We start from the raw sequence: 57,483 nt of genomic DNA, 5'->3' as shown, positions 1-57,483 counted from the left end.
ATATAACTGGAAAAGTATGAAGAAGAAAAAAAAAACACCATTAAAATATATTTGAAGGCTCTTAAGGTTTAGTTTGACTATGAGGGCCATCTTGCACAGAAATTTTGAAATGTTAGTTTTTAGCAGTTATTCCAATTGATTTTTAATTTTGGCGGATTATTTTTACTGTTCAGTTTTATTTAATTACAATTGTTAAGGACGTCCTTGCATTTTTCAAGATAATAGGCATTAACTTAATAATATGCCAAAAATTGTCATTTTTGGGCCATAACTTCTATAAAGTAATTTGATAATTTTGTTGGAAAAGAAAGAAAGTAGCTCTTTTAAAACATGTTTTGTATTTTGCACTCTTTTAGTTTATCCTGATATAAGACATAAAAGGCAGGAACAAAAAACTACATACTTTATACTAGATACCCTAAGGATCATTCAGTAAGATTGGTTGAAATTTGGTTTAGTATTATTTCAAAAGATTTTTGGTAAGTTTCTGATGATGAATACCAAGTGATACCAATATGTCATATGGCCTTTTGAGCCAGGAGAGCTAGGAAACAATACATGAACAACTAAGGAATGACTAATCACACAATATTAGGTAAATATAAACTAGAAGTCTAAAGAGCCTGCGTCGCTGACCTTGGACTATGTGCATATCAAACAAAGGACACTCTCCAACATTGCAGGAGAGAATAGACTTCATGACAAAAATCTACATTTTGTTGATCTTGTAAGATATCTTTAAGTCTGTTTAGTTTCTCTCTATCTCATTTAGTTTTTGCTCAAAACAGAAAAAAAGGTAAAACCAATCCTCATTTAAGGGCAATCACTGTTCTATGAAGAGTGACAGTCTACTAACTACTAGTATATCAGCAAAATTGAACTTCTTCAGAGGAGAAGATTTTTGTAAAAGATTACAAAAGATTATTAAAACTTGACTTTAAAGGACAATAACTATTTAAGGTGTCAATTGACCATTTAAGTCATGTTAAACAAGAATGTGTCCTCAGTACACGAATGCCCCACTCGCACTATCATTTTCTATGTTCAGTGGACCGTGAAATTGGGGTAAAATCTCTAATTTGGCATTAAAATTAGAAAGATCATATCATAGGGAACATGTGTACCAAGTTTGAAGTCGATTGGACTTCAACTTCATCAAAAACTACCTCGACCAAAAACTTTAACCTGAAGCGGGACAGACGGACGAACGAACGAACGGACGCACAGACCAGAAAACATAATGCCCCTCTACTATCGTAGGTGGGGCATAAAAACTGCAAAATTCCTTAAAATTACCAATTCAGGGTCAGTACCAAACAATGGATTGTCTGATTTGTATGAAAATTTCAGGGCAGATAGATAAACAATGACCTGATAAACAATTTCACCAATGTCAGATAAGCTCTAAATGCTTTGGTCTCAGATATATCAGCCATGGCCGCCACCTTGGTTGGTTGGCCCGGTCATCAAACGCATTTTTCAAACTAGATACCCCAATGATGATTGTGGCCAAATTTAAATTTTGCCCAGTAGTTTCAGCGAAGAAGATATTTGTAAAAGTTAATGACGACGATGATGATGGACGCCAAATGACGAGACCACACCCCCAGCTCAAGGTACACAACAGAATTCAATAGCGAGAAATTTTCATGAAAGTGAAAAGGAATTTGGAGTTGTAGATACAAGCTCTATCCTTTTTTTTTCATTTACTTTTTCTGTGAACATATAGTAAGTTATCTCAGTTGCTTACTGTACATATATTATTTATTCATATGACTGTTGAAAAAAAAAGAAAATCAGAAATTTTTTATTCAATATTTAATACCTCAACATACAATAGAGTAACACATCTATAAATTCTTCGATAAAAATTCCTTTCATTTTCATCATATCACAAAATCAATGATTCAACTCAAACTTTAACATACAAAAACAAGAGGCTCTCAAGAGCCTGAATCGCTCACCTGGTAAACAATTCGTCTGAAAATTTCAGGGCTGATAGATCTTGACCTAATGAACATTTTTACCCCCATGTCAGATTTGCTCTAAATGCTTTCGTTTTTGAGATATAAGCCAAAAACTGCATTTGACCACTATGTGCTATTTAAAGTAAGGGCGGCCATGTTTTTTGACGGATCAAAAATCGAAGCACACACTTTGTGCAGGATAATCTAAGGAACTATCATGCTAAGTTTCATCCAAATCCATTCAGTAGTTTCAGAGGAGAAGATTTTTTAAAGTTAGCAAATATGATGAACAAATTGTGAAAAATTGTCATTAAAGGACATTTACCCCTTAAGGGGTCAATTGACAATTTTGGTCATATTAACCTATTTGTAGATCTTACTTTGCTGATCATTTTTGCTGTTTACAGTTTATCTTCATCTATAATAATATTCAAGATAATGACCAAAAACTGCAAAATTTCCTTAAAATTACCAATTAAGTGGCAGCAACCCAACAATGGTTTGTTTGATTCATCTGAAAATTTCTGGGCTGATAGATCTTGACCTAATGAACATTTTACCCCATGTCAGATTTGCTCTAAATGCTTCCGTTTTTGAGATATAAGCCAAAAACTGCATTTGACCCCTATGTTCTATTTTAAGTAACGGCGGCCATGTTTTTTGACGGATCAAAAATCGAAGCACACACTTTGTGCAGGATAATCTAAGGAACAATCATTTTAAGTTTCATTCAAATCCATTCAGTAGTTTCAGAGGAGAAGATGTTTGAAAAATTGTTAACGACGACAGACGACGACGACGACGGACGCCAAGTGATGAGAAAAGCTCACATGGCCTTTTAGGCCAGGTGAGCTAATAATAATACTAATAAAAGAAAGAAATATGATTTTCCTGCTGAAATCTTCTTTATTTGGCTTTAAACTTAAGTGATAAAACTACAAAACAATAAAGACTAGCAGAACTATAAAAAAAAAACATGTGCACACTGCAGTTAAATAGTAACAACATATTATCACTAAGGCCTAAAATAAAATATTGTTTGTTTCCCCAATCCTGACCGACCCTGCAAAAACAGTGCTACTCATAAAATTTTATTGTCAAATTTAAGTTAAATATTATTTTATTCAATTCCGATTTTCAGACTTGCAGGATCGTCCAATGTTGTTCAAGCTTTTTGGAAAAAATAAAAGTATTTCCCTACCTTCCGACCCACACCTGGCTTGGCAGGGTTGGGATTGGGGAAACAAACAATATATTAATTTAGGCCTAACATTACAGTTTACTCTCAACTGCCATCACACAAAAATAAAGTTTGGTTCATGCCAATATTACAAAAATTAGAAAGACAGTACAAATCAAGGCTCTTTCCCTATTTCCAACTTGCCCTCAATTTTCAAAAAGAGTAAAAACAACCATGTGCAAAGTGTGTGCCAAATTGACTTTCACTTATGATTATATGTCATCAGATTGTCGCGCATATTTGATAACTGTTTCCCTTCAGTCTGGGGTATAAAAATTCAAGCAAGAATTTTCGTAACAAATTCACTGAAAAGTTTTATTAAGGTTTAACTACTGGAATTTGAGGATTAACTCAATTTGGATGCAACAGAAATTAGGACATGAAAATGTATTGGTCTCAATAACAGATGTCTTCAAGGGGAATAACAATTCTTACAATAACACATCCTTTCCCTGGTAGTCAGATGCTGTATTATTTATTTTGTATTATACAAAACACAAGCAATTTTCTTGATATTTTCAAAATAGTGAATTCTTCGCTGATCATAAGGGACACCAAAGGATCCCAACTGGAAACATGGAATCTTAAAACAAGTTGTTCTAAAATTTCTCCTTTTCTTTTTGTTTAAAAGACCTTGGTAAGTCTATTTGGCTAGATACAAGATCTTCCAGCAAATGCCCTTATTGTTAGAAAAAAAGCAAAAAATTAATACCACAAGCATTTCTATATAATCCAGTCATAAAACATGTACCGGTAATGCATATTTACTACAATTCCATAGTCTGCATCTTTTAACAGTACATAGTTCAATATTAATTCTATAACTAAAATATTTTGGACACTATTCTGTGTACTTTTTAATGATAATATTTGATAAATTAATGTCATTTAACAGGCTTATTCTCTTGCCTCCATGACTATTTGTTTATAGAAAAGTTTTAATATTAGCATACTCCTCTCAGAACTCTTTATTCCTGCCAAGTACAAAGGAATCTTAATTGGTGTTAGAAGATATGACAACGTCTGCTAGTGGCTGAGATGTGTGTATTGTTGATTTTTTAAATGCCTTTTCCTGAAAGAATGAAGGGAAATTTTCGGATAAATTCCTTGAACTTTTCTCAACTGTATTTTCTTGGTTTTCAAAGTTCACCTTTTTGATGACCTTCTGTTCTCCAAAGATACCAGATTGATATTTCAAAGAAAGATCATCCTTTTTTGTATTCTGCAATGTACCAAATAATTGCGTTTGATTCAGCTGTACATTTTTCTTGATTATATTTATTCTCTCTACAGCAACTGATATCCTGTCTGTACATGACTTTTTATAGGATGACTCCATCAAGGAAGACCCTGCTTTTCTTTTTTGAGTACTTAATGCCTGACTAGTTGGAACAATTTGGTTGTCATCATTTCTCTCAGAAATGTTTTCAGAATTAACAGCTTCCTTTGAAGACAAAACTTTATTACTAGGTAAAAAGTTAGCATTTTGTTTTGGCAGAACATATGATCCTGTCTTAACTTCATCAGATTGTTTTAGTAGAACATATGATCCTGTTTTAACTTCATCAGATTTTCCAATTATGCATCTTTCTTGTTTCTTTTTTCCTTCATTATTTGAAGCATCTCCACTATTTGATATAAAGGAAAGGTAACTCTGGATGAAATTTCCTCGACCCTCATTACCTCCCCTTTGAATGCCAAGGTGTTGATTTTCCTTGTTTCCACTATCTACATTCTTAGGTTTGCTCATGATCTTGCCATCATTGGTCAAATTAGATGCATCACAAGTCAGTGCATTCATCTAAATATGAAAGTAAACAAATGAAATCAATACAATAACATGAAAATTGCAGTGCATATATTTTATTTCCTAATTTAAAAGAAAATATTTTTTCCCCCACTAGAATTCTTTTTTTAATTCATTCCTATTTAAACATGAATTAAGAGAGTGCTTTCATATCAATGGCTATTTTTGTTTTATAATTATGCCAAAAAATCTTTAATTTTAATTGAAACTAGAAATAAAATAACCCTGCCATATTACTGTAGCATTGCAGAAACACAATGGGTCCACAACAACAGTTTTGAAATTTTATGGATTATGTGTGGATGATTTTTTTTTGTGTGTTTAAGTTCAATGACCTCGAAAACTCATCATTTAATTAGTAGAATTCAACATCATTACAACCCAGCTAATTATAAATTCTTATATCTTAAAACTAAATGAAATAAATATGCTAAATATTATTAATTGATAAAAATGATTTTCCAGGCTGTTTGGTGGTTTTCTAAAGCCTCTATAATACAATGTTGCTCAATTTGCTCTGATAAAATTTCAATTATAGTTTCCAATCTTTTACTGTTGTCGATGTATTCGTTTATCCACCTAATCTTTGACTTACACTGCTGACATCTTTCTTTGGTTGTTTTTCAGACCATTGCCTTAAACTGTTCTCTGATGGAAGACTACTCTGGTATTGGCAGTCAGATTGAGATTTGGATTCATTTACCTCTGATGAATGTTTCGGTGTCCACTTAGTTTCTTTGTGTTTTGGTTTGCTTTTGGTTTTTATAGATCTTCCTATCTTAAATGAACCTGATGCTCCCCAGCCTGTGCATTGTATTAACGTTCCATTTTTTAATCCAGCATTAAGGGCCAATTTCAACTTGTTATTTTCAGATTTTCCATTAACAGCTATCTTATAATTTGCTATAATGTATTTCAGAATAGCCTGTCTAGAGCATCCACCTCTGATCTTTAAACTGTGTATAGCATCTTGTATCATCTCTCTGAAAGGTGGGTGATCATATTGATCATGTTTCAGCTTCTTTACCTGAAAATAAAAAAATAATTTTAATCTTTCCTTACTGAACTGATTTTAGTTATTCTACTAAAGGTGGTACCAAACACCTTCACTAAAATCAATTTGGCTCATTTAATTTTCATAAAGTTTTGACAAAATATTTACTTTGACCGTTTGATAAAAATATATAAATTTCAAAAACCTTGAACCACACACTTTATTGTACAATTTGCATTGAACATATAGCAGTTTGACTAGCTCAAATTTTTATCATTAAGAAGCTTAATTATTTACTTAACAATAGAACGTCATTAAAACTTCCAGTTGATTTTTACAGAGTTATCTCCCTGTAGTATTATGTACCACCTTAAACTTGATTTTTTGGTAATAATGCTAAAACCATCCATCCTGCAGATATCATTTTGAAACCATAATTTACATTTAAAAACTCAAGCTTTTTAACAATTGTCAATCTTACTGAAAAACTTCTTTTACATGGAATGTCATTGTTTCAATTTAATAATTGTCAAAGTCTCTAATAACTAGAGGCTCTCACCTGTATCTACGGTGATATGGGAAATCATGTAAAATAAGGTTAAAATCTTAATAGTATTAAATATCCTAATAATGATTGAGACCAAGTTTTGTATAAAATTTGGCCCAGCACTTAAATTAAAAGCAGGTCATCCCAGTGTAGTCTGATAATATTTACTGAAGATCCCTTATCATTGTTTAAATTAGTGTTCAAGTTGTGACCATTTGAAATTGTTTTTTTACAATTTCCCCATAGACCTTTATAAAGTAAATCCCTATTTTCTATTTTAAGCCATGGTGGCCATGTTGGTTGGATGGCAGGGTCATTATATACATTGCATTATTTGCATCTATAAAAACCTTGCAATAATTTCTGAATTTGATTGTCTCCCCTCAAACCTGTAGGACTTGGATTATATTTCCTTATGCCTATTTGAAGATAGTGACCTTCTTAGACTACTACGTGAAAAGAAGATGTATAGTCAAACCTGTTTAAAGAGGCCACTTAAAGTCATATGAAATGAATGACTGGTGAAAAATAATGTTAATCCAATTCTTGAACCAATGCATACATATATCATAAACTTAGCCTTCTGTGCACGCTTTTATCATTTTTTCTCTCTCTGTCTGTTAAGGTGACTTTGCATACGGAAAATATTTCATCGAATTGCTTCCTGGAAGCAAGCAATTAAAACAAGAATGTGTCCAAAGTACACGGATGCCCCACTCGCACTATCATTTTCCATGTTCAATGGACCGTGAAAATGGGTTAAAAATATAATTAGGCATTAAAATTAGAAAGATCATATCATAGGGAACATTTGTACTAAGTTTCAAGTTGATTGGACTTCAACTTCATCAAAAACTACCTTGACCAAAAACTTTAACCTGAAACTCGCACTTTCATTTTCTATGTTCAGTGGGCCGTGAAATTGGGGTAAAAAGTTTAATTTGTCTTTTAAATTAGAAAGATCATATCATAAGGAACATATGTACTAAGTTTCAAGTTGATTAGACTTCAGCTTCATCAAAAACTACCTTGACCAAAAACTTTAACCTGAAGCGGGACAGACTGACGAACGAACGAACGAACGAACGGATGGACGAACGAACGGACGCACAGACCAGAAAACATAATGCCCCTCTACTATCGTAGGTGGGGCATAAAAAAGTAAACTTCTTCTGAATGTGGACAAATTAAAGAATTTTCTTCAGAAAAAAAGTATATATATGTACATAAGTCTAATATAAATGAAAACTATCCATTTTGTTATAAAAAACATGCTTCAATTTTTTTTATTTGAGGTTTCATATGACTTTAAGGGAGAGCAAACAAGTGGTCTCTTAAGACAGGTGATCTTTTAATAAACAGTTCAATTTATATGAAATGTACTACAGAGGGATCTAAAATTGGTGGTTTTTAAAACAGGTTTTTGCTTAATACAGGTGATCTCTAAAGCAGGTTTGACTTTATTCATATATCCAAGAATTTGAAATTTATTTGCACACTTTAAGTAGATTTTTTCAACCTGTTTTCTCTGCAACTCTGTTCTTGGTTCAATGGTGGCTGACTTGTGATTTCCCAACTCAGATAAATCAACTTGATGTTCAGGCAATACTGAATTATCATTGCAAGAATGATCCAACTGTTTCCTTGCTTGGTTGAAGTCTTGTTTACTACCCTGCAAAAATTAAATGATGCATCAGTCAACTTGGTAAGCTCTTTCAGTAGGATTGACATTTATCAAGACAATGTTTCTTTGAGTATCCATTTGTCAGTATAGAAAGGAATCATACCATTTTGCACTTTCAAGGAAAAAATGTCTAAAGACAGATTAAATATTATTAAAGGATGTGCCTGCAATCATGTTTTCATTCCAAATTAGAACAACTGCAGAGCTTTGTAGAAGATTTAAATCTAATTTGATCAAGAGTAAAAGGACCCTTTCATAAATTCTGCCAACTTTGCTTCTATTGATAAGTACCAGTAGTTGTAGAAAATAAAAGGAATTTCTCCACATAATTTCACTGTTAATTTAAGTGCAATCAGTTGTATATGTTACCAACTCATCATTCAAGTATAACTTAATCTAGAGGCTCTCAAGAGCCTGTAGCTCACCTGAATTAACTGTTGTTTTTGAAATGATGTAAATAAAATCATAATTAATTTGAATAAGATACTTTTGATTAGATTAGATATTATAATAATATTTATATAAAAGGTACAACATTTTGAGTAAAACATAAATAGGATGGAGGATCTGTGTATTCACATTATTTGTAAAACTCTACTTATTCCTGTGAAGCGTGTGCTTTATATCGAGACTTGCTATGCTTATCATCGACGCCACAGTACTTCAACCAATCAGAAAATGTTTATTTTGGGCATTCAACCTTTTTTAACTCAGATTTTGGAATTTTTTAATCGAAATTATAGAAAAATGGAATATTGTTAGTACATATACAATAGAAAAAGATGAATACTTTTAGCTAAAGCAAATTTAGATGGGGTTTTGTGTATTCACATTATTTGTACAACTCTCCTTACTGATGCCATATTTTGGAATTTCCATGACCTAAATGGTTCGCGAAAATTAATATTTTTATATATAGTATAGTAAATAACAAAAAAATACAAAAGTTCCTTTAAATTAATAATTCTTGGGAAATTTGAAGGCAGATGTATAATAACCTATCACACTTGTCAGATTTGCTCTAAATGCTTAGGTTTCAGAGATATAAGCCAAAACATGCATTTTACCCTTATGTTCTATTTTTATCCATGTCTGATATCTTGGTTGGTCATGTTGACTAATTTGTAGATCTTAATTTGCAGAACATTATTGCTGCTTACTGTTTATTTCTATCTTTAAAAATATTTAAGATAATAACCAAAAACTGCAAAATTTCTTTAAAAATACAAATTCAGGGTCAACAACCCAACAACTTGTTTGTTTTGTCTAAAAATTTCAGGGCAGATATTTTAGGGGGGGGGGGGGGGGGAATCATCGTACACATTTTTTAAACTAGAAACCTTAATGAGGATAGTGACCAAGTTTGATTAAATTTCGCCCAGTAGGCCAGGTGACTTTAAAATGTGAGGATCAAGTTTAAGGGTTCTTCAATACACTATTCTTGCCAAGAATGGGTAAAAAGTGAAGTACTTTAAAAAAAAAAGATGGGTGAAAATTTAAATGTTAATTGCCAACTGATGCCATATGATAGCAATATAGCTCATAACCTTTCAGACTAGGTGTGATTAAAAAGATTAATATTACTCTTGAGCGAGAAACAGAACAAATTCCTCATCCTACAGAATGACTTCATACAATTATGCAAATACTACTGGGGGGGGGGGGGGGGAGTGGAAGGGGTTTAAAGTCTACTGCATGATATTTTTTGGTGATTCCTGTTATCCTTTTACATGTTAAGGAGAGAAAGGCAAAAGCTCCAGCCATTAAAATAGTTCTAAGATATGTTTATCAAAAATATCTTACTATGTCATCAACAGGTGGATAAAACAATTCAACATATATAGTTTTGAATCTATCAATCCATGCAAGAGATCCAGGAAAATTTTCAATTCTTCTTTCTTTTGCAATATTCTTTGCATTCTCCAGCAGCAGATACTGGTTTTCAACGAGTATATTCAGCTTTATATTTTCCTCAACATACTTCTTTAACTCAGACTCTACATCTTGAAATGTTGATCCATACTGTACATTGAAGTAGCTTTCTACTGTTTTAACACGACTTCGTATAATATGTCTTAAATATTCAGAAGAAATTCCAAAATTTTCAGCAATTAGTCGTCTTGGTTGTTCCCCTTTGTGGACTTCTTCCAAAATTTCCATTTTCTTTTCCAACGACACTCTTGGTTTATGTTTAACCATTTCCTTCTGAAAGTATAACATTCAAACTTGATCACAATAAAAAATCCTTATAAAACAAGAATGTGTCCATAGTACATGGATGCCCCACTCGCACTATCATTTTCTATGTTCAGTGGACCATGAAATTGGGATCACAACTCTAAAATTAAAAAGACCATATCATAGGGAACATGTGTACCAAGTTTCAAGTTGATTGGACTTAAACTTCATCAAAAACTAACTGGACCAAAAACTTTATCCTGAAGCGGGATAGACAGACGAACGAACAGACCAGAAAACATAATGCCCCTCAACTATCATAGATAAGGCATAAAAAAGCCTTTTGGTGGTGTGATCCTAAAAATTAAGCTGTTAAATAATAATATTATTGGAGTACTATTTCACAAGCCACTAAGTTTCCAGCTATAAAGGAAAACTAAATGTTCATAAGATTATGTGTTGCTCACCAAGAATCTTTATATGGTCAATGTCAATATTTAATAGCCACAATCACAAGATGTCGCTTAGATATTTCGTGTATTATATCGAACAGTTTATACACTTTTAAAACTGACACCATTGAACTGAAGACTTTACGCTGTAAGAGTTATCTTCCCAAACACTGTTTTTCTTCTGTCCACTACTCCTTCACAACCGTAAAAAATTACCAAATTGCTCAGCACGTCATTAGGACTAGGGTGACCATTTGGACCGCAGCTATCAGGAGACTCAATATGAGTTATTCCCCCTTATGCATTTGATAAGGGCCTAGGGTCTTTTGATTTGAGGTCCTTGGTCCAAAAATTGAAAATAGGTCAAGGTCAAAGGTCAAGGTCATTTTCTAAATTTTGATTTTGGCTTGTTCTAATCTTTAACCGTACAAGATATGGACTGCATATTTTAATCAAATTGTCATTTGCAACATGTCGTAACTCAAACATTTTGGTTGAAAGGGTATGTAGACAATAAATAGGAGTTTTAGGCTCCTCTTATATTAAAACTTATGCGTAAACTGATATAACTCATAAACCATACATATTCAAGACCTAAAGGCCTTAGTTTATGACCTTGAAATTGAGGTCAAGGTCAGGTTAATTAGAGGTTCTAGATTTTGAACTTTTCTTCAAATTCATATTTATACATGATAAAGCCATAGCACTCTGGGCCAAAAAAAAAAAAAAAAAAACAAGTTTGTTTCCCCTCGCCCCCACCGGGTAAAAAATAAGCCCCCCCCCCCCCAGTCAAAGAATTATTTGCCCCAAAAAAATCGGATTTTTTTTTTATTCTGATTTATTTTAGCTTTACCAAGCTAATCAAGAATTGTGTCCCTTAGATTGTCGAACTTCCAGTGTTCGTTTGAGTCTCAAAATATTTCTCTGGGCCGACTGACTTCGACATAACGAGAGTTGACTGTATACACTTTAATGAGTTGTTAGTGCTCAATTTGAGTGTATTTATTTAGATTATCAATCCTTTTGCTTTCAAGCACTATTCAAAATATGCACATTTAGTGCATAAAATGGCCTCCAGTGGACAAGTCAAACCATCCATGACATCCAGTTGGAAAAAAAAAATAATTACCTGCCTGCCTGGTCTGTTTACAAAGAGTAGACGTGGGGGAAGGGAAACAAACATTCTTTTAAATGTGGCCCTGTGCTTTAGGTTACCAACCAAATGACTTTGAAAAAGCAAACACATATATTTAGGTACAAAATATTAATTTTAACTAGAATCACCTGAACAGTATAGTTGACTCTTCTAGTACGCTTTGGAGGTTCTATAAATGTGTCCTCCACTTTTTGTTTGTTTCTATAGTCCTCCCCCTCAAAATGATAGATATCAATCTCTGACGTATCCATGGTGAATGATCTAAGGTTCTGATCACTTACACTATCCATCTTCTCTTTTATCTCTTCAGTCTGAAATCATTTTAAAGAATTATGGATGGGTTTATTTTGTTAAGGTGGCACCCAACACTTTCACTTAAATTAATTTGGCTCGTTTAATTTTCATAAAATTTTGTCAAAGTATTTACTTTGACACTTAAACAAAAATATAAAAATTTTAAAAATTTTGAACCAACTGTTTTGCCAGAAAAATTACACTGGTTATATAGCATTTTGACAAACACCAATTTTGATCATTGAGAAGCTTAATATTCCTTTTACAACACAACGTAATTAAAACGTTTAGGTGACGTTAGAGTTATCTCCCTGTAGTGTTAGGTACCACCTTAAAACCAATTTTTGATTGATTCAAGACATATTGTACTTTAAATAAAACTTTGGTTTTACAAATTCTGGATACAACCTATATGACTATATATACTTTGTTGAACACTCAAATTTGTGGATTAATATACCCATTGAACTCCTGTAAATTAAGATTTCAATGAATAATACTTAGCTGTGCATAATACTGTGGATTCATCAATTTTGTTGGATACCTATTCTCATGGATTTCGTTGTTACAGGTGAACCACGAAATAAAATATTCAACGAATGACAAAACTTATATTGGCCTGTATGTAGACTTTATCAAAACCACGAATTCAAATATCCACAAACATGCAAGTTTTCCCACATCCACGAAAATAAATGAATCCATAATACATCTTTCTTTGCAGACTGAAATATTATGCCTTTTTTGTATACTGAAATGGAGTAATGTTCATCAATCCCAACAACAGTATAAAATTTGAAGTATTGAACCAAATCCAACATTTGTGTAAAGTTTCAAGCAAATGTATCCATGCATACTGATTACTCATTCAGTGTACAATGTGCAAAAATTCAACTAAAATCTGATAGTTGAGATTCTGCAACTTTGACATGACAATCCAGAAAAACTTTCACAATAAAAAAATACATGTCCTTTGATAAGTCCTTCATAAATCTAACAGGAAAATCCCAATAATTTTGTATGCAAGGTTAAACCCTTTATCTGGTACAATTTAGCTTGATGACAGATAAGATATATACATCTATTAAAATTTTAAATATGTGTAAAATTTGTTATTATTACCTAGGAAAACAATGATAATCATTCTTTCAATGGTCTTTTATACTGGAGGATGCTTTTCGATTTCATCTCATTGCAGTAGTTGCCCTTTGATTAGATTGTAGCTAAAAAAATCATCTTGTTCAAAATACCATTGATAGCCTATAACTATTTTCACCTTTTTTTTGCAGGAAACGTTTGTACCCTTTTTTCTCCCTATGCCAAAATGATATTAATATCATCATAATAATTGTCCTTACCCGTTTCTCTCCCTTTGCCAAAATGGTATCAATATCATCATCATTGACATCAGTGTCTTTAGAAGCAGCTATTCGGCTGGCTCCATGTTTGATCATGTTCAGAACTTCTCCTTTTCCTAGTTTATTGGAGCTGTCTGATAATCTACCTACAATCATTCAATGGAATTTAATAATAAACAGCATTTTCATTTAATGGAATTTAATAACAAACAGCCTTTTCTTTAGCTAGATTGCTGCAGAGAATGAATTTGATTCTGCAAAGCAATGGCATCAGATTCTCATTTTGAATTGTTAAACTGCTAGTTCAAAATTTTTATACTTATTCTTAAGTCATTAGAGTTCTGGCATGCACATCTTACAATACAGTAAGCATGCTTTAATAAATCCTTGCCAATTTAACAAATATTATCTATCCCATATTCTAATTAACTTTTGAGCTTTAACTGTAGGGTGTTAAAAAGACTTTGATCTTAAAAAAACTGTTCACACAAAGAAGCCTTGGACATATATATAATATCCAAAGATAAATACAAATGTTGCAATTAAATGACAAAGCTTAAACATGTAAATTATCCTTTTAAAATTTCAATTGACCATATTTGTGGTAAAAATTAAATGTGCATATGCTTGTGCAACTCCATACCAAAACCAATCAATGGGGATTAAATTATTTTCTTGGGTACCAATTTTCGTAGATTATAGTAAATGTCTTCCTGATTAATGGATGGGCTTATCACTTGCTCTTGATTATGGAATAATATCTCGAAATATGTTTGTAATTTTATCACCTTGCTGTATAACTATATGGTCAAGTCGCAGCTTTTTCTCAGCTCTTTCAAGTATTTTCTCTTCCACTGTGTGTTCTGTAACAAAGCGTAGGACCCTGACTTGTTTGGTCTGGCCAATTCTGTGTGCCCTGTCCTGAATAAAGAATAAAAGGCTTATTATCAAAGTATCATGCTTTTCATTTGTAATGTAAACGGAAACAGTAGTTTGCAAGAAAAGATTTATTTAAGCCAGAAAAAAAAGAATGAATGCATTTTCTGCTTAGCACATTTAAGTTGTAAGTCAAACATTCCTCAACAGCAAGCATGTGTCTGACAGAACTTAAATTTATCCCCTTTGACAATTCGCCATTTCAGAATCTAATGCATTCTGGGTAATATTTTTAAAAGCGTACACCAAAACGTTGTGATTGGTTAAAAATGTCATAAACAATGGACCATTTTGGGGTACAAACAATGAAATTACCCATGATGCTTTAGATTTTGAAACGGCCAATTTATCATATGGAAATCAGCAAACAAGAAGTAGGTGTCTGATATATTCAAAAAGCTCACATGTTACAACTCATCACATTTTCCATAATGGGACCATACCTTCCAAATTATGAAAGAATAAAATCAGCACAAGGTCATTTTCAGCTTGGGATCCTATGGTTGGATGAGTTTATTTCTTGAAAAGTTAAATGAAACAATTTAAATTGGTTTTTTTAAGTGACTTATTTAATTACAAATTAACTCTCTGACTTTCTATTTGAAGAAATCATTCAAAACTTACCATGGCTTGTAAATCCACCTGTGGATTGAAATCAGAATCATAAATAATGACGACATCTGCTGTTGCTAAATTTATTCCCAATCCACCAGCTCTGGTACTCAACATAAAGATGAACTTTTCACTACCAGGTGAATTAAATTCATTGATCGAGACCTAAAATAAAAAACATTTTGGATTAATTATCTGTTTTGTCAAAACTGTTTTCATTGGTTCGACTTATTTGAATTTTGCTGTTATTTCTTGCTTGAAGTACTGCATGCAAATTTAAATTTTGGAGTACAAGTCTGTTGATTATATAACCCTAAACACAGTATGCATGACAACTTAAAGATATAAGTTTTCAGCCCAACAGAAAGGAAAGCACCAAAGGAGCTAAAACATATTACAATCTGCATAGTTAGATGAGGCTGGATGGTTTATTAAAGACACTTTGACTTGTAGTTGCTGACAAAAATGTGGAAGGATTAATGTGGAATGGATAAGCTGACAGACAGACACAGTGTTAAACCAGTAAACTTTCTATGAAAGTGACAATGTTAGGATTTGGCCATACTTTTTCTAATGACCAATATTTCAAATTTACTGCAATAAACTACCAAATTAGGCCAATGCAAACAAATCAAGGTATTTAACCTTTCTACACTTACTGTTCTTTCTAAATGTGGAGTTTTCCCATCCAGTCTACAAAACTGGTATCCTTGCCAGAACAAGTAATCTTCTAGAATGTCTAGTACCCGTGTCATCTGACTGAAGATCAAAACTCTAGAACCTAAAAATATACGAAAAAATATATATAGACAAAATATGCTGTCACTCAATTATGAACCAAATACATGACCAGTTCTACTTTTGCAAAATGATATTTAAATTTTCCTGAAATGGTTGTGTCTTTAAGGCACATATGATCACCCCTACAGCAATTTTCATTGTTTTTTGTCTTTGTTTGTATGGTATATTTTCTCCAAGGAATAAATTTAGTGTTTAGTGTACATTGTCTGTTGTCTTTTCCAATGTTTTTGGTAATTATGTGAAATGAAGTTTTTAAATATCCCTCAAACACAATTGGTCAAAAGTTCTTAAAATTGAGAACTAACCATTACTGAATTCAAGTCCAGAAACAGGACTTCAAGTAGAACTATACACATATACTCGAGTCTCTTCAAAATTAGGCAATGTTTTATCTCTATGTGATACTTAAATTAAACAACCTACCCTGACTCTTTAATTTTGGTAGCAGTTTATGTAGGACTGACATCTTTCCACAGTTTAACACAAGGTGCATACCAGTTGTATACGGTGGACCTACAATAATTATTCTTACAAAACCAGATCATGAATAAATGCACATCTAATTGACATGTGTACATGTTCTTCCCTTGAATATATCCCAATACAAACATTGTGCCCATTTTCTTCAATTGTGTATTTTAATACTGAAAATGACTAGAATTTTTCTGGTAAAATGTAATAAGCAATATAAAGGTCTATTTACCCAAAAGACTTTATAATTAGTTTTTCTTGTGATTTAAATAAATTGTTTTATTTGTTCCTTTTTAAAACTTCTAAATTTTTCATATTGGCATTGTATTTTTCACAAGTATCAGAGTTACTTTTTGTCCTCCTAACGGTTATACCAGCTTATCTATGGTTTAATCTTATTTGGATTTTCAAAATTTGTGACTTTAATCTACACTGAAAAACAGCACTTCAAAACATTTTGCTCAGTTTTAGAATATTTAATATTTTCAAGTTCCTTCATCAATAATTATACAAGATATAATAAAGTCCTTGATTTTTCTACATTATATCAATTTTAAGTAATTTCCAGGATCCCTGCAAATAGATTAATTTATATTTTACCCTGTTCCGCTCCAGCGAACAAGTAAGGATGATTACAACATTTCCTCAGTTGCATCAACACATTGAGTAATCTCATCTTATCCACATCACCAGTTCCATTAACTATATCTATGTCTTTCATCAATATGTTTGTGTACCTATAGGTATAAAAAGGTCACCATATTTTACATTTTATAGATAGATATTTTTATTATTAAAGTACAACTTGGTACATATACATGAAATACAATATATTGCAGTTTTAAACATAAACATTCAATAAACATGTATAATTTACCAACCAGCCTTTAGAGGCTTATGATGCACTGTCATTTATGTACGAATAATTATATGAATAAAGGAGTAGGTCCGGTAAGACCCATTTTTGGCCCCAAAATATAACAGTTTTACAAAATTGTTAAAATATAAATTTATAGTTATTTATTAGACAGGAGAATGCTTCTGCTACATAAATATGGGCTGTTTTTGACAATACAATGCACATATATCGGATTGTAGCACCATTAAGTCATGTTAAATTACTGAATTCTTCAAAATTCTAGCTTTTTAGTTCAATTTTAGACGGTTTCCGTGTAAAACGAAAGTGGCCGCATTTGTGTTCATCTTTAATATTGAAATGTAAGTTGTATTTTATGATAACAGATAACATTTATAAAGGTTGTGGATGAACGAGGGTGCGGCCACTTTCGTTTTTGACAAAAACCATCTGTAAAGTGACATTTTTCGGCATATTTGGTAGATTTTTTATATTTGAGCATAAATCGGATTGTTTTTAATAACTAAATCAGTTAAAATCGTTCAAACAAAATAATTGAATCAAGTGAAATAGACATTTAAGTGTTTAAAAAGTGGTCAAAATCTTTCGTCAGATGAACCTGAAATTTGAGGCCAAAATCAGTCCTTACCAGACCTACTCCTTTCAAAGCTATTAATCAATTTTATATCTGAGGCTTAATTCTTATTTGATAAAATGTAGTTTCAATATATCAGTTGTGTTTAATAATTAAATGAGAAAATAAGGATGAAAGTAACTTAATAACTTTTGTATGATAATGTAAGAGTTGAACATGAAAATTTAGGAAGATAAGAGTTGTCTCTCTTTGTATGTATAAACATTATATTATGAAAACTAGAATTTGTAATTATAAAAGATAAGAAAAAGAAATTATCACCTTGATTTGACAAAATTCTGACAGTTGATCTATATGATAATAGTTTATCCCATTTGCTATGATAGAAAAATAGCATGTAGACACAATGGCTAATATTTGAAAATGTAAACAGGTACATTTAAATGCATACAAGTAAAAAAATTAAATAAAAAAATATGACACTATTTATCACAATAAGTATATAACAAGCATGTGTAACTATGAACAGACTAGACCTTTCTTTGTACAATGCAGATATTATAAAGACAAAGTATGTATGCATGTATAGTTTGGCTTTTCATCTTGGTGTTACTTTGGGTTATCTCCCTTTATCAAAATTGAAAATTTATAAAAGCTACCATTTTCATTAAATCACATATTAAGTTTCAGCAAATCATTTTGTTGATCAGACTTCAATAAGAAGTTTCTCTCAAACAACTTTTTCATAAACATCACTTTGAACTGGGGATTTTTAGATCTTTTTGGGATAACTATCTTAATATTTCTAATCTTGAAATTTTTTACTTTCTGGAATTGGCTGTATAGATATATAGACAAATATTTCTTTTGATATACACATTCAAAATTACATCTGCAATAAAACTACAATCTAATTTTTCCAAAATGCACATGTTTCTTTTTTTTTTTATCTGTATTTTTTTTATTCTCAAATAACATACCATTCTCTTTGCATGCTACTTAATCCAACAAATATTTTTGTCTCCTTTTTAGGCAAAAGCTGTTTCTCAACATCTGATTTGATTCTTCTCAAAAGGAATGGTCTTAAAATCTGTATTACAAGAAATATTATAGATAGAATAAATACACTTTATGGGATACATAAGAAATCTGGGAAACCTTAAATGTAAATAAATATGACCTTCAATGTATCATATACACAATTTTTCATCAGTAATGGCTCACAAGTATTATCAGGAATTTTCTCAAATTTAAATATACAATCCAATTTCAGTAAAAGAATCACTTACATCATGAAGACGTTTAATCAATTCTTCGTCACTCAAGCTATTTGTAGTGGAAAACCAAGCATCGAAGTCCTACAAAATAAATACAGATCTTTATAAAAAAATGTTGCTGAAAATTTAGATTTCGAAATGCATTAATGCGAAAATGTGTTTTTAACAACAGGAGCTATATAATTATGGATAAATCTCATGAGGTTTGATAAGATTCCTATCCTACTTTATAGAGTCAATATTTTCTCCACATACAGTTTACCTATAGTGGAGACTTACTTATGGGTAACAATCTTGACTGGATATAAAGCCCTCTCATGGTCATTCAGTCATAGATGAAGACCATGACTGCCAATTTAAAATCTAATAAGTTCTTTCTTGACCAGCATGTTTAAAAAATTTGTGATGCTACAAAGTTGTACGAATATTGAATTTAAATATAACCTGAAATTATCATCATTAATTAAACACAAATCAAGGGGGACAATTCTGCAACATCATGCAAAGGAATATAATCAATAAATACCCCAGCTGAATGAAAAACATCAGGTAATAGAAAATTCAGCAATGCCCACAACTCATGCAAATTATTCTGTAATGGGGTTCCAGTCAGCAACAATCTGTTGGTTGAAGCTATGCTTCGAACAATCTCTGATAGCTGAAAATAAACAACACGGTTAATATTGAGCATTTGTATTACTTTTATTGCAAAGTTGTTAATAGAACTTAAGCACTAAAAAATTTGTAATGGTTCCGCGGAACCCAGTGTCTTGTCTACTTTTGCTGTTAATCACACTCAACAAAATGATGAAAAAAATTAATAAAAATATTCCTCTCTATACTATTATTTGATTGTCAGAAGCTTCTGTCCAATTTTGGTAAAACTCCAGGATAGTTTAAGAATCTTAAAAATGTTTTAAAAACTTTAACTGCAGACTGTATGTAATGTTAAATGCAGACCTGTTTACCCATTCTGATGTCTATCAGTAGAATTATCAGTAGTTTTGCAATGTTGTCAGTAGTACTCTCGATGAGTGTGGCGTAGCGGCACGAACCTTCTAGGGGGGTTTAGGGCATGCCCCCCCAAGAAAATTTTGAAAAATTAGATAATTAGATGCAATTTCCTGCATTCTGACAGTATCTGCAGTCTTATTCAGACATGTTTGGAACAAAGATTTTGACCAAGATTATAGCCTATAATTTGCATGATTTGACCAAAAGTTGAGTTCAACTTTGGAATAAGCCAATACATGCAAATCTGATTTTCACAGTGTACTTATAAAGAACAAGATATGTACATTTAAAATTTCATTAAACATTTAATCTTGTACAACACATTAAAAATACAAAACCTTTTCTCCAGTTCTGTTGACTTTATGAAAGACGATATAAGCCTTTGAGTTGATTTCAATTTGTTATATTCAACGTGTGATTTTGTCATAACGTGTCTCCGGCAATCATCCTTGCCTCCATGTGCACACGAAAAATCCCGTTCACATATGAAGCAGTAAACAAATGTTGGGCCCTTCTTCGAAACCCCCAAAGAAGGGAAAGTTTCCCTGTAACAATCTCTGAATTTTTGGCATGATTTCTTTGCCGATGTTGGTCCGGTTGTAGTATCATTATTATTGTCATCAGTGGTCGTCCTCTTGGACATGCTTTCAATTTACCTTGTCTTTACTCTTGTATGCGCTTTGAAGCATTGATATTCTAATTAATTCAATCGTTTAACTGATCAAGATCAAAATTTAACGGATTTTTTATTTACCTTGTCTTGATTTCAATTTACCTTGTCTTTACTCTTGTATGCGCTTTGAAGCATTGATATTCTAATTAATTCAATCGTTTAACTGATCAAGATCAAAATTTAACGGATTTTGAAACGAAACGATTCAAAATTTAACGGATTTTGAAACAAAACGATTTTTTTTTCAAACCCGTAGTTTTTGGTATGACAATCGTAGTCCGTATTTTTTCACTGAAATCCGTAGAAACTACGGCAAAATCGTAGATGTAAACACCTCTGTAAATGGAAGAAATAATAAGTCCATTTATAAGTAAAATACAGCAAAAATAGATATTTTTTTCTTCCAAAATTTACTTCTGGATACTATCTTGTGATTAGAAACATGCTTCTGTCCAAGTTTGGTAAAAATCCAGGATAGTTTAAGAAAGTTATTAAAATTATAAAAACTTTAACCACAGAGTGAATGTTTGTGGATGCCACCGCCGACACCTACGCAAACAGAATGTAGGATCGCTATGTCTTGCTTTTTGGACTAAAGTCGAAGGCTATGTATTCAAACTCTGGAAATTTTGTTAAACAACAACGGCTCTGGCATGATGGACACACAAGTTTAATCAGAATTTCCTTTTTCAATCAATGATAAGTTCGAACTGGTCTCTCACAAAAAAAATTGAATGTAGATTTCCATGTAATTTTATCAGACTGCATCACATCTTTTAGTTTTTCAGGGTTTTTTCTTTCTTTTTAAGCAATAAGGATTTTGTGTTTGTACGTTCTATTGAAATGTTCAGCCATATAAAATCTGTTTCTCTGTATAACTTCATATTTGTAATTCTAAATCAGAGGTAGACTAGTTTAAGATCGAAGACATTTCAAGATATTGTCATTCTTGATTAGGACGACCTTATTCAAGCTTAAAACTTAGATATTCCCAGACCTATCTGACCATAAAATACCTTGGATTTCTCATTCTTTATCCTGTGGGCCTCATCAATAATGAGGTATTTCCACTTAATCTTCTTCAATTCTGTTTTCTCAAGGAGACAAAGTTCATAAGATGTCAGACAAATATCCCATTCTGTTGTCTTCATAACTTTCTTTATCATTTCTTTCTGTAAAATTAAAGAGATTATTAACTGTAATCATTATTATTTTTTACAAAAACTATTGTATCAGTTTCTATAAACAGAACACAAATATTGATTCCCAATTTAAAATTCAAAATATCTCAACTGACATATCAGTTTTGAAAAGGGGGAAGGAGTTACTCAAAGCAGAAATGTTGCCCAACAACATTTAACAGTGACCTATCAAACACCCGAACATAATTTAACATATATTATAATTGTTCTTTTGCTTGCAAAATGAATGCCCCCCCCCCCCCCCCCATAAACACTGGACAGCACATTAAATACAGATATTCAATATTTTTGCCAAAATACAGTTGTTGTAAATGATAATTTATTCCATCAAAATATGTCTCATGTCTAATCAGTCAAACTTTATCCATTTGAACTCCGTGTGGTGAACCAACGCCTTTGAAATCGTTTTTGTAGTCCCTGAAGTGGATACCTTGGTATGCCGGGTTGTCAAATCATGCAAAAGAATGCAATGCTTAAATAATATTCAAAATTGACAACAACACTTCAGGTCCTGAAGACGCCTGCCTCGCAGGTGAAACATGTAGACCTTAGATAATAAAATTGCAGACCAATTGAAGTGTTGTTGTCAATTTTGAATATTATTTATCCATTTAAATATTATAAACTTCAAATTTATAAGCAATATATATAAATTTGGATTTTTTTTTAATGACAACACAATATCTGTAGGGCTATTATTTTACATGAATATGCATCAATAGGACAGGCCAACAGCAGGTCATGCATTTGATTTTAGTGGACTTTTGCCAAATGGAAGCTAACCTTTAAAATTTGCCAAATGGAAGCTAACCTTTAAAAGAATGACTGTAACAAGTAAAATATTCAAAAACAAATAAGTTACCAGTATTTGCTTTTGGATATTTACTGTTGTTGCAGTCATTCTGAAGGCTATTTTGCATGTTGCAATGCCCCCACAACCACAATGAGCTGCTGTAGAAAAAAAAACCCACATTTTAAATAAATGTACCCTTTCCTCTTTGTAACCGGTCAGACAAAAGATTTTCAATGATGGACACCATCTTTTGAATTCTGCTTTCCATGTGTCCATAGTTGACTTTGGACAAATGACCAGATGAGGTTTACAAATATTCATATAGTGCTTCATGTATCCAAGTAGAGATATTGTCTGCAGTGTCTTTCCTAGTCCCTGAAAAAAAATAGACAATCTTCTAATATAACAGCTAGAATATGTAAACATCCACTTTCAAATTGGACATTTGTAATTACCCCTTTATCTATTGTAGCTTTGCTGCTGTAAAAATATCACAACAGAACAAAACTGAATATTAAATACGTTTGTTTTATCAGAATAAAAGAACAAGAATTCTTGTGCTTTCAAGAGATTACTACTTAGACCTCATACTTATATATCTTTATCATGTGCAGAATATTTTTGTATATTTTAGGATTCAAGTTGCAATATTGGCTGGACTTGAACCAAAATCGAGCTGACCCCAAGCTACTCATTATCTCATTAAATGAAGGGGGAAAAATCTTTTTCTCGATTTGGAGGTATAGTAATACTGATCAAAGTACTGAAGTACTGAACATCGGATGACCACAAATTCTTGCATGTGGATGGTCAAAAGCACTTGTCTCAGAAAAAAATATCACTTATCTCTTTACCTGAGACAAGTTCGTGTTTGGATGATGAATAAATAATAGGAAATTCAACTTCACCATAATAACTGTTATATTGTAGTGATACAAATCAGTATACATACACCGATTTGTTGTTATATATTATTCTATTCTACTGTTCTAATAATAGCGCATTGCAAGTGCATTTTGGACACTTTTCTGTAAAACTTTGATTTTTCTAAAATTGCATACGAGTAGCAATTCATATTTTCCCGCAAAAACAATTACAGAGTTACCTGTCCTTGCTGGTATTGTGGCAAAGCGTTCTCCCGCATGCTTTAACACAATTTTTCGGTACGTAATATCAATGATTTTTTACTTATAACTACAACACATTTTCATATTATTAATTTATGTTGTAAACAATAATATTTTTATCAGTATTTATTGAAGAGATGTATTTATATCAAATGATAAGGAATGTTATTTTGCACTCGTTAATGTGTGCGTATTTATCATGTTTATAGATCCGTTATAAACCCAAAACTAATTTACATACTGGAAATCTGGGTGATAGCAATACATCGGAATGACCTCAAGGTCATTGCGAAGTAATAATAGGTTGTCAATGTTCTTCAGAGTTTAGCCTTCATTTCATTATTATTTACAGTATATTTAAATAGTTTGAAGTTTAATGATTTGTTATCTTTTGATTCAGATTTTGCTAAAGCACATGGGAACCAACAATTCCCTAATAACATATATTTATACAATTTCTCCAATTATCATTCCCATTAAAGATAATTTCGTACCATTTCATCAGCCAATATGCCGTTTATATCATTTCTATTCAAGGATATCATCCAGTTCAATCCTCTAAGCTGGTAATCTCTCATTTCTCCACCCTCTATAACTAGAAAATTATGTTAAAATAACTAGTAAACAAGTTTCCTTTTAATATAATGAATAACTATCGAAATATCGAATGTTATTGCATTTCTACTATGTCTTGTGTTCTTTTAAGGACAAATTCACATAGTTCTTTTAGTTCATACCTCAACTATTCAATCTCAAAGGCAAAAAAAAAGAGGTTAAAATGATAATGGCTTTCATCTCAACTTTTATAGGTTGTGATATTTAATTTTTGTACAATTTTTATCATGTCTAGTTGCAAATTTAATAGACCTTGCTATTTGTTTATGTGTTACATATTTGTTTGTCGTTCATTTTTTGTACATAAATAAGGCTGTTAGTTTTCTTCGTTTGAACTGTTGTACATTGTCATTTCGGGGCCTTATATAGCTGACTATGCGGTTTGGGCTTTGCTCATTGTTGAAGGCTGTTGGTGACCTATAGTTGTAAATTTCTGAGTCATGTTGGTCTTTTGTGGAGAGTTGTCTCATTGGCAATCATACCAAATCTTCTTTTTTATATATATACTTGCTAGTTATAGACATTTTAAATTTGTAATTTGAACTTTTCACTTGTATTCTGTTCAATATTAAAGTGGATTTATAACTTACATGATGGAGTTTTTTCAAATCTAATTGGTGTGTCACTTTCTTGTACATTAAACAGTTCTTTGTCTTCTTCTTTTTCAGCACCACAATGGCGATTTCTAAAAATATACATGTATAAAATATTACAAGGCTACAATGGTATACTTATCAGTTGCACAATTTATTTACTTTACGTTTTATTATAAACATCATATCAAAGACTTGAGTTGTTGAATATCAAAATATAATAAAATCATTTTAATTCTTACACAGCATCGAAACTAATGGACAAAATTCTAAATCCTTGAAATGAACCAAGCTTCAAACACCTGGTTACATAGAATTGCTATTAAATACAAATTAAATCTAACAGAAATCAAAAATATAAAAACCTTTCTTTTCTATCTTTTTTCGATTGTTTTTCATTTTTACCAATGACCTTCGATATCTTCAATGGACATGATGGCAGCTTGCTTTTTCCAGTGTCAATTCCTGTTTGTATAAAGTGGGAAAAAACCTCGCTCTGTTTAAGAAGGAATTCAAATCTCTTCTTTCTATCTGTTCCCTGTAAAAGAATAAAATGTGAATCAATCTTCAATACATGTATACAATGCAAGACATTTTACATTAGAATCAATCTTAAATACATTATACAATGCAAGACATGTGATACCCTTAACATTTCATTCTTTCAAAACATCTGCATGCTACAGTCAAGGAAAACCCAAATATTACTCATTCCTACTGTATGTTACACAATGTGGTGGGATATATACATGATATATAGTGACTGAGAACATAAGAAAATTCACTTCTGAAAAATTTGAGAAAATCAAAGAATAAAACAATGTTGATGACGATACAATTCATAATTTATTCTGTTAATTCTAACAACATTTCATTTTTAATAATTCCTTTGAATATTTCCCCCTGAACTTCTCTAATCTCAGACATGTGACAGAGTTGTCAATCCACAACTGGAGATTAGGAAATTTTCAGCTGGAGTTTGGGCCTCATAACTGAAGATTTTTTATCTACATTTTTTTTCAACGTACACAATGTGGTTTTTTTTTGTGTTCAAACTGCATATTTTCCTTTTTTGTTGATGATTCTACACCTTTAAACACCTCCATAGCCATTTTTACTTGATAGAAATAAAAGATAAGGGGTTTTCAAATATTTATTTATTATATATATATATAGTGCAATAATATATTTATAGTTCAAGATAAATTGATCAGCCTTCATATAAAGTTGGTAAAAAGTATCTCTGCTTAAGGCTAGGATTTTTTAATTTGTTGGTGTACGGATCCGCAGTTCCGATTTTGCCGATTTCCAGTTAATGTTATAATATTTTTTAATAAATGCAAGGACGTATTATAAAATGTCCTTGATAAGAGTAAAGAGAATGAACACAGGGCGAACATACTATATGGGCGAAAGAACTCAAGACGAACAGACCAAGGGCGAACATGTAAACAGAGCCAGTCGACCCGATACCAAATTCATGCATGCTACTACAAATATTTACATTAAAAACATCTGGTTACAAGTAAACAAATAATGTTCATGTAGATGAGATGAAATCTAATAATTTACATAAATAAAAGGGTATATACATGATATATATATACGATAGTGATTTTTTTTCAAACCTAATTTACAAATTAAATGATTCGAATGCTTAATCATGTGTTTAAATCGGTGTCAAGAATCGAAAGTTGTTATGAAATTGTAATACACAGTAACTGATGTGGCATAAAGATGTGGTAACGGTTCAATAATTTTACAGCCGGCACCATAGGCCTTCAGATGACTTGATGTCTTCTTCCACCAAAAAAAACGGGAATGCGTGACAACACTTTAACCCGATATTCTTGTTTTCCCAGTGGACGAGTCTATTACGTTTTTGACACAAGTGTTGAAACCTATTTTCGTACGACGTTTTTAAATTATTTTTCTTTATCAGTTATCATGCTTGAAGATTATTATTCACCAAGTTTTCTCGAATTGATTAAGAGCTACGTGAATCTGTTTTTCTTGTTTGTGAAATGACGATGTAATTTCTTCTTTGTCCCTGCACACTCCCCCCCTTTTTTACGGGAAATTATTAGACAATGTCATGCGATGTTTATGACAGCTGAGCAATAACATTTCATCGAACTCAAATTTAAGAAATGATGACAAATTAACAAACATATTCATGATGATATTGTTAGAAAGGTGAAATATATATTTATTTTGCATATTTTTCTGTCTTAAAAGATCTTTTTTTCCCAACCAACCGACCAAACTTTTTCAAGGGGAAAATCCATAAACCAACAAATTAAAAAATCCTGGCCTATTAAAGCTACATTGACAATTTTGGTACCACTACTGAACAGTGGTGTTGAATTGATAGAGTTGTGAGCTTTCTGGTGGGTAGCTGTCTCCATATGACTCCTGCCAGAAAAATTACATGTATGTAATCTAGCTTCCTACATATACTGATAATTGCATAGGAAGATCCAAGGGTGCCATACCCTACCACCCTTTTTTTCGTGGGAAAGATTTGGTTGATTATATAGGGAATTAATAAAGCATGACTGAAGTTGGCCCCCCTTAGGTCAGTCAGTGGATCCCCTTTAGGTCAGTCAGCGGGTTCCACCCCCCTTATATAAAGTTCTAGATCTGCCACTGAATTGGCATGTTCCTGAGAGGCATAAAGACTTTAGAAAAATAAATTGAAGTGTGTTCTCAGGGATTCATTCACATAGCAACATTTAAAACCAATTTATACCAAGCTTCTATAGCCTGCTGTACTCATGATCATTTGTTATGTAAGGAGGAAAATAATAATGCTAAATGGAAATTTTTATTTTGTTTCACTCTTTACCAGAACGTTTTCTTGTGTTTTATATCCTGCTGTTGGTAAGTCATTCACCTATGGACATTTTTTTCATATTTTTTCTGTAGACTTAGCTTTGATTTTTTATTACCATGTATTGTCAAGCTTGGTTACTCATAATTATTTCTCAGTCACTCAATGTGCGATATTGTTCCATACTATAGCTGCTGACCTTTTTTGTTTTACATTAAAATTGGCGTCAAAATCATGTGATGCTTTGAATCGTTCTACCCAATCAAATTGCTCTAATTTGTCAATTAGGTGCTTTTTTTAGTCTTAGGCAATTATATTGTTTGTTTGAGTGATATTGCTTTGAATTAGTTTGCAATAATTTGGGGGTTTATTTAACAGGAAACCTCATTTTTAGCCTCACCATTCGACATGAATGGAACTTTGCATTTTACCTAGTCAGAATATTGATCTTTTCATATTGAATCATTTTTTTTTCTATGAAAAATAAATGTAAATCGTTTTTTATTTACCTACTCTATATTACTGAACAAAATTATGGCATGAACATAGTTTTTTCATATAGTTTTCCTTTCATCTTGGATAGGTTTTTTTTTTGCAGGAAAATTGCTTAAGAAGTTGAAATTCATAAAAATTCGATTTGCTTGACCTGTTTTGTCTGCCACAAGATTGATGACGCTGAATGGAATGTACACAAAGCAGTGAAGGCCGCCAGTGGGATTTTGTGAAGTTCTGAAATGTTTTTAGGCATTCGGAAGTCAGGTATGAAAAGGCCATTAGAAATTGGCATTTTTGAGCCACAATAGGGCTCTTCATGGTTAGTTCGGCCATATTGGATAGGGGGCAGATTTTCATAATAGAGGTAAAAATGGTGTGAAAAATACGGGAAAACATCATTAAAACAGAGCTGTTGCTTGGAAACACACATAGGATTTCCCACACTTTCATACCATTTCCACCTCCTTCCAAAAAATCTGCCCCCTATCCAATATGGCCGAACTAACCGTGAAGAGCCCTATTGAGAATAACAATGAAAACACATCTTTAGAAATGTTTTTATATTCAAAAGTGTAGAAAAAACGTATTCTGCACTAATTTTGTAAGCTGGTAGTAGCGTAGTTACGTCAAAGCTTAGTTTCCTGTGTGACAAGTTCAAACACAAATACTGAACAAACCAACCAGATGACCGATTTTACACTACGGTAGGATAATTGTAAGCATCCCCACATTATTCTCGAAATAATCTTTCATATTCGTATTTCCCATTAAATGTCATGGGAGGGGGTGTAACTGTAGGATAGTTTTCCATCTGGTGGGTTGTCATTTATATAGATCATGCTAAAAATATCACCCCAGGTCATCAGAACACCTACTAAGAACTTTAAAGAACTGTACATTTGTAATTCAAACTGATCGGATTCTCTGTTTTCATGGGTCGCACTCAGCTTTCTGATTTGCCCCCCCCCCCTTTTTCTGAAAAAAACCTACATCACTATAATCAAGGGGCGCAAACGATTTGTGTGGGTTGCTTTAATGAAGATTTGTTTGTTAGTCTGACCTGTGACATGATAACTTGTGTGGCTAACGCTGATTTATGGGCATGTTCACTCTGGATTAGTTTCAGCTGCTGCACACTCTCTTCTGCTAAATTTGGCGGGAAAATATACACATGTTTGGATTATAAGTCTATATAACTCCCTATGTGTGGACAACCACCGAAACCCACAGTTATTGTTTTAACCGAGACATATTATATTCTTATTCTTCTACTTCAGTAGTCTCGATGTACCAGAGTTATCGGTCTTATCTTGAGATGTATGTTATATTCATGGATCTTCATGGAATGTAGGACAGAAAGTCACAGGACAAAAAGTCACAATTCATTTTTCTGATTATCAAGTTTATTTGAATAAAAGAATGCTTATTTCTTTAAATATATTTTGTATTTTTCTTGAACTATTGTATAGTATAAACCAACTTTGTACACACAATTTATCAAAAAAATATCAAAGATGCAGCTCAAATAATGTTAAAAAAACAAAATGTCATAGTGGCTTGGCACTTAAATGAGGGGGGGCAAGGGGGGTCCCAATAACAGCAAAACAGCAAATTGATTTGGCTCATAACAGATAACAAGGAATTGAAATGGACAAAAACAGATAACAGTAAATGAAATATTAAAATAATTCGGTCTTTGACAAATCAGTATTTCTTATTACGGATATAATCCTTTGTAATGCATTCCATTTTTTATGACTATATTTTTAGTATTAATTTATGTATCTAGACTACTGTGTTTAAATTACTACTCAATATATTATAATATTTTTATACGCTCGTTCACGGAACGTATTATGGTATACTGTTATCCGTCTGTTGTCAACATGTCGGACATTAACTCAGAAACTCTTTAACCATTTGCATTAAACTTTGGGAAATTGTTTATATCTATTGACGTGAGATCCCTTTTTTTTTTATATAAATTTTAGATTTTCAGTTTTTGGGTAATGGGTTTTTATTCAATAAAATTGGTGTTTTTTTCAGTTTTCTGATAAGATCTCAAAAATGCTTTCACAAAGCAAGGAATTTTGGTGAATTGTTTATATCTATTAACATGAGGTAACTTTCAATTTTTATAAATTTTAGATTTTACGTTTCCGAGTTAACGGATTTTATTAATTAAAAAGGGGAGATTTTCCAGTTTTCAGACATTAACACAAAAATGTTTTCAGCAGTCCTCATGAAACGTTGGTGTATTGTTTATATATATATCGACTGAAGCTCCCTTTGTTGCTAATAAAAAAAGTGACCTGAAAGAGTTTTAATATTCTGACTTTTTCTAAATGACCATTTAATGAGGTGTGTGAATTTTTCTTAATAAAACTATGAGGCAAAGTGGTATATAGCAATTTATACCGAATATTGACTTTCAAAAAAAAATGCTAACATTAGAATTTTCAATAACAGTTAACAGCAAATACATTATCACAATAACAGATAACAAAAAAACTAAAAGCCCAATAACAGCTAACAAAGAATAAGACAATAACAGCTAACAGCAAATATATTTTCAAAATAACAGATAACAAAGAATTAAATTGCCCCATAACAGCATAACAGTTAAACCCCTTGCCCCCCCTCTTAAATGGCTTCATGGTTCCAAGAAATCTTTCTTTTGCATGATTAAAATTAAATAAATAATGACACATTTCCTAAACTTTACGGTATGAAAATATTATTAAAAAGTAAATATTTCAAGATATTTCTCTTATATATTCAAGCAATTGTCCACAGATTATTTGTGACTTTTTGTCCTGTGACTTTTTGTCCTACCAAATTTGTGACTTTATGTCCTGTGACTTTTTGTCCTATGACTTGTCCGTTTACCATATTCATGAGCCTCGCATACGATTTTTTAGTATCGTGCTGTTTTATTTTAAAGAGCCGGGATATTTTTATCTGTTATTTAGATGCGTTTTATTAGGAATGATTTGTGTTATAAGCGAGATGAACAAAATATTTTCATTGAATGTGTAAAACTCCTGTATTTAGATATAAAAGAAGCTTAAATAAGGTTTCTATAAGTATTTCCATATAAATCCTTGGTTAAAAAATAATATATATTGTTTTTGGTATAGAAGAAGCAGATTATAAATCTCGAACCCATTCTCCACCTGATCAAAAGATGAATTATTGAACCATTTATTTAAAAAAAAGCAAGTTTTAATTTCAGCCTATTGGTGGGACCACTCTCGTTTTTTTAATGCGGAAAAATATATGGGCTGGTTATATAGGGAATTACCACAGCAGACTGCATCGGCCCCTCTAAAACGGTCAGTGAAAATTTCTAGATACGCCACTCACGGCCACTTCATGTATATTGACATACACGCTTTGTGTATTATATCAACAAAATCGGGGTTTTAATGGGGTCAATTTGTGTGTGTGTGGGGGGGGGGGGGGGGGGGGAGGGTATACACAAATCACTGATTTGTCAGTATCAATACAATAGCGAATATTGACTGTGTTTATCTTGACAACAACTGATAGTGCTTTTACTCCCCCCCTTCCAATTCGGAAAGATGATTGATTTGTTGTTAGGAAAATAGTTCATACATGCATTTTCCAGAGGATGCAAGCTGTATGACATGCCAAGCAGCTATATATATACCGATTGGTCATTATTGGTATCAAAAATAATGTTTAACTTTTAATTTTTTTATTTTCTTTCTTTCAAATTTCAAGATATGTATACTTTGACTGTGACGTCAAACCAAGGAGTTGTATATATACTATCCTTCTTGCATATGCATGCACTATTTTCCTAACAACAAATCAATCATCTTTCCAAAATGGAAAGGGCCTTAGTAAATAGTTAATTCTCATAGATTTAATCATATTGACTTTATTTTGTTTTCAGTTTAGCTATTATCCTGACACGGTAGAAATTGGACATAACTGCTATACCTCAAATATATAAAATATATCATGGTGCTTTTTGGTGTATATGATTAAGTAAAAATAATTCGGATGGAGAGGTGGGTAACCCGTTGCATTTGAAATTAATAAAATGAATATTTTTCACATTTACATATATTAAGATTTAATAATTACATTCTAATATGACGTCCTTATTACGCTTTGTAAACAAAGCCGTGTTCTAATGAGCACAAACTATGTTTGACACATGCGCATGAACTTTTATTATATATTTTGATAAAACAACATATATTTACCCTGCCCAGCCTCGTAGATTTTAAACTTATCAAATATGAAATGTAGTTCACAGACTCCTCGGGAGGAAACGTGAAAGCCAAACATTTTTACGGTATTTTAGTACGATTCGACCTATAAAAATACTGTATTTGTCCTATTAGAATCGCTCAGTGTAAAATATCGACTAATATAATGCCTACCCATGTTAAAATGAGCATAGAGCATGACATGAAGGAATTATTTCTTAATTAGATGTATGTTTCATTATAATACTTCATTTTGATTGGCTAACTGCACATCATGTGTTATTTCTTAAGCAATATTGCATTACTCAATAAAACGTTTCATTCATGATAACACGTGGTCCCACAACAAAGTGCACAGGTGAATTAAATAAAACAATTATATAAAATTCGTGTTTTCATAATCATAGCTAAAAAATGTAATTATAAGTATTGAATGCTTCTTTTTGTAACTTCATAGGGTTGTAAAAGCGTTGACAGTGCGCAAATTTTTAGAATGAAGCGCTTCCGCGCTTCATACAAAATGTACTTCGGTCAACGCTTTTACACCCCAATGAAGTTACAAAAAGAAGCATTCAATTCTTAAATAAAACACTTCGAATTCAATATTGTAAATCTTTCATTTTATACGGATTTTTTTTCTAAATGCTAACATTGTCCAGCTGTTTTACACGGCTAATAGTTTCATGCGATGGTAAAGGCCCCTCTCTATATCTTTAGGAAGAAAGAAGGGGAATTATTATCGAACGAAACAGATGCTATTGTTGGTCCTTGTGGACGGCCTCGCTGGTTTTGAGAAGAAAACAGCGCTATCCATTTGTTTGTATATGCGTCAGTATTCACCTCAGAAGCTAACAAAACCTTTAAATAGCTTTAAGCTTATTAAAAAGGATAGTTACGATACTGTTGTCAGGTCATTAAAGATTGCATATTTTGGCGGTAATATTGATTCACTTATAGGGTCATTGCATCGGAACTAAACACATTTATTTAAAAACCAATTGTTGGCATGACACGGGTTATGTTCTTCTCATATATGTTATGATGGTATGATACTAAACCTCTCACGGGGAGGATTGTGCCTGATACTCATATGATGAAGATATAATTTTCCAATCAGTTTAATTGAAGTCTGGAGCTAGCATGTCAGTTAACTGCTAGTAGTCTGACGTTATTTATGTATTATTGTCATTTTGTTTATTTTCTTTGGTTAAATCTTCTGACATCAGACTCGGACTTCTCTTGAACTGAATTTTAATGTGCGTATTGTTATGCGTTTACTTTTCTGCATTGGCTATATATATAGAGGTATAGTGGGAGGGTTGAGATCTCACAAACATGTTTAACCCCGCCGCATTTTTGCGCCTGTCCCAAGTCAGGAGCCTCTGGCCTTTGTTAATCTTGTATTATTTTAACTTTTAGTTTCTTGTGTACAATTTGGAGTTTAGTATGGCGTTCATTATCACTGAACTGGTATATATTTGTTTAGGGGCCAGCTGAAGGACGCCTCCGGGTGCGGAAATTTCTAGTTGCATTGAAGAACTGTTGGTGACCTTCTGCTGTTGTCTGCTCTATGGTCGGGTTGTTGTCTCTTTGGCACATTCCCCATTTCCATTCTCAATTTTATTATAGTGTAGTGACCCCCCCCCCAAAAAAAAAAGAGAGAAAAAGTAAAATTTGACAATGATGACCACGAAGGCAGAGTAGGGAATTTATAAATAAGGTCAAATAAATTAGTAAAACCGCTGTGGAAACTTAACTTGAAATTGATAGAAAATAGCAAATGCAAGTTATTTGTAGTATATTTTAATTCATATGACATAGATAAACGGGGAAATTTAGAAATTTTTAGGTGAAAATTTTACGGATATTGGAAAAAGGGCTTAACTATTGCTCGGTCCACAAATATCTATGACTTCAAATGACCTTGGTTAAAGTATTGTAGTCCACAATACGACATCAATGAAAAATTAGCAAAATTATTACCGTATAGTCTAAACCAGGCCTGAAATAACCAAAATGAATAAAAATGAAACCAGACGCTCCGCAGGGTGCAGCTTTATACGACCGCAGAGGTCAAACCCTGAACAGTTGGGGCAAGTATGGACACAACATTTAAGCTTGATACAGCTCTGAATTTGGATTGTGATTAAATAGTTGACACAACATAGGTTTTTGAGAATGAATGTGGTCTAAGAACTTACTTAAAAACTTTAAAATTTTAAATTGGATATTTACCTATTATGGTCCAATATCCAAAATCTAAATACATGGTTAGATTCAGCATATCCATAGAACCCCAAGAATTCAATATTTGATAAAATCAAATAATGTTCAATTTTAGACCCTTTAGACCTCAATGTGGACCAATTTGATAACCGGGCCCAAATATTAAAAATATAAATACATGGTTAGATTCAGAATATTGAAGAACCCCATATATTCAATTTTTGTTGAATTCAAACAAAGTATAATTTTTGACCCTTGGGATCTTAATGTAGACCAATTTGAAAACGGGACAATACTGTGCAATTGGATATTTCTTGCTATTGCGCAAAACTGTGCAATTGAACATTTCTTGCTATTGTGCAATTAGATATTTCTTGCTATTACGCAATACCGTGCAATGAAGATTTCTTGCTATTGCACAATACTGTGCAATTGAAGATTTCTTGATATTGCGCAATACTGTGCAATTGAAAATTTCTTGCTATTGCACAATACTTAATATAATTTTGGACCCCGATTTGGACCAACTTGAAAACTGGGCCCATAATCAAAAATCTAAGTACATGTTTATATTCAGCATATCAAAGAACCCCAAGAATTCAATTTTTGTAAAAATCAAGCCAAGTTTAATTTTGGACCTTAATGTAGACCAGTTTGAAAACAGGACCAAAAATTATGAATCTGAATACACGGTTAGATTTGGCATATCAAAGAACCCCAATAATTCATTTTTGATGAAATCAAACAATGTTTAATCTTGAACCCTTTTGGCCCCCAATTCGTTGGGACCAAAACTTCTAAAATCAATCACAACCTTCCTTTTGTGGTCATACTTAAGTTAATGTGCGAAAACCAAGAAAAATGCTTAATTGGGCCCTTTTTGGCCCCCAATTCCTAAACTGTTGGGACCAGAACACCCACAATCAATCCCAACCTTCCTTTTATGGTCATAAACCTTGAATGTGTTTAAATTTCATAGAGTTCTACTTAATACTTTTACTAAAGTTCAGAGTGTGAAAACCAAATGTCGTCGGACGACGACGACGCCAACGTCATACCAATATACGACCAAAAAGTTCAATTTTTGCGGTCGTATAAAAAGGAAAGACCAACGGAAGAATGAATGACAAAATAATAATCGAGAAAAAGGCATGCAGCTCACCTTAGCAAATGGCATAAACAATCGTGATGTAGAATATTACATTTTTGCACACAGAAGAACAGGTCTGGACCTCTCTTACTTTGGAGCATAAACATTCTGCAAGTCATATCATCATTGATAAGTCCAAAGATTAAATTAGTGAAAATTGTTACTGTAATAAATAAGAAAACCACACCATTGTCATTTATCAGCCATTTTTATAGATGGAAGATCAATGCATGGAGTATGGGGCATGGACTTTGGATGACTGCCCAGAATGTGAATTAGTATGAGACATTGTAAATGCAGTAGCGAATCAAGACCTCTTTTTTTAGAACAATGCATTTGAATCAGGACATCTGGGATCCGCCCGTCTAATGTTCATCTATAAAACAGAGCAGTGCTTTTATTCATTTGTCATGAACTTGCTTTCATCCTATATGTGGCAGTGGCGGATGCAGGAATTTTCGAAAGGGGGGGTGCTAGCCCAGGGCAAAGGGGGGGGGGGTGCAGGGGGGTGCAGGGGGGTGCAAAACATATGTCCCGATTCAAATGCATTGATCGGCCAAAATAAAGGGGGGGTGCGGACCCCCGGAACCCCCCCTCTGGATCCGCCACTGTGTGGATTTCTGTAATATTTCTTGTTGCACAGTCATAAATTAGACTGTTAATGACATCTTTACACTTAAATCGATTGGATATGTGCTGATTGATACTTTAGTCTTTAGAAATTTTGATTTTTTTACAAGTTGTTATTGACTTTGAACTAGCTGTCAGTAACTGCCAGTAAATACATATAAGTTCAGTCCTAATCAACTGATTTTCATTGTTCTTCTCGTATATGGTACTGTAAAATCGTTGTCCCAGGTTAGAAGGGGTTTGGCGCTGGCCAACATGTTTAAGCCCACCACTATTGAATTCTGAATGTGCCTGTCCCAAGTCGAGAACCTGTACTTAAGTGGCTGTATATCATATTTGTATTTAATTCATTTTAACATAAATCAGACTGTTACTTTTCTCTCCGAAATTGTTATACATTTCTATTTTGTGGCCTTTTATAGCTCTCTATGCAATGTTGTTTTTTCTCATTGTTCAAAGCAATATGGTCACATTTAGTTGTTATTCAGTTCCATGTCATTTGCTCTCTAGTGGAAAAAAGTAAAAACACAAAAATACTGAACTCCGAGGAAAATTCAAAAAGGAAAATCAAAAATCAAAAGGCAAAATCAAAAGTCCAAACACATCAAACGAATGGATAACAAAAGTCGTCTCATTTGCAATTATAACCGCATATTCTTAACAAAGTTATTTATGTATAAAAAATGTATTGACAATTATATGTAAATGTTCACTGCAAAAACTTAAAAGACTGAATAATGAAAAGATATATTTGTAAAGTTTGCTTCAAATAATATCTTCCTTACACCAATTTTATGCAAATCTGCCATCTACATTCTAGGACTGTTTGACTTAAAAAAAATTATGCATGAACCCAAGAATGCAATCTTCATGTTTATATAAAAATTACAAAAGACTCAATCCTATGAGTATAATATAGCAACAAGAAATAAAATATTCTGCTCTGAATATCTTCTTTTGATCATAAATTATTTTTTTCAAGAATTGTAAAATAAGAAATTTCACCAAGAGATTGATGTCCAAAACAAGCTGAAATGTGTTTCCTGCTAAAATGATTTATATTATTAGTCTAACAGATAAAAGTTTACTACACGTTTAAAGATATTAATGATTCATAACAATGCGGTCAAGGTCTGACAGATAAACCAAGCCGGACATACTTGTACACCTTGCAATCATTCCATAAACCAAATAGACATTTAGAGACATTTTGTTTCTAGTATCTTAGAGGACGATCCACCATTTGAAAAGTTATACTGACTTATGAACCATGAAGAAAGACAGATGATGCATGCCAGCCAGACATGTAAACTTTACAATCAATCTGAATAAAAGCATCTTTCGGTTTTATTATATTTCATTACATGTAGGTAAATGTTGTCATTTTTATAAAAATTGTAAACTCAACACAGTTTTAATCATTTTATAGTTCATAACTTTTTTGTTTTTTTACCATTGAAAATATCTACAGCTTTTTCTTGTTCAAAGAATTAACTGTCATCGTTGTATGAATTTCATCAATGCACAATGCATCCAAATTTGATTAAGTCATCATCCACAGCAAATTGCAAAAATCACTCTTAGTCCTGAATCGTCTCTCTTCTACTGTTGATAGTAGAATTAGCAAGCAATAGTAGTGTAATGTAATCTTAAGGGCTAGAGTTATAGCTCTGAAGACCATTGTAAATATCAGTTCCATGTATACACTTCATGAATGGTTCTCTGCATCTTATTTCCCTACAAAGATATGACACAAGTTCAGACAACCAATCTAATTAAAATATTGATCTCTGATTACGTTATACTACATATGAGATCTAACAACTATCAATATGTAGTTTCACTTCTGACGATTTCACACGTGACTTTTTAAACCAATTAGAATTCATCTTAACAAATCTTTGCAGTCCATTCGGTATATATGGCTTATCACTATCATGACGATATGTCCCGAGAAAACCGAAAGATAAAACCGCGGGCAAATGACGACAGTTTGTTACTCGCTTCAAAAACAATGTCGCTTAATAAAGCATTTTGTAGTCATTGTCATCGAATTAACATTACAAAATAACATTCAATTGAGATGTTGGAATGTTTCTTTAAGTAGGAAGCTGAAACAGACATGAATAATTTTAATTTGTGCCGCTCAGCAGCCCCCCCCCCTTTTTTCGATAAAACGAACCGTGGCCAACTTTCAACCGCAGGGTTTTGTTACAATTTACCGGGTTTACTATCCATACGAAACCCTAAAAAAATCAACCAGGTTCCTTTAATACTACAAAGGAAAAACGGGGATTGAGTTGGGAGGAAATTACTCCAAGGGGGGTCGGGTGGCTTTTTGTCTCCAATTTCTTAAAGGGGTTTATATTTATTTTTTTCACAAAAAATTCCAAATATTTCGAAAAGATTTAAAAAGAAATCCTATATGCACAGTTTTGTACAATAGATTTTTAAGAACTATGACAACATTTATTTGAATCCAAATTCAGACTGTCAACTGTTCAGGGTTTGCTCAGTGAAGAATTTTATTAAAGTATAGAATTAAGATGGGCAAAAAGACATTTCAATTGATGTATATGTTTTGTGTTGGAGATTGGAGTTTCATAAGGGCAAGTTATTGTCGCAGGAAATAGGAAACCAATATCGCCAACTTGGGTGAAGATTAAGTCGCCATAAACCACAAAGACTTTAGGCGTGGTAATAAGTGTGGGCCATTTTCTGCATTAACTGAGTCGTCCAATTTTGAGATACTTTATTATATTAATCTGCAAGTATACAAATTGTAAACTAAGTTTACAATTGTGTTCTAATAAATGAGTCATAAATATGCACAATATATTTGACTGAAATATTTGCAAGCAAAGGAGGTTATTCTGATATTAACTTGCATACATGTACCAAAATGCAGCTTTCAATCCATATTGAATTCTATATATTTGAAATACTAAAGTAACTTTACTTTAATTGAAGTATTTTAAACATGGCTAAAAGAATAAATAAAGTTAAAAGTACCTGCAGTGGTGTCTTTCGTCTTCGCCCTCCTGAGTGTAATATTGACCAGGGACTAACTCTCAAAGTTATTGTGTTAGTATACATGTATATATATAGTTAATATTGACGCACTGTGAGTTTATGCATAACTCAGGCCATTTGAATATAAATATATATTGTTTAAATAATAATAAAGAATCGCTTTAACTTTCTATTGTACTAATTTAAATATTCAGTATGTAAAGCCAAACATAGCGTACTAAGCTACCTTTTGTTTCAAAATACGCAGCGCAAAACCATTTTTCGTCAATCGTCCAGAAACATGAATATGAAATATGAATATGATATGAATGTGAAACATATAACACTGAAAACACAAATAAAACAATATGTTTAATAATAAAAACAAAATAGATACATATATCCTGTGACACACACCCCCTCCTGCAAAAAGTTTTGTCTCGAAACTATATCCAAACCAATATATCAAAGCTATGACACTTTTGAAGTTTGGACAACCTAGATATGCATGCGGCAAATGCCTCTATACCATATAGCACTGACCCAAATTCAGGACACTTCATTAGGATGCACAAACAAATAACAACAACAAAAAATATCACAATGTCAAATAAAATTAACAAAAAATTCCCTCATTACTATGAATTGTCGTTGACAAACGATCAATCCAAATTCTTGCTAAATCAAACGTAGGATGTACCTTATCCACTAATCAGTTGTACAAATATCTTAATTTCCCACTTTTACATATAAATATATATCATTTTAATAATCGTAAAGAATTAGGTCTAGTCCATATTGCATACTTTTTAAAAATATGCATATGGTCTGAATGTACACTTACTGTCTGCCAAGTTGGTCAAGTTTATTCGATACCTTGACCTGTATATCACAGTTTAACATAACTGAAATCTTGAATTAATATAAAAAGTTCAATTGTAATTGAAATAAGAAATAGACATAAATTATATAAAAATCTGTTCCAAAAACAATGAAAAAAAATATTAAATTAAAAAAGTGTCGAAAATAAGCAAAGAATGAAAAAGTTGGCTTTGTTACTGTGAGAAAAGCAACTCTGGATGTAGGGTTGCTGATATTATTGGTAAGGATGCAAATTTCTTTGGCATATTGTTATGTTATGAGTGTAATAGAACTTTTGAAATACAAAATTGAAAATGTACTTGGTAAACCAAAAGGAATTGCATTGCATGCTGCCGCAAAACAAGCATGGGATGAAAAATGCATGAACAAACATGTAAATTTAAGAAATCTGATGTTCCTTCCGCTAGCAAGTGTCACCAGGGACGAGAATGCTTAAATAAGATTGAAACAGACAATTAAGGTGGTACCCAACACTTTAACTAGAATTAATTTGGCTCGTTTAATTTTCTTAAAATTTTGACAAAGTATTAACTTTGACCCTTTTACAAAAATATAAAAATTTAAAAAAATTTGAACCAACCGTTTTATCAGAAAAATTACACTGGTTATATAGCAGTTTGACAAACACTTATTTTGATCATTGAGAAGCTTAATATTCCCTTAACAACACAACGTAATTAAAACGTTTAGCTGATTTTACAGAGTTATCTCCCTGTAGTGTTAGGTACCACCTTAAATACAGAATTATTCAATTTCAAATTGATGTAATGTTTTCCACTTTATTCCTTTAATTGTATAATATAAATTTGTAATTCTCTAACTCAATAAAAGTTTTTTGATAATTTTTTGTCTAAAATTAACCCATATAGTGTTCCAAATACATGTGTAGTCAAACTCGTACTGGACCATATGAGTATACTCATACTTGACCTTACACATACAATCCAACTACTTATATGGTCTGGAATATATAAACATAGGTACTTTCTCCTTGTAATGATGTATGAATATATAACAATGATTATTTTTTAGATCATTTCATTGGATGAACCTATTCTTCAGTGTAGTAAGTACTCATGTACGATTGAAAAATTTGTTGTGTATGGCCATGTAACATTGTGTAATTACAATGACTTAAAAAAAATAATAATTACATGTTTTGGAACTTTCTTTAGACAATATTGGAAAGTATTATATATATATATATACCATGTATACATGGGCTTTGCTCATTGTTGAAGGCAGTTCTGTGACCTATAGTTGTTAATTTCTGTGTCATTTTGGTCTCTTGTGGAGAGTTGTCTCATTGGCAATGAATCATACCACATCTTCTTTTTTATAAAACATACCTTGATCCTATTGAAGACTAAAACAGACCAGCAGCAATATAACATTTTTATTGCATTCCATAGCTCAGGACTATGACGATCCAGCATCTTTCAGCAGCAGTACAAGATGTAAATTTACTTTAATTATATGATGAGATTGTAAAAAATCTGGACAAAGGGAAATATGTCAGATTTATTTTTGATGTGTCAAAGGCATTTGATCGCGTTTGGCATATGGGACTTCTGTATAAATTAAGAAAATATGGAATAAAGGGTAATTTGCTTAACTGGTTCAAAAGTTATCTTTCTGAAAAACAACAGTTGGAGTAAATGTTTTTTTTTCTTATTGGAATACTGTTAAGGCAGGAGTTCCTCAAGGGTCCATCTTGGGCTCTTTTCTGCTTTTATTGTTTGTGAATGACATATTAGATGTAGTTGCAACATGTTCGGTTCACAACAATGTCAAAGTAAAAGATAACATCAACAATAACAAAATGATTCACACTAACAATATGTCCTAAGCGGGTTGTCCGTTGACATAGTCACACTAAGTTTTACTATATCCTAGGCCTAGATAATATTGAATATTCTATTTAAAGTCACAAATACTCAAATGTACACTGATGAACGAAAGTCAGGAGAAGAAGTTTCTCGGTTCAATTAGCCATTTCTTTAGTATCAAACGTCAAATTACACAGTATCGAAAAATATACATGATATGTGCCTAATCCTAATATCTTAGCTGATATGCACCAGGTGCTCTGCAGGGCGCAGCTTTATACCACCGCAGAAGTCGAACCCTGAACAGTTGGGGCAAGTATGGACACAACATTCAAGCTTGAAAACAGCTCTGAATTTAGATTGCGACCAAAGTTTTGACATAATATGAGTTTCTGACACAAAACATATGTCAAGATCTTACAAATATATTGCGTAATATTGTGCAATTAAAGATTTCTTCTTTAAACTTTTCAAAAATTTGGAATTTGAGAAATTTGAAAAAAAAATTAGTTGAAAACTACCAACAAACCCCTTTTTTGTGCAATTAGTCCAAAATATGACATTTTTTTTATACATAATATACAAGTAGTGTAAGGGAGTAAATCCGAACATACCCAACATTGTATGTTAAATGTTTTAGAATTACCTTCCTTACACTGCTTTTAAATTGTCTTAATTGTCCATTGACCAGAAATACCTAGTTTTTTCCCTTTTTTGCCCCTAATTCCAAAACGTTTTAAGCCATAAGCCCCAAAGGCAATACTAACCATCCTTTCATGGTATGGAAACTTGTGGTTTAATTTCATAGAGATTCATACACTTAAACATAAGTTATTGTTTGATACAAAAATCAGATTATTTTGGGCCCCCTTTTGGCCCCTAATTCCGAAGCAATTGGGACCATAACCCCCAAAATCAATTCAAACATTCCTTTAGTGGTATTGGACCTTCTGGTAAAAATTTATAGAGATCCATACACTTAAACACAAGTTATTGTCTGTAAACTAGAAAAATGCTTCTTTTTGGCCCTGTTTTTGGCCCTTTATTCCTACATATTTGGGAAAATTAACCCCAAACTGAATCCCAGCCTTCCCTGTGTTATACGGAACCTTGTGGTACAATGTCAGAGAGATCTATACAGTTACACACAATTTATGAGGAAAGATAGGAGGGGTCCTGATCCCGAAATCCCATAGGTAAATGTACGGTCTTCAACCAGGAGCCTTTCCTCTCACAGAGCAGCTAGGTTTAAAAGGCCCCTTTTCTCCTGGCTTGATATGTTTCACATTAAGTATTGTCGGGAATTTGTATAACTGACTACACAGTATTGATTTTTTTTCTCATTATCGAAGGCCATTATATGACCTATGGCTGTCACGGAATAGAAGTTCCTATACATAATAAAAGTTCCAAAAGGAAAAAATATTACAGTATATGTTCCTAATGGAATAAATGGTATAGAATATTTGTTCCGACAGAAATAGGTATTATGACATTGTTTATAACAAAGTTTCCAGTGGAACTTCTGTTAGGTGGAACAAATATACGTTGACAGCCTACTGACTGCTTAAAAGGAGGCCCGGTCCAGTCATGCTTTGACAGTGATTCCCTGAATAATCAACCATTTTTCCCCCACAATAAAAACGGGACGGGCAATATGACCCCCCCCCCCTTAATCTGCATCTGCAAACTCTTTTAACAAGTATCTGTATCACATGTACACTTCAATCTCAAATTTGGATTGTCGGGGGACCGTTTTTCAAATCCTTGACCTTTATCTGTCTTACGGAAGCCGTGTGTAATCCCCCCCTCTTATTTGAATACACTGAGTCGACCTAGACTATTGACCAACTAATTTTGACTTAAGTTATAGTCTATGGGTCAATATTTAGTCCCAGTTTAAAGTTTTAGTGAAGTCCTGTTTTATAGTTCCTTAATTTCCCGATTCATGGCCGGCTATCTATTTATTGGTTAGTATTGTATTTGTCGAGTAAATGGTTATTTATATTAATATAAAAGTCATGATTGGAACTTCCTTATATTATCAATCGTCTTATTTTTTCTTTGCCGGTACCATAAAAATGACCTTACTGTAACTAACGGCGTAATTTGATTTTTACACGTGAACGTTTATATAAATATATATATGTATATATGTTAGCGGCAATAAGTAAAATTAGGCATTAAGCTTAAATCCTAGGCAATAAGCTAACGCCTAGGCATTATAAGTTATTGCCTGAAATTTTCAGGCATTAAGCTTATTGCCTGAAATCTGATGATGATTATTCATCCTATTGCCGAAGATAATTTTAGGCAATAAGTAAACTCTGGAATTTATGCATATTGGGTGATTTATTCTTGATAAAGAGTCGTTTTTTTATTATATTTCTAATTCTACATTTATAAATATACATTCATTTGACAGATCTTCAAAATTAGGAAGTTTATTTAGTTATTTTGAAAAACAGAATAAACTCATACTTTTTTCGTGTTTGTGTGGTATAAATAAGTATCAAAAAGACTTAAAAAAAAGTAATTTTATCCAATTGAAAAAGGGGGGAGATTCTATAGAATAATTGTAATTATATTTATTTGAAAATTTGTACACTTCATTAGTCGAGCTGGTTTGAACTTGTCAAAAGTAGACCAAATTAAGATTGGATTTTTTTTTATCACACCATTTTCTACTTTTTTTTATTGGATAAGTAAATTGTCTTTGTTAATAGTTCGACAATTTGTGATAACAAAATGATTTTTTAACACAAATTTCTATCAAGTTTTTATATTCCTAAATTATTATTTGATGCATTTTAATATAAATAACATATTTTATTTGTTAATTTATTTCTGGTCTCTTGAGGAGATTTGTCATATTGGTAATCATGCCACATCTTCTTTTTTATATTTAGGATGACACTGGGTCCTGTACTTTTGCATTGTTAAAATCGGTGAAATTTGATTTTTTTTCTTCTTTTCATTCTCAAACGTATGTTATTTGCAGCAATAAAATAAAATAGTTGAAGTATTCAGTATTTATATGAAGATGCACGAGATTTTCCTATGAACTTTTAAGTATGAAACCGTGACGCTTCGAATTCAGGTCCCTCAAAGCATAACATGATTTTACCGATTATATATTTAATTTTTACTGTTTACAATTATTTTGTTCAATTCTAATATAAAACGTAGTTATATTTTTTACTTATATTTTGTTTCAAAGAGTTTAGATCTACAATTATAATATAAAAAATATGTATAACCTTTCATTTAAAACTAGTAATTATTTTCTAATAATTAATCGGTGTGTGAATTAATGTTTTTGGTCGAATTTGATACAATATTTCATTTTTTTCATTTGCTATTTTCTTTTACGCCAATACTTAGGACATCCCAGCTAATGAAATCCTCAGATAGCTTTCGATGTGCAGAATGCTAAGAAATGTCATAAGTCGATCCTAACTATATCATATTTTCTGTCCTAAGAATATCTTATAGGACTAATCTTAGGACAGTGTCGATAATCAGGCCACAGTTATCATAATATTATTATGTAACAAAAATATTTTAATTTAAATGAATAAATGTCTTTTATTTACTCGCATTTACATTTTAGGCATTAAGCTTAATGCCTGCTCACATTTTTCAGATTTAAGCTTAAATCCTAGGATTTAAGACTAATGCCTAACATCATTTAGGCAATAGACTTACTGCCTAGGCGTTAGCTTATTGCCTAGGATTTAAGCTTAATGCCTAATTTCACTTATTGCCGCTAACATATATATAGGTTCAGTGATCTTAAATGTCGAGAACGAGTTACAGCTATTTTCCTAAAGTATGTCACGTTTAAAGGTTTTAATATGAACTTGCTTGATTTGTTTGTATAACTGTTTGCTCGAGCATTATAATTAAGATTTACATGCACTCAATATATAGGTGGGACTGAAACTTGTTACATGTTATTTGATGCTTGAGAAAAAGTTTATTCAAACCAAGCAAACAAGCGAATCAAACCCTTAAACTACATGCTTTAGGAAAAAGCTCTAAAACACACGAAGACTATACCGTATATGATACAACCATTGATAACAGAAGACTGGCTGATGGTTTTTCATCCTGACACTGCCTCAAACAAGAAAGCTACCGTCAAACATAATTACATTCGTCGCAGTCATACTGTATAGAATCATCTCTTCATCATAATATCTTGATGTTACTCAACCTGATTTAAAATGGACTTGATCAACACACAAACAATATTATTGCAAATGCAAACAAAAGCATAGACTTTGTTAAAAGAAATATCAAAACATCTATCCCAAACATAAAGGACGTCATTACGTCTCAGGAATATCTACTTACGACACTTGCACATGTTCGACCAAAACTAGAGTATGCGGCTTGCTTGGTTTGGAACCCTCATACTGGTGAACAATACAATACACTTGAGATGACCCGGAGTGCGACTAGGCAGGCGCGGATCCAGAAGGGGGGGGGGGGGTTCCGGGGGTTGGAACACCCCCTTTTTTTTGGCCGATCAATGCTTTTGAATGGGAGCATATAGCTGGACCCCCCCCCCTTTACTCTGGGTTGGGACCCCCCCCCCCTTTTTAAAATGGTTGGATCCGCCCCTGCTAGGTATGACTAATCGTTATTATACAGGCATGCTAAATACTCTTAAATGGCCTTCCTTTATTACAACAACGCAGACTTAAAAAAAACCCCAACTAAACTCATAATGTACTTAATAAACTGAGACTACTATTATGTGGTATAAGGCCTTTAGTTTTCTGTTTGAATTGTTCACGTGACCATATTGTCGCAGTGAAATAAAAATTACTGTTAAAATTATTCCTTTTTTCCTTTAACAATTACTCAATGGAATTAACTGCTTCTAAATGCAGAGGCGGATTTAGGGGGGGGGGGCCCAGGAGACCTGCCCCCCCTTTTGAGAAAAAAAAATTTGGTTGAATATATAGGGAATCACTGAAGCGTGACGGGAGCGGGCCCCCTCTTAATCAGCCAGTAGGCCCGGGCTCCCTCTTAATCAGCCAGTAGGCCCCCACTTATGAAAATTTCTTGATCCGCCACTGAAATGTGACCTCCTCCTCTCCCCTCTCCCACGTTAATTTCCGCTACACTAAATATTTTAGAGAAAAGTTGACACCTACAATTATCTACAATATTGAACAGTAAACCTTAGTAGGTATGTAAATAGTTTTAACCAAATGTCATGTTAGGATTTATTTATTTTTTGCTGGTACTATTCTTTTATAAATATTTTTTTTATATTTTTATCCTAGTACGCATGCGCAGTAGTTAGTAAACACCGAACAATATGATGGATAACTGGATATCACAAAAAGAAGAAGAACGTATTTTAAGTATATTTAGGGACTTTAACCTGTATTTTGCTAAGCCGACCTTTCATTTCCCTTCTGTTATGGCTAGATTAATGTCTTTTATTGTTACCTTCGATCCACCATATTCATTTCAAGTCCAAATTTCTCATGCCAATAAAAGTTGACAAATTCAAATGAGTCGAGTAGACTGGTAAATGCTATGATTAAAGTTAACCGATTAATATAAAAAAACCAGTACCCCAATCCACTCTGTTGTCAATTTAAAAAAAAAATTATTAACATTATTTAAAGACAGTTTAAAATGTTGCACAATTTTATATATTAGGCAGCAACCATTTGATTTTCTGGGGGGGGGGGGGGGGGGGGGGCTATGTTTTTTTTGGAAAAAAAAGTTTGTTTCCAGTTTTTGGAGAAAAAAATAATTTGTTTTTGATTCTGAGAAAAAAAAATTGTTTGTTTCACCCTCAGCTGCCACTATATGTAATGCTAAAATTGAAAGAAATAAATTGTTTTCGACTTGTCGCGAAAAAAATAGATTGTTTTTCGCCGCAGGCGAAAAAAAAAATTTGTCCAGAAAAAAAAACCATAGCCCCCCCCCCAGAAAATCAAATAGTTGCTGCCTTAATAAATGAATGAAATGAATGAAAAGATCTGAAATGTATGAGGCATGTATATGTTTCATATGACAAAGCTGAATTAAATTTTAAATTTTTTTGGGAGAGGGGTGGTCTAATATGCGCACCAAACCATGGCAGTATAACCAGTTTGTTGATTATGGCTATTATCTGACAGAAGCAGAAGAAGCAATAGGACAGAAGGTTGATCTTTCATCAATTATGAGATGACAAAAAGATAGTTGAATCACTTAAGCATTTAAATTCAACCAATAGATTTTATTTCAATAGAAGTGAACATAATTCAGTTCTGGTCAGTTACACCTGGAGCATGTAGCTTGATCAATTGATTTCTAAATAAAAGATTTGCATTTTTTTTTAGTTCTAGAAAAAAACAATGCTTCAGTTAATCATGCGTTGTTGTTCCTGAAATGCTTCAAGTATTTACAAATACAACTGATATGTAGTTGAAAATGCTCATAGGTAAATTTCATACCATAAATTTTAGAAAAGGAAGACCCTGTATACCTTTTCTAAACACTGGTACACTCTTAAACAGGGAATACCCCACTTTTTATACCCACGTCAAAGTTTTGACATATAATGGTATACAAATGTCTGGCTTCCCTCTGTCCGTCTGTCCCTTACTGTATTACTTTTTTGTCTGTCCAGAATCCACATTTCGCACTGTAACTTGAGAACCCCATGTCCAAATTTCATGAAACTGAAGATGGTTGTTTCTTATGATGGTCAAACAATCTTTATACTTTTTGGTGAAAATAGGATTTAAACTTTTTGAGTAACAGGACTCTATAACTAACACAGGGTGTGTTTTTTTCACATGTTGCGCTGTATCTCAAAAATGATTTCTGATTATTGCTTTAAACTTTACACACTTCTGATTATTCTAATCCAAAGATCTGTATACTTTTTGGTGATGATTTAAAATTTTATTTTAGAGTAATTGAGTTTTTTGTATAAAAGGGGGGGTTGGTTTTTTAATGTCACTTTGTATCTCATAAATGATTTATAATTATTGCTTAAAACTTAACACACTTCTTAGTTATATCAATCTAAAGATCTGTATACATTTTGGTGATTCAAAATTTTACTTTAGAGTTATTGAGTTTTTTCTAAAAAAAAAAGGGGGGACTTTCACATGTTTCATTATATCTTAAAAACCATTAATGACTATTGCTTAAAACTTTACACACTTCTTAGTTATATTTATCTAAAGATCTGTATATTTTTTCCTTTTTTTACATGTCATGCTGTATCTCAAAACTATTTCTGCTTATTGCATAAAACTTCTTACACAAGACGAAGGCATATCATGCACTCGTGGCACAGCTATTTATTCTGACTTGACTATGTATTACTGGTAAATTATTAAACAAGGGATATCGTTACCATAAATTACTTAAAACCTTTACTAAATTTTTCCATAGATATAAAGATTTGGTTTTGAAGTTTGGTTGTACCTGTAGAAAACTTATTTCAAACAGGATAGCACATCCTCATTTTTACGTAAATGTTGTTAACCGTGCCTGGAAATTTAGAAATGACCCATGTTAACTTGTTGCTCCTTTTCTTCGTCTGTTGAAACCTTTAAGATTTTTTCTCAGTTCCGTTTTTGTTTTTATAAAGGGACGTAACACCCCTACTAACCGTGTATGAGATGAGCCCCGCCTCCCTATTACGTAATATGGCATATAAAGGGACGTAACTCCACTACTAACCGTGTATGAAATAAGCCCCGCCTCCCTACTAACCTAATATCAAATATACACGGTCTTCAGGCGGACGCTTTTAACCAATCACATTCCTAGAAATGTATAGCAGGTAAGATAAATATCTTTACCCTTCACAAATAATTGTTTATATTGAGATTTCATGGAAACTACTTTTTATAACATTTTTAATAATGTATTTAGCTGATAGAAATTTGACATATTTTTTTTATCTTGACTATTTATCAACCGAGATGAGTATTTAAATCTTATTCCTAGCAGAAATAAATGATTATATTTACAAGTTACAACTCTTTATTAAAATACTAGTACTTATGCTTTCCTTTTTAGTCAGGCCAAACTATACTATGAAATTGAATGATCATTTTTGGCTCACCTTCACCATCATTCAATTTTATTCTGGTTCCCAACCTTTAAAGTTTTAGTTCCAAATTCAGGTAGGATGTTCCTTGCTGGGTCACCCCTAAGTTTTAAAAGTAAAACAGACAAAGTATTCATAGCATTCTTAGAATAATTGTTTGCTTTTTTTTAGTCTGCAATTTAAAAGGTTAATTTTGTTTCAAATGACATTGATATGTCATGAAAAAAAATTTCTTACCATCACCAAGATAAAAAGAGTAATTACTGAGTATTGAATTGTGCACTAACTTTATTTTATAAACTCTATTGATCCTTGATTAAGAGACAAAGGTTTCAACCCACTCAGCTTAAGTTGACGTTAGAAGTATACATGGCTATTCTCTCTAGGTCCTTATTGGTTACATAGATAGAGCTTATCATGTTTCCGTGTATTTACTCAGCCCTGGATATAAATGTTTCGGTTTAATCATTAGTTATGAAGGATGGTTAGAGAAAGCGCTTCAGGAATGTGACAGTTACTTTCCATTGATTTGATGTGTTTGAGCTTTTGATTTTGACATTTTATAAGGGTCTTTCCGTTTTGAATTTTCCTTTGAGTTCGGTATCTTTGTAAATGAACTTTTTTTCTTAATCACTAAACCAAGTGTTTATTATATTAAAAAAAAGATAAGATTGTGCTGGTTAGTTTTGAAATAAAATATTTTATGTAAAAAAAAAACAAAAAAAAAAACAAACTTGTCGCTCCTTTAAATAAACTTATTCTAAAAGGTTACCTATTCAACACTGTAATGAGATCATTGAATGTTGTTTTTATTGGTATAAATATTGATTTTGTTATCAGTAAATTAAAAGCTAACTAAATATTCTTAGTTTGTTATATGTAAATACATATTCATGGATCTACAATCTGTCGATACCTGTAACTTGGCATTGCACAAGGTCATGTTTTTCTCTGGCTGTTTATGACGTCTTAAATACACTAAATCAATTGGATGTTGGATGTGTACGGATTGATAGTTTAGTCTTAGTTGCATGATTTTTTATTAGTTGTTAGTGGCTTTGAACTAGCTGTCAGATAACTGCAAGTACTCTCAGATCTGTTCATTGTGTCTTTTTTGTGTCAGGATGTATAAGTACCGGGCCACGTATTTTTGTCCATCTGATGAGTTAAGCCTTTTTCAACTGATTTTTATAGTTCGTTCTTATGTTGTACTGTTATACCACTGTCCCAGGTTAGGGGGAGGGTTGGGATCCCGCTAACATGTTTAACCCCGCCACATTATTTATGTATGTGCCTGTCCCAAGTCAGGAGCCTGTAATTCAGTGGTTGTCATTTGTTTATGTGTTACATATTTATTTTTCGTTCAATTTTTTACATAAATAAGGCCGTTAGTTTTCTCGTTTGAATTGTTTTACATTGTCTCATCGGGGCCTTTTATAGCTCACTATGCGGTTTGGGCTTTGCTTATTGTTGAAGGCCGTACGATGACCTATAGTTGTTAATGTCTGTGTCATTTTGGTCTTTTGTGGATAGTTGTCTCATTGGCAATCATACCACATCTTCTTTTTTATATTGACCCCAACTTGTTACATCTAAACAAAAGGTAGGGTACATTGTAGATAGGTAGGGATTTTTAAAGTTTTTTACATTGAGTCTATAGGAGCAAATTATTCCGACTTAATGAAAAATCCCCTCATTAAATCTTTAAGGTAGGCTCTTATTAAGACTAAAATGTAAAATAGGTAGGGTAACTTGGAACACACAGATTTTAATTTGGCTTCATTAATATGTTTCATTCTTAAACATCATTCTTACTTAATTTTCAACTTCACTGACTTTCATGATAATTTTCATCTCACTTCAGTTTTTGAATTTTATGTACTTTATGAGACTTGCGGTTCCCTTATATAAGAGGATAGAAATGTTCTTTAACTCAGTTGTCAAGCATTCATTTTCTGCTACTACATACTAATGAGTAAGTGTCAAGATGGTTAAAATTTGATCATGATTTGTCAAAATATCCTAATCACAAATCATCAGAGATCTTAAATAACTAGGGTTACTGTTATTTTCTATAATGGTGGCCAATCAACTTTTTTGAAGAGAGTTATACCCCTTGGAAATTACAAATTTATGGAAAATGGCTGCATTAGCGCTCTTACAGCATTTTTTTTTGACAGATTGTTATATATGACAGCAAACAATTTTGGTATAACATTGTAGCTGTCTAAGACACTTAGTTTCCAGACAATAACTTAAGTTTAAGTGAATGATTTTATGGGTTATGTTCACAACAATTTTGGAATTAAGGGCCTAAAAAGGGGTCCAAATAAGCATTTTTCCAGTTTCCAGACAATAACTTGTGTGTAAGTGTACAGATCTTTCTGAAATTGAACCACAAGGTTCCATACCAAAAATGGAAGGTTGGGATTAGTTTTTGGTGTTACAGCCCAAACTGTTTAGGAATTATAGGGGCAAAAAACAATACTTTTCTAATATTTTGTATAAATTTCTTGGTTCTTGACTAATTTCAATGGGGTTTTATTCTTGAATTCTTGGGGTTCTTTAATATGCTGAATCTAATCGTATATTAAGTTTTTGGAATTTGGGCCCCATTTTAAATTGGTCCACATGAGGTTCAAAGGGTCCAAAATTAAATTATTTGAGTCAAAGCTTTTACTTAGATTTTTAATTTTGGGTCCCGTTTTCAATTTGGTCTACCTTTAGGTCTTTTAAGTGACTGTTTTGCTGAATGTGAATTCGTATTACTATAAGACGTGTTTCTGTACTTGTTTATCCCAAATTCATGTATTTAGTTTACATGTTTAATGTTATATTTGTAATTCTCATTTTGTCAAATGTGTTGACGTCTTTTTATTACATTTAGGTGTTACGGATGGAAAAATTAATCACTGCCTTTATTTATTATATTTAATTTCGTACGATTAATTACGTTTGAAGTTGGATTCATAACAAACTGGACATATATATATTACAGTTAATTGCTATTAATAAGTATTGCAATATGCATTTTGTTTTAATAAATTATCAGTATTTAGTTCTAATATAATCTTAAAGCAATCCTAATTCTATCTCACTTTTGAATTATAGTTTTTCATGTGTGACGTCATGCTGTTTCTAAATTTCATAAATTCAAATGTGGCATAACGTTTGCCTTTTCGCCATCGTATGTGACGTCATTTTTTTTAATTGCGTTGACGCCTGGACTGATTCGGGTGTGTCTATGCTGTATTGAACTTGGCATCATGTATTCGGGTTTAGTTTTCTGTAATAAGTTAATACTTCAGTTTCATTATGAATATATCTTTCACATTCATTTGTTAAAACTTACTGTTTGCAATAGCATGAATCGTTCTATATAAAAGTGTTCTTATCCCGGGCATAAAAACAATGCCGTATTTGGCAAAACCTTTTCAACTTTTGATCTTCAGTGCTGTACAACTTTGTACTTTTTTCACTTTCGATCTTTTATATCTGGGCGTTATGTATACGGGTTTAGATTTCTGTAATTAGTTAATACTTCAGTTTCATTATGTATATCTCTTTCATATTCATTTGATAAAATTTACTGTTTGCAATAGCATGAATTGTTCTATATAATAACAATGTTCTTATCCCGGGCATACAAACAATGCCGTATTTGGCAAAACCTTTTCAACTTTTGATCTTCAGTGCTGTACAACTTTGTACTTTTTTCACTTTCGATCTTTTATATCTGGGCGTCACTATTGTGTCTTGTGTGGACAAGACGCGTTTTTGGCGTATTGAATTTTAAACCTGATGCTATTTGTTATCTATTAATCATGCTTTTCTTTGTCTAATATGGTCTCCTTTTTATTTGTATTGTAGTCCTGTAATATTATGTTGTCATTTCAATGTTATATTTAACTTTGCCATTAAAGTGCGAGGTTTGGCATGCCATAAAACCAGGTTCAACCCACCACTTTTATTCCCCTTTAAAAGTGTCCTGTACCAAGTCAGGAAGATGGCCATTGTTATAATATTGTTCGTTTCTGTGTGTGTTGCATTTTAACGTTGAGTCGTTTGTGTTTTCTCTTATTTTTGAGATAAGACGTGGCACGGTACTTGTCTATCCCAAATTCATGTATTTGGTTTTGATGTTATATTTGTTATTCTCGTGGTGTTTTGTCTGTTGCTTGGTCCGTTTGTGTGTGTGTTGCGTTTCGGTGTTGTGTTGTTGTTCTCCTCTTATATTTAATGCGTTTCCCTCGGTTTTAGTTTGTTACCCCGATTTTGTTTTTTGTCCATGGATTTATGAGTTTTGAACAGCGGTATACTACTGTTGCCTTTATTTATTCAAAACTTAACTTAGTTTGATTTCAATAAAAGTTGAATTCTTGGAACATTTTTAGATTTTTTATTATGGACCCAGTTTTCAAGTTGGTCCAAATTGGGGTCCAAAATTAAACTTTGTTTGATTTCATTAAAAATTAAATTATTTGAGTCAAAGCTTTTACTTAGATTTTTAATTTTGGGTTCCATTTTCAATTTGGTCTACATTAAAGTCTTAAGGGTCCATTGATTTCATTAAAAGTTGAATTCTAGGGGTTCTTTGATATGCTGAATCTAAAACATGTTTTTAGATTTTTTATTATGGACCCAGTTTTCAGGTTGGTCTAAATTGGGGTCAAAAATTAAACTTTGTTTGATTTCATTAAAAATGAAATTATTTGAGTTCTTTGTTATGCCGAGTAATAATCTTCAATACTTGAAGGATCGCTAGAAACCTAAAGAAGAAGAAGAAAGCTTTTACTTAGATTTTAAATTTTGGGTCCCGTTTTCAATTTGGTCTACATTAAGGTCTTGAGTGTCCAAAACTAAACTTAATTTGATTTCAATAAAAGTTGAATTCTTGGAGTTCTTTGATAAGCTGAATCTAAACATTTTTTAGATTTTTTATTTTGAACCAAGTTTTCAAGTTGGTCCAAATTGGGGTCCTATATTAAACTTTGTTTGAATTTCATAAAAAAATTGAATTAAAATGTATTGGGTTCTTTGATATACCAAATCTCACCATGTACATGTATATGGATTCTTAATTTTTGGTGCCATTTTAAAATTGGTCTACAGTAAGGTCCAAAGGATCTAGAATAAAACTTGAGTTTTGATTTTAACAAAAAATGATTTCTTGGGGTTCTTATATATGCTGAATCTAAACATGTACTTATATTTTTGACTATTGGCCCAGTTTTCAAGTTGGTCCAAATCGGGATCCAAAATTGAACTTTGTTTTATTTCAACAAAAACTGAATATAGCTGAGTCTTGCAATGTATTTAGTTATTGATATTTGGGCCCCTTTATTAAATTGGTCCCCATTGAGGTCAAAAGGGTCAAAAATTTCAACTTTGTTTGATTTATTAAAAATTGAATTATTGGTGTTCTTTGATATGCTGAATCTAACTGTATTTAGATTTTCAATCTTGGGCCCAGGGTCCTTTTTCAAATTGATCTACTTTAAGGTCCAAAGGATCCAAAATTTAATTTAGAGTAATTCTTTAAAAAATTGAATTTTTAGGGTTCTTTGATATGTCAAATCTCACCATGTATTTTAATTTTAGCCTTTTTTTTTTGAGCCCCATTATTAAATTGGTCCACAACATTAAACTTTGTTGGATTTCATCAAAAAAATAATTCTTGGGATTCTTTGATATACTGAAACTTACCATATATATATTTAGTTTTGGGTACTGGACCATAATAGGTTAATTTTTTTTTTAAGTTCAATTGGAACACATTCATTTTGTGTCAAAAACCTATGTTGTGTAAAATATTTAATCACAATCTAATTCAGAGTTGTATAACGCTTGAATGTTGTCCATACTTGTCCCAACTGTTCATTAAGGACAATTTTTACACAATTTCATTATCATGTGTTCTAACTTTAAAAAATCTCCTCTACTGAACCAATTCCAACCAAATTGAAGAAAGTATGACAAAAAACTACATTTTCAAACACTTATCAATGTATATTAAAAAAAACCAAACTATGATGAAATTGGACACTTACACTCTTAAACGGAAGATAAATGCCAAAAAAATAAAGGTGAGCGATTCAGGCTCTTGAGAGCCTCTGGTTTTTTTTTGACAAACTCTTTAATTGGGGCCGATAAACAATTTTTAAAAGTGTTATGTCCCTTGGAAATATTGAATTTGTGGAAAATGGCCTCGTTAGTGCTCTCTTGGATACAATATTTGCCAGATTTTTATAAAATCTATACTTTGTAATTATCAGCAATATCAAACTACTTCTAAAATGGTGGTTGATCAACTTTTTAGCTCACCTGGCCTGAAGGGCCAAGTGAGCTTTCTCCTCATTTTGCATCTGGTGTGGTCCGCCATCGTCGTCCGTCGTCGTTTATTGGACAACCCGTTGTTAGGTTGCTGCCCCTGAATTGGTAATTTTAAGGAAATTATACTGTTTTTTGGCTATTATCTTGAATATTATTATAGAGATAAACTGTAAACAGCAATAATGTTCAGCAAAGTAAGATCTACAAATATGTTTATATGACTAAAATGGTCAGTTGACCCCTTAAGGAGTTATTGCCCTTTATAGTTATTTTTTACCAATTTTTCTTATTTTTTTCTAATCTTTTACAAAAATCTTCTCTAAAACTGCTGGTCCAAATTTAACCATACTTGGCCATAATCATCATTGAGGTATCTAGTTTAAAAATGTGTGCGGTGACCCTGCCAACCAACCAAGATGGCTGCCATGTCTAAAAATAGAACATAGGGTAAAATGTAGATTTTGGCTTATAACTCTGAAACCAAAGCATTAAGGGCAATTCAAACATGGGGGTAAAATTGT

At 32.2% G+C, this 57,483-nt stretch overlaps 1 protein-coding gene across 2 annotated transcripts; it reads right to left on the bottom strand.

Annotated features, from left to right (window-relative positions):
* Nucleotides 1–1,794: 1,794 nt before the first annotated feature.
* On the bottom strand, nt 1,795–29,835 carry LOC143072773 (SWI/SNF-related matrix-associated actin-dependent regulator of chromatin subfamily A member 5-like). Of its 2 annotated transcripts, none has more exons than XM_076247867.1 (20): nt 29,631–29,835; nt 25,608–25,780; nt 25,240–25,334; nt 24,529–24,629; nt 23,103–23,282; nt 21,929–22,084; nt 19,752–19,883; nt 19,238–19,306; nt 18,929–19,038; nt 17,098–17,234; nt 16,450–16,539; nt 15,885–16,006; nt 15,238–15,390; nt 14,466–14,598; nt 13,678–13,823; nt 12,154–12,336; nt 10,043–10,444; nt 8,075–8,227; nt 5,610–6,041; nt 1,795–5,008 (listed from the first exon to the last, which is right to left on the bottom strand). In XM_076247867.1, the coding sequence occupies exons 1-20, from the start codon at nt 29,637–29,639 to the stop codon at nt 4,202–4,204; spliced, it is 3,783 nt and encodes a 1,260-aa protein (XP_076103982.1). In that variant the 5' UTR covers nt 29,640–29,835; the 3' UTR covers nt 1,795–4,201. The 2 variants fall into 2 exon arrangements, with proteins under 2 accessions (XP_076103982.1, XP_076103983.1); XM_076247868.1 differs by having other exon boundaries at nt 5,718–6,041; nt 29,631–29,833.
* Nucleotides 29,836–57,483: the final 27,648 nt, after the last annotated feature.

Source organism: Mytilus galloprovincialis, chromosome 4 (assembly GCF_965363235.1).
Source record: "Mytilus galloprovincialis chromosome 4, xbMytGall1.hap1.1, whole genome shotgun sequence".
Taxonomy (NCBI): Eukaryota; Metazoa; Mollusca; class Bivalvia; order Mytilida; family Mytilidae; genus Mytilus; species Mytilus galloprovincialis.
The sequence above is the reverse complement of the archived record's forward strand: the minus strand, read 5'-3'. Positions and strand labels throughout refer to the sequence as shown.

Excerpts from the sequence above, each read along its gene's own strand:
- LOC143072773 (XM_076247867.1), bottom strand. Across the intron at positions 23,283-24,528 it reads GCATATTGGCTGATGAAATG|GGACTAGGAAAGACACTGCA; the intron begins GTACGAAATTAT and ends ATTTTTTTTCAG. Across the intron at positions 12,337-13,677 it reads TGGCAAAGGGAGAGAAACGG|ACTGAAGAGATAAAAGAGAA; the intron begins GTAAGGACAATT and ends AAATGATTTCAG.